Below are 72,089 nucleotides of genomic sequence, written 5' to 3' on the forward strand. Positions count from 1 at the left end.
CCCATCTCAACCTCCCAAGTGGCTAGGAGGTGCATGCCACCATACCTGGCTAATTTTTGTATTTTTAGTGGAGACAGGGTTTTGTCATGTTGGCCAAGCTGGTCTTGAACTCCTGACCTCAGGTGATCTGCGCACCTCAGCCTCCAGAAGTGCTGGGATTACAGGCGTGAGCCACCACACCCTGCCAGCTGTGGCATCTTGAGATAGCCTCCCAAGGCCATTAGATAAGAGAGTTTGGAAGCGCAGAATTCTCCAAGGGCCCACAGCAGCACTGGCAGGGGGCCCCTGTTCCTAGACTGCTGCTCTGTGATGTTTGTAGACGTCTCTAGTGAAAAGTCAAGGAGAGTGGACGATGCACACAGTTCAGAGACCCTGACTCTGGTCCCGTCTGTCCCCAGGTGTGGCCCCACAAAGCCCCTCCCTCGGCCATAGCACCCACCTCACTAGTACAACAACAGTATCGGACCAGATGCCAGGCAGAATGGAGGAGCCAGCCCATTTGTCAGCCTCTTGCACTTTCTTGCCCAGTTCTACTTCCCAGAGTCCTGGATCTCTGGTACTGTCTCCCAGCAGGGCTTGTTTGTGGAGTGGCCTTCAGGCACGGCTGCATCCAGGGCACCCGGCAAAGCATGAGTAGTGATGGGAAGAAGCTGGGTTGCAATATTGTAAAGACCTGGGTTTGATTCCCCACTCCATGAATTATGTAACCTCCAGCAGGGCAGGAGGTTTCCTTACTCGGGCCTTAGTATTTTCATAAGTGAAATGAAAGAATGCCATACCTCGCCTGTAATCCCAGCATTTTGGGAGGCTGAGGTGGGTGGATCACTTGAGGTCTTGAGTTCAAGACCAGCCTGGCCAGCACGGTGAAACCCCATCTCTACTAAAAATACAAAAATCTGCCAAATGTGGTGGCAGGTGCCTGTAATTCCAGTTACTTAGGAGGCTGAGGCAGAAGAATCACTTGAACCTGGGAGGTGGATGTTGCAGTGAGCCCAGATAGCGCCACTGCACTCCAGCCTGGGCAACAGAGGGAGATTCTGTTTCAAAAACAAAGAATGCCATGCCAGTGCCTGACACAGGACCTGCAAGGCACCTGGCATCACCTGGCACATTTGAAAAAGGTCTGCTTACCTCGCCTTGCTTAAGGTCTCTCCCCACTCTAAAGAATTCTGTCGCTTTCCACGATGAATTTGTAAAAATCGTTATCTGCACTTCAAGACCTACTCATCCATATTAGCATGCCACAGCAGGGAGAGCCAAGTGCAAGGTTTTGTTTCCCATCATCTTCCTCAGGGACCCTAAATTTTAAAATCTGCATTAGTCACCACTGAGGTGCCACTAATATGGTGGCCAAAAGTCCAAGTTCAAACCATTACAGAGCTGCAAATGCCTTCATAGATGTGTCTCTAAAAAGTCAACACTGGGGCCTGGTGTGGAGGCTCATAGCTACAATCCCAGCACTTTTGGAGGCCAAGACAGGCAGATCACTTGAGGTCAGGAGTTCGAGACCAGCCTGGCCAACATGTTGAAACACCGCCTCTGCTAAAAACACAAAAATTAGCTGGGTGTGGTGGCAGGCACTTGCAATCCCAGCTACTCAGGGATTACAGGCGTGAGCCACCATGCCCAGCCATTTCACCAACTTTTATAAATTAACTAGGGAGATAAATATATGTTTCTTTAAATTTAATGCAACTGCACATAAGAAATGTGTCATTCTTCTCCTTTGTTCCAAGCATTTTGTAATCCAATTTTTCTATCGCTATCACTGAAGCAGGAGAATCACTTGAACCCAGGAGGCAGAGGTTGCAGTGAGCTGAGATCATGCCACTGCACTCCAGCCTGGGCGACAGAACAAGACTCCGTCTCAAAAAAATAAAAAAAATGTAGTGTTGAGAATGCTTGCTATCAAAATAGCCTGAAGCGCAAAAGCACAGCTTATTCTTGAATTTTTATGAGATAGCCTATATTTTTACCTTTTCACTTCTTCTTATTTGGACAATATGTGCTTCGATGCATTTCTGTGATCTTCCCACCCCTAAAAAAAAAATCTCTGCAGGCCGGGTACGGTGGCTCACACTTGTAATCCCAGCACTTTGGGAGGCTGAGGTGGGTGGATCTCGAGGTCAGGAGTTCAAGACCAGACTGAACAATATAGAGAAACCCCGTCTCTACTAAAAATACAAAAATTAGCCAGGCATGGTGGTGCATGCCTGTAGTCCCAGCTACTCAGGAGGCTGAGGCAGGAGAATCACTTGACCCTGGTAGGCAGAAGTTGTGGTGAGCAAGATCATGCCACTGCATTCCAGCATAGGCAACAGAGTGAGACTCTGTCCCAAAAAAAAAAAAAAAAAAAAACTCTGCAATTTGAAGGATTTGCTGAATATATAGATGACTGGCTGCTCTGTGGTTTCCATGGAAAGCCGAAATGTAATTACAAATCCAATTTCCTATGGATTTTTACAATGGAAAAAGGACCAGTTGTGTTAAGTGGCTAATTCTTTTTGTACACAGATGGTTGATTGTCATTTTCTTATAGTAGCTTTCTGAATTTTTGTGGACTGCCAAAATAAGAAGAAAAAGTTGTATATAAAAATTGCTCAATTGGCTGGGTACAGCAGCTCACGCCTGTAATCCCAACACTTTGGGAGGCCAAGGTGGGAGGGTCATTTGAGGCCAGGAATTCAAGACCAGCCTGGGCAAAACCACAAGACGTCATCTCTATTTTTTTAAAAAAGTTGTTTGTTTTTTTTTTTTGAGACAGAGTCTCGCTCTGTCGCCCAGGCTGGGGTGCAGTGGCGTGATCTCGGCTCACTGCAAGCTCCACCTCCTGGGTTCATGCCATTCTCCTGCCTCAGTCTCCCAAGTAGCTGGCACTACAGGCACCTACCACCACGCCCAGCTAATTTTTTGTATTTTTTTAGTAGAGATGGGGTTTCACAGTGTTAGCCAGGATGGTCTCGATCTCCTGACCTCGTGATCCGCCCACCTCGGCATCCCAAAGTGCTGGGTAAAAAACAAAAAAAAAAGTTTTAAAATAGCTCAAATTTAAGTACATTAAAGGACAGAGTCTTTAGGAAATGGTAGACTAACAGGTCATCTATGTAGAAGCCAATAGAGTCAGAGCTGAGCCCCATGCAAAATAAAGTCTATGTGTTTAAAACATTTATTTATTTATTTACTTATTTATTTTTTGAGAAAGGGTCTTGCTCTGTTATCCAGACCTGAGTGCAGTGGTGTGATCTCGGTTTACTGCAACCTCCACCTCTTGGGTTCAAGCGATTCTCCTGCCTCAGCCTCCCAAGTAGCTGGGATTACAGATACATGCCACCAAACCCAGCCAATTTTTGTATTTTTAGTAGAGACAGGGTTTCACCACGTTGGCCAGGCTGATCTTGAACTCCTGACCTCAAGTGATCCACCCACCTCGGCCTGCCAAAGTTCTGGGATTACTGGCGTGAGCCATCACACTTGGTCTAGAAGTTTAAAACATTTAAATTGACCAAAAAAAAAAACAACCCATAAAGACGCTAGGAACAATTTTAGGTGGATATTTATACAATAAGGGGGTGGAAAATTTTTTTTTTTTAAGCATGATGCCAAAAGTAGAAATCACAAAGGGAAATTCAAAGCTTTATGGAGATGGATGGGTGGGTGGATAGATGGATGGATGGACAGATGGACAGATGGACATATGAATTTGGACAGATTGGCAAAAATATTTGCAATGTATATAACAGAGTGTGTGTGTGTGTGTGTGTGTGTGTGAGAGAGAGAGAGAGTGTATGCCCTTACAGAGCAATAAAAAAGTTTCATTTCCCAATAGAAAAACCTCTGTATTTTCAGTTCCTTACTAGACATTTCTACCATGAGCATCTCAAACTCAGCTTAACTTGTTATTCTCCATAACTTCCCCCTTCCCTATAGTCAGCCCCTTCTGCTTTTTTCCTCTGCCCAGCAATACCTGCTCCTCCTTCACTCCAGAAATGGATGGTATTTCTTCACTCCTTTGTGAGCCCTCCTGTCTAATTCATGTTAGTTCTAGCAATATTGTACATTCCCAACTTCATCGCCTCTCTCACTACTGTCATTTTAATGTGTTTTCTTTTTCTTTTCTTTTTTCTCTTTTTTTTTTTTTTTTTTTTTTGAGACAGGGACTCACTGTGTCACCCAACCTGGAGTACAGTGGCACGATCTCTGCTCACTGCCACCTCCACCTCCCAGGTTCAAGCGATTCTCCTGCTTTAGCTTCCCAAGTAGCGGGGATTACAGACACCCGCTACCACACCTGGCTGATTTTTGTATTTTTAGTAGTGACGGAGTTTCACCATGTTGGCCAGCCTGGTCAGGAACTCCTGACCTCAAGTGAGTCACCTGCCTCAGCCTCCCAAAGTGCTGGAATTACAACTGTGAGCCACCATTCCCGGCCTTAATTTGTTTTTCATCTCTTGGTCTCACTTCTTCAAGATCTTCCAAACTTGACCCTGTGCCACCGGTTTCTCCCTGGACGAAACCACCCTCCATGCATCTGCTAAAATTATCTTTCTAAAATATGTCTGATCCTGCTAAAACCTGTCCCACTTAAAATCTGTCCATGGCACGCTCTCTTGTCTCTAAGGGCAAGTCCAAAATCACAGCATGATGCACAGGCACTTTGGGATACAGCCCTGCCTTCCCAGACTCATCTTATGCCAAATCGAATTTCCCCATCCTGTGGAATCCCAGGCCCTTTCCCCAGCTCATCTTGCAGCTGGTTCCACCTTTCCTGACAAGCAGATCCTGCCCTGCCTTGCCTGCTCCTGTGCCCACACTTACCTGCTCTGGTGAAAGAGGGCTCTGGTCTCCCTCATTCTAGGGGCTCTTCATGTGGGGTCTATAGAAGGAACCCAGGGGCTTCACGAATTGAACCAAAAAATATATATCTTTATTTCCATCAATGACTAACTGCAATGTAGCATTTCCTTCCATTGCAAATGAAGCCCCCACACCGAGCTAATTGCAGACCGTGACCTTGCTGTGAGTGGAAATCACAGAGGCGTTCACATCTCATTCCCGTTGTTGCAGAGGTCACAAACGCTGTTTGGATTCATCTTCAAAATGTCAGTGGTTCTTAGATTTGTTATTTAGTGGAACAGTAAAGAACAGTTGTTCCTATATCACAAATCTGGTTTTAGAAAAGTATTGTCCAGGCGCAGTGGCTCACGCCTGTAATCCCAACACTTTGGGAAGCCAAGGTGGGCAGATCACTTGAGGTTAGTCGTTTTAGTCCAGTCTGACCAACATGGTGAAACCTCATCTCTACTAAAAGTATAAAAAATTCACTAGGCATGGTAGCAGGCCTCCCAGCTACTCGGGAGGCTGAGGAAGGAGAATCACTTGAACCCGGGAGGTGGATGTTGCAGTGAGCTGAGATCACACCACTGCACTCCAGCCTTGGGCAACAGAACTAGAGTCATTCTCAGGAAAAAATAAAAGTTAAAAAAATTGCAATAACTGCACTTCAAAATAGTTGTTTTCCTTGGTCTTTGAAACATGATTAGACTTACGTCCTATAATAGACTTATGGACTTAAGTCTTTAAAACATTGTGAATAGATGCCTGTATTCTTTACAAGACTTCCAGAGGGGACCATGGCACAGGAAGGGTTAAGCATCTGCATCAGATTAACAGAGCCTTGAGGGCTGTGGCTGGATCCTCCTCTGTCTTTGCCCCACGGCTTTGCACAGTGCCACTTTGTACCACATGACTTTTTACTTGTTTGCTTGTTTGTTTTGAGGCAGGATCTAGCTTTGTCACCCAAGCTGGAATGCAGTGGCGCAAACACCACTCACTGCAGCGTTGACCTCCTGGGCTCAAGTGATGCTCCCACCTCAGCCTCCTGAGTAACTGGGACTACAGGCAAGTGCCAGCACACCCAGCTAATTTTTTTTATGTTTGGAGATGAGATCTCACTATGTTGCCCAGGCTGGACTTGAACTCCTGGGCTCAAGCGATCCTTCTGCCTCTGCCTCCCAAAGTGCTGGGATTACAGACGTGAGCCACAGTGCCTGGTGCCTATTTTACTCTTCTCTGTGTTTCCTTATGTCCTGTGAAGATGGGTACAGTGGGAACTGGGTAGTAATTCTACACATATTCTGGATTTTAGCTACTCACTCACATTTATGATTACTTTACCTGTCAATTAATTGCCTTTCTTTTCACTCAAGTTTTAGTGATTTTCACTGTACAGAAGAATCGTATACAGTTGACCCTTGAACAACACAGGGGTTAGAGGCACTGACCCCTCACCCAGTGAAAAATCCAAGTACAACTTTTGACTCCTCAAAAGCTTTACTGACAGCCTGTTAGTGACCGGAAGCCTTACCAGTTACATAAACTGGCGATTAAGATGTTTTGTAAGTTACATATTTATATACAATATTCTTCCAATAAAGTAAGGTAGAGAAAAGAAAATGTTAAGGAAATCCTAAGGATAAGAAAACACACTTTCTGTTCATTAAGTGGAACTGGATCATCAAAGAGGTTTTCATCCCTGTTGTCTTCACATCGAGGAGGCCGAGGAAGAGGAAGAGGAGGGTTGGTCTTGCTGTCTCGGGTGACAGCAGAGGAGGAGGTGGAGGAGGTGGGAGGGGAGCCAGGCACACTCAGTGTAATTTTACCAAAAAATATTCAAGGTGAAGTGGAACCATACTGTTCAGACCCATACTCAAGGGTCAACTCGTGTGTGGGTGTGTGTGTGTGAGTGTGTGTGTGTGTTTGTATACCCACACATAAATAATAATATACACAAATAAGATAGGTCCCATCAATCTTATCCTTAATCATTTCTAATATGGTTTCAATGATGGAAAATAGTCTTTTCAGGTCGGGCATGGTGGCTCATGCCTGTAATTCCAGCACTTTGGGAGGCCAAGGAGGGTGGATCACTTGAGGTCAGGAGTTCAAGACCAGCCTGTCCAACATGGTGAAACCCTATCTCTACTCTAAATACAAAAATTAACCCAGTGTGGTGGTGAATGCCTATAGTCCCAGCTACTTGGGAGGCTGAGGCAGGAGAATCCTTGAACCCGGGAGGTGGAGGTTACAGTGAGCTGAGATCATGCCACTGCACTCCAGCCTGGGAAACAGTGTGAGACTCCGTCTCAAAAAAAAAAGAAAACGGTCTTTTCTCCTCAATCCATTTTCTTATTTTTCAGTGATTTATTGTATCTTTGTCTGAAGTTTATTATAGCACATAGAGTAATATTTGTTTCTGTTTCTTATTCTTTAATACTCAGTTTACCCAATAATATTGATGACTTCTTCCCCTGATAAATAATATCTGACAAATCGGGCATAATTAAACATACGTCTGGATTTCTGTCTATAATTTCATTCTATTAGTCTAGTTTTTTGCTCTAATAAGTGCCACACTCTTTTGATGAGGTCTCCCTGTTTTCTATTTCAATATCTTGTATAGCCAGTTTACTATTGTTGTTTTCACTTTAAATAAAAACAACAACATTTAGTATTTTGGTCACCTATTTTTTCTCTATGCATCTCATCTTTTTTTTTTTTTTTTTTTTTTTGAGACAAAGTCTCATTCTGCCACCCAGGCTGGAGTGGCAGTGGTGTGATCTTGGCTCACTGCAACCTCTGCCTCATGGGTTCAAGTGACTCTCCTTCCTCCTGCCTCAGCCTCCTGAGTAGCTGGGATTACAGGCACCCACCACCATGCCAAGCTAATTTTTGTATTTTTAGTGGAGGCGGGGTTTCACCATGTTGGTCAGGCTGGTCTCAAACTCCTGACCTCGAGATCTGCCCGCCTTAGCCTCCCAAAGTGCTGGGATTACAGGTGTGAGCCACCGTATCCAGCCATTTTACCAACTTTTATAAATTAACTTTGGAAAGAAATGTATGTTTCTTTATATTTAATGCAACTGCACTAAGAAATGTATCATTCTTTTCCTTTGCTCCAAGCATTTTGTAATCTGATTTTTCTATCGATGGAATTTATACTATATTATTTTAATTCCCACATGCTTATATGTTTATCTCTGTTGTAAATGAGAGAGATCTTTTATTTCATTTTGTGGATGTTTATTACAGTATAGGGGAGTTTGTTATTTTCTTGTCTTTACCAAGAAACATAGCGCTTTGCTGAACCCATGATTGTCCCAGTCCATTTTCTCAAGCGAATCCCTTGGATTGCATGGGACTGCATTACCTACAAGTAGTGAATGTGCACCCTTTGTGACACTCAGAGCCTCTGATCCTCTTCTTTCATTCCTATTTTCAAGAGGAGCATTCTATTATAGCTCTGGGAAGAATTGTGGAGGCTCTTGGTTTAAGTCTGTGTCCTTTTCCATGTTAACCAAATGCTCCAGTGCTTTCCCCTCTGTAAATTGAACTGTGAAGTGGTTTCTAGATTCCACGGGATTAAAACCCCACAACTGTGTGAGATTCTCCTAGTGGGTTAGTTAGTTTTCTATTAGCTCAGTGCAAAAGTAATTGCAGTTATTGCCATTAAAAGTAATGGCAGGTCGGGCGCAGTGGCTCACGCCTGTAATCCCAGCACTTTGGGAGGCCGAGGCAGGCGGATCACCTGAGGTCAGGATTTCAAGACCATCCTGGCCAACACGGCAAAACTCCGTCTCGACTAAAAATACAAAAATTAGCTGTGCGTGGTAGTGGGTGCCTGTAATTCTAGCTACTGGGGAGGCTGAGGCATGAGAATTGCTTGAACCCAGGGGGCGGAGGTTACAGTGAGCAGAGGTCATTCCACTGCACTCCAGCCTGGGCAAGAATGGTGAAAATCCATCTCAAAAAAAAAAAAAAAAAAAAAAGAAGTAGGCCAGGCACAGTGGCTCACGCCTGTAATTCCAGGACTTTGGGAGGCCGAGGCGGGTGGATCACCTGAGGTCAGGAGTCCTAGACCAGCCTGGCCAACTTGGTGAAACCCCGTCTCTACTAAAAAATACAAATATTAGCCAGGCGTGGTGGCAGGTGCCTGTAATCCCAGCTACTTGGGGGGCCGAGGCAAGAGAATCGCTTGCACGTGGGAGGTGGAGGTTGCAGTGAGCCGAGATCGCACCACTGCACTTCAGCCTGGGGGACAAGAGCGACATTTCATCTCAAAAAAAAAAAAAGTAATGGCAAAACTGCAATTACTTTTGCACCGACCTAATAGTAGGATTACACTTTCATATAGTACATTTTCATTCCACTTTTCTTGCTTGACTATTTAAGAGAGGTTGAAGCTCATGTTTCTATTTACTGTGCTGTTTAGCATTTCTTATTTCTCCCTAACGTTATTATGCCACATATAATATTGGTTAGTCTGGCTTCAAACCTTACCTTAATTAGCCTTTTAAAAAAATCTAGTTGGCCAAGCACACTGGCACACACCTATAACCTCAACATTTTGAGAGGCCAAGGCAGGAGGATCACTTGAGCCCAGGAGCTGGAGACCAGCCTGGGTAACGTAGCGAGATCATCTCTCTAAAAAAATTAAGTCAGCTGGGCATGGTGGTGCTCACCATAGTCTTAGCTACTTGGGAGACTGAGGAGGGAGGATTGCTTAAGCCCAGGAGGTCAAGGCTGCAGTGAGCCAAGATCGTGCCATTGCACCCCAGCCTGAGCAACAAAGTGAGATCCCATCTCAAAGAAAAAAATCTAGTTAATCATTGCCTTTTTACTCAAAATGTGTTTCTACCACCCTTTTTGGATTTTTTAAAAAAATGTATTTCATTTTTATGGGTAAATTTGGCCTAATTACATTTACTGATATAACTCTTTTTAAAATTATTATTATTGTTATACTTTAAGTTCTAGGGTACATGTGCACAACGTGCAGATTTGTTACATATGTATGCATGTGCCGTGTTGGTTTGCTGTACCCATTAACTCGTCATTTACATTAGATATAACTCTTAACTGAAATTTCTCTTTACTGTTGAATTGTTGATCCTTTTTGTTTTTCTAGTTCACAGTATCTCTGCCCTAGGCTTTCTCATCCATTTAAGGAAGATTGAGTGAACAGCCTAACTGACCCTGTGAATGTCCCCTGAGCCTTCTAACTAGCCCTGCCTTCAGTCTCTTCTTGTTACTGAAATTCACTTTCTGATGCAGAACCATTGAGCCCTTCTGAAACCTTTTCAAAACTACATATCTAAATTTTCTTATCATACTGTACTGTTATTAGATTACATGTCTAGTATAGCAGCAAATTGTACTTCATTATATTAACCTTGTCACCTCCCTCTACAATGAGACCCAATCTTTTATAAAATAACTCTGGACCTACAGATTCCTGCTGGTGAATTCTTTAAAGTTACCTGGATTTCAATGATTGTCTACTCCCTTTACAAAGCAGCTGCTGTTTAGCAGGATTATCAGTTAGTGGTGAGAATCCTTTATTCTCTATTATATGGCAAATATTTTTCACCACCTTGAGGGATGCCACGCAGATCCCATGGGGTTTTCACACATAGACAAAGACGTTCTTCTCATCACATTGTTTTAAACAATCGAGCTGCCATTTTAACTTTCATGAAACTCAGAAATTTACCAGCTAGCTGGGCTGGGCGCAGTGGCTCACACCTGTAATCTCAGCACTTTGGGAGATCAAGGCAGGTGGATCATTTGAGGTCAGGAGTTTCAGACCAGCCTGGCCAACATGGAGAAACACCATTTCTAGTAAAATTCAAAAATTAGCTGGGTGTGGTGGTGCACTCCTGTAATTCCAGCTACTCGGGAGGCTGAGGCACAAGAATCGCTTGAACCTGGGAGGGAGAGGGTGCAGTGAGCTGAGATCGTGCCACTACACTCCAGCCTGGGTAAGAGAGAGAGACTGCATCAAAAAAAAAAAAAAAAAAAAAAAAAAAAACAAAGAAAAAAGAAGAAAGAAGGAAATGTATCAACTTGACACATCAGGGTCCTTCTGTAAGTTAAAACCTGGGAAGCGCCCTACCTTGGCGTTTGAAAAGTGGCTGAAGAGCCGGGTGTGGTGGCTCACGCCTGTAATCCCAGCACTTTGGGAGGCCGAGGTAGGCGGATCACGAGGTCAAGAGACAGAGACCATCCTGGCTAACACGGTGAAACCCCATCTCTACTAAAAATACAAAAAATTAGCAGGGCATAGTGGTGGGCGCCTGTAGTCCCAGCTACTCGGGAGGCTGAGGCAGGAGAATGGCGTGAACCCAGGAGGCGGAGCTTGCAGTGAGCCGAGATCAGGCCACTGCACTACAGCCTGGGTGAGAGAGCGAGACTCCGTCTCAAAAAAAAAAAAAAAAAGAAAGAAAGAAAAGTGGCTTAATCCAATTTCCTGTCCAGAATTACAATGACATTGTATTAATACATCGATGATCAAAAGCATAGCTAAGCTGTAAGGCCAGTTATTGGATATACATCTTCCTAATGGAGAGATTATTATCACGGGAAACAGCTTTTGGCTTGTCCAATAAGACTCCCTTCCAGCCAGGCATGGTGGCCCACACCTCTAATCCCAGCACTTTGAGAGGCCAAGCTGGGAGGATTGCCTGAGCTCAGAAATTCGAGACAGGCTGGGCAACACAGCGAGAACTCATATCTACTAAAAATTAAAAACCCTTTCCAACATGAATTTTTTTTTTGAGATGGAGTCTTGCTCTGTTGCCCAGTCTGGAGTGCGGTGGCGGCAATCGCGGCTCACTGCAAGCTCCGCCTCCTGGGTTCACGCCATTCTCCTGCCTCAGCCTCCCCAGTAGCTGGGACTACAGGCGCCCACTGCCACGCCCGGCTAATTTTTTGTATTTTAATTAGAGACAGGGTTTCACCTGTTAGCCAGGATGGTCTCTATCTCCCGACCTCGTGATCCGCCTACCTCGGCCTCCCAAAGTGCTGGGATTACAGGCGTGAGCCACCGCACCCGGCCACGAATTTTTTTTTAAGACAGGTCTCGGCCGGGCACGGTGGCTCATGCCTGTAATCCCAGCATTTTGGGAGGCTGAGGAGGGCGGATCACGAGGTCAGGAGATCCAGACCATCCTGGCTAACATGGTGAAACCCCGTCTCTACTGAAAATACAAAAAAATTAGCCGGGCATGGTGGTGGGCGCCTGTAGTTCCAGCTACTCGGGAGGCTGAGGCAGGAGAATGGCGTGAACCCGTGACGGGGAGCTTGCAGTGAGCCCAGATTGCTCCACTGAACTCCAGCCTGGGCGACAGAGTGACAGGTCTTGGGCCGGGCCCGGTGGCTCACACCTGTAATCCCAGCACTTTGGGAGGCCGAGGCAGGCGGATCACATCTTGGGCCGGGCGCGGCCACACACACCTGTAATCTCAGCACTTTGGGAGGCCGAGGCAGGTGGCTCACGAGATCAGGAGATCGAGACCGTCATGGCTAACACGGTGAAACCCTGTCTCTCCTAAAAAATACAAAAAATTAGCCGGGCATGGTGGCGGGCGCCTGTAGTCCCGGCTAACCTGGAGGCTGAGGTAGGAGAATGGCGTGAACCCGGGAGGCAGAGCTTGCAGTGAGCCGAGATCATGCCACTGCACTCCAACCTGGGTGACAGGGTGAGACTCTGTCTAAAATTGATCTGTTGCCCAGGCTGTAGTGCCATGGCACAATCATAGCTCACTGCAGCCTTGAACTCCTGGGATCCAGCTATCCCCCTCCCTCTCCCTCCCAAGAAGCTGGTTCTACAGGTGCACACCAGAACATCAGCTATTTTTTTTTTTTAATTTATTGTGGAGACCAAGTCTTGTTATGTTGCCCAGGCTCCTCTCTAGCTCCTGGCCTCAAGCGATCCTCTCACCTGAGCCACCCCAAATCCTGGGATCACAGGTCTAAGCCACCCCACTCAGCCCAAAACAAATTCTATAACCAAACCAGAAAAGTTTTTTGTTTAGTTTTTCACCTTAAAACTTCCATTACCCCTACTTCCCACAAAGTATTTGAAGTGCATTTAATACAAGACACAGAATCAATAAAGCTCTTAAGTGAAGTCTGAGATTTAAAGGAGGATAGCTCTGTGGGGAAGATAACTTCTAGGTTTGGCTTTGAATAAAAAGCTCAACTCTTCAATAATCTGGTGTGACTAAGACATTCTCTACCTACTTTTTTTTATTGTTAAGAGTTCGAGGCCAGGTGCGGTGGCTCATGCCTGTAATTTCAGTACTTTGGGAGGCCCAGGCAGGAGGATCACTTGATGTCAGGAGTTCGAGACCAGCCTGGCCAACATGGTGAAACCCCATCTCTACTGAAAATACAAAATAATAATTAGCTGAGTATGGTGGTGCATGACTGTAATCCCAGCTACTGGGGAGGCTGAGGCAGTAGCATCTCTTGGACTCAGGAGGCAGAGTTTGCAGTGAGCCAAGAGCATGCAACTGCACTCCAGCCTGGGCAATGGAGTGAGACTTCATCTCAAAAAAAAAAAAAAAATCGGTATTACTATGCCACACTGATACACTGTTTACTTGGCTAGGAGGGAAAACTTCTTGTTGCAATTAACCTTTTTGTTTTGTTTTGTTTTGCTACATTTAAGTATTCTTAACTTCCTTTGTGGTATTTTAGTGAGTAGACAGGATAGAGGGCGTTCTTAAAGATTCATGGCCAAATCTGGTGATGTCAGAGTGAAGGGAACAGATGGTCTTTGAGGGGCCAGCAAGTCTGGCCCCATCTGAATTGTTTGTCTAACACTTCACAAGCAGAATAGGAACCACTGAATTACTCATTTTCAAGTTGCCCTAAAAAAGGCACTTAGCCTGCCGAAAGGCAGAGTTTCCATGCCAGCGACAGGAAGAGGAAGGATGCTGTCTTTCCTATGAACGTTCTCATGCCTCCCCTGCCTGGGTCTTCATTTTCACATCCCAGCCCTGCGGGGTGCAGGAAACCACCAGCTAACTTAAGTGCAGGGCAATTAAGCATGGAGGGAATTGTGCACAAATCTATAGAGACTCTGAAGCCACAGGTGAGCCAAGCATTGACTTTACTGGGGAAAAAGCAGGTGGAGGAAGGTTGAAGGAGCTTGGGTTGGTCAGAAGGCACCAGGATTTGGGACCTGAGCCAGGGAAGTGGGCCCAGGAAGCGGACTTGGGCTCCGGGATGGAGGAGAGAAAGCTAAGAATAATAACTAGTATGCAATCAGAAATTTATTTTATTCTTAGTTTTAGCTTCTCTGCCACCAAACCTTTTTTTTTTTTTTTTTTTTTGAGACAGGCTGTCACTCTGTTATCCAGGCTAGAGTGCAGTGGTGCAATCTCAGCTCACTGCAACCTCCGCCTCCCTGGATTCAAGCGATTCTCCCACCTCAGCCTCCCGAGTAGCTGGGATTACACGCGCACACCACCACTCCAAGCTAATTTTTAAAAAATTTTTAGTAGAGACGGGGTTTTACCATGTTGGCCAGGCTGGTCTCAAACTCCTGACCTCAAGTGATCCACCCACCTCAGCCCCCCAAAGTGCTGGGATTTCAGGCGTGAGCCATCATGCCTGACCCCAATCTTTTCTTAACAATTCCTATCAAGCAGTACTTAGGAGAGAAAGTCATCAGAAACCCTTGCATTTGGCAGTATAGTCAGGGCTTTTAGTAGAGACAGGTTGCCCACTATGCCCTTGAGCCCATGCACCACTGTTCCACCCTGGGCCTCAGTTTCCCCACCTATGAGATCCTAGCAGTCTTCCCCTATAGGTCCGCAATTGCTCCCCTGTGATGTGTCTTTTGTGCAGGGCAGGAGGCAGGTGAGAGAGAAAAGCCCGTGTCTTGCCCAAAATACGATGTGGCGCATTCTTGGGCAGCCTCTGTTGAAGCTACAGGTGGGATGCTCACAGGTGAAGTAAACCAGGAAAGGCAAACAGAACCTGAAAGGTGGCTCTGAAAGAGAGAATTCAGAAATCGTGCAAGCAATACTCCCACCAGTAGGAAGGTTTGCTGGCTAAGTTTCACACTAAAACGTGAAGGAGACTGTTAAAAACAATGGGTATGGATGATGGAACAGCAGCCCTTCCTAAACAGCTTTTAGAAGTCTGAAACTAGGGCCAGGTGTGGTAGCTCACACTTGTAATCCCAGCTACTTGGGAGGCTGAGGCAGGAGGATCACTTGAGCCCTGGAGTTTGAGGCTGCAGTGAGCCATGATTGCACCACTGCACTCCAGCTGGGCAAGAGAGCAAGACCCTGTCTCTACAAAAAATAAATTAGCCAGGCGTGGTGGTGCACATCTGTAGTCCCAGGTTTTCAAGGGGCCAAGACTGGAGGATCACTTGAAAATAGGAGTTCCAGACCAGCCTGGCCAACATAGCAAGAGACCTTGTTTCTACAAAGTTTAAAAATTAGCTGGTGTGGTGATGCACACTTGTAGTCTCAGCTACTTGGGAGGCTGAGGCAGGAGGATCTCTTGAACCCATGAGTTCAAGGCTGCAGTAAGCCATGATCAAACCACTGTGCTCCAGCCTGGGCAACAGAGCAAGACCTGTCTATTTAAAAAAAACAAAAGTAATAATAATAACAAACAAATCTGAAAGTCAAGAAGCAACAACCGGTCCCCATTTCCTGCCGGTTGCTGTCTACCCGTGATTCCTGGCACAGTTGGGGCAAGTCCCCGGAGTGCGGGAGCTGTGTTGCCTGCGTCTTTGAAACTGTCCCATGGCCAGGGGCTCAGTGGATGGCAGGCTGCTGGCCCACGATGTCAACAGCAGGAACTTGTGCCTCAGTTTCCTCCATCGCCTAAGTGTAGCCCTCTCACAATGACAGGTCCCTTCCAGAATTCTTTTTCTTCTCATTCTATTCTTGGATAACAATCTTTTTCTTTTTTTATGAGATAGAGTCTCGCTCTGTCACCCAAGCTGGCGTACAGAGGCACCATCATAGCTCACTGCAGCCTCCAACTCTTGGGCTCAAATGATCCACAAGTACATACCACCACACCCAGCTAATTTTTGTATCAATTTTTTGTGGAGATAGAGCTTCGCCATGTTGCCCAGGCTGGTCTCAAACCCTGGGCTCAAGCGATCTTCCCACCTTGGCCTCCCAAAGTGCTGGGATTACAGGTGTGAGCCACTGTACCTGGTCCCATCCTTTTCTACATCAAAGGAAAACATGCATATGGTATATTATTTTTTAAAGTCACATTCTTCTTATAGAGATGTGCTCTTTGTGTACATTTTTTCTTCTTGACAAGTGGGTAAATGAGATTCTGGGAAGGTAATTGTCTTGACTAAAGTTAGCAGAGTCTGGCATCAGGCAGACTGCACAGGTCGGCCACTTCTGTTTTGTTTTGTTTTGTTTTGTTTTGTTTTGTTTTGTTTGAGATGAAGTCTCACTCTGGTGTGTGATCAAGGAAAGCTTTTAGTATTCCTGCCTCTGGAGGGTTGAGGATGCTCTGGCCTGTCATTAAAGGGAAGTAGCTTGAGCTGTGAGAACAGGAGAAAGTGGGAGGAGAGAGAAGAGAGAGACTAGCTGTTTTTGGTTTATCCTATGTCAATCTTTTGCCCTCCAGATTTTCAAAAGAAGGGACTTTAGAAAGCATATGTAAGTCTCCCCAGTTTCACGTTTAACATGTCATTTCCCAACAGAACTGGCATTTGGAGACAAGGGTAATAACTCCTGATGAGAATTTCTCTGACCTTATTTGCTGGAAGTGGACAGCTCCTCCTTTCCCTCCCAGGCTTGCTCCTGGGGCTTCCAAGAGTGTCTCAGGCTATTTGTATTGCCATAAAGGAATACCTGAGGATGGGTAATTTATACAGAAAATAGGTTTCTTTGGCTCACAGCTCTGCAGGCTACACAAGAAACATGGTGCCAACATCTGCTGCTGGTGAGGGCCTTAGGAAGCTTCCACTCATGATAGAAGGTGAAGGGGAGCTAGCAAGATTATATGGCAAGAGAGGGAGCAAGAGAGGAGACAGGTGCCACACTCTTTTTAACATCCACATCTCATGATGGGAACTAAGAGTGACAGCTCACTCAATCTCATGATAATGACACCAAAGCATTTATGAGAGATCCACCCCAATGACCCTCATACTCCCACCAGTCCCCACCTCCAACACTGGGGGTCAGATTTCAACAGGAGGTTTGGAGGAGACAGATATTCAAACTCTATTGGAAGGGAAGCCTCATGTCTGAAGAGAGAAGGTGGTGGAGGAGGAAGGCAAGAGTGGAGGGGTGGACAGTGGGCTCATGATGCATGCATACTTAGGACTAAATAAGCATTTGTGTAACTTTCTTTCTTCAGCATGCGAAATCTCTACCTGTTTCTCTCTGTGTCATAGACTTCATGTTTGTCCCTCCCCACTGCCAAATTCATATTTTGAAACTCTAATCCCCAATGGGATGGTATTTGAAGATGGTGCCTTTGAGAGGTGATTAGGCCATCACCATCAACAGAGGCTCATTCTGTTGCCCAGGCTGGAGTGCAGTGGCCTGATTATGACTCACTGTAGCCTCCAACTCCTGGGCTCAAGCCATCCTCCTGCCTTGGCCTGCACAGTAGCTGGGATTAAAGACACCTGCTATCATATCCAGCTAATTGAAAAAAAATTGAGAACAAGCCTCTTGGATGTCTCATGTTTTTTGTGTTTTCCTCCTTCCTTGCTCTTGCTCAAAGCTTGAATCCTGCCAAGACATTTTTTCTCCTTCTGGGGCCATGTGTAGGCTGCTTTTACAGAAGCACCAAAGCCAGTGTCACAATGTTGTTGACACTGGCCCTGACACCATTGTCCCACCACATCACTGCTGATGTCCCCAGCCCCAAGCCCAACCCCCTCGATACTGCTAGTGCTACCATTGGCACCATCACAATGTCTCTAGTCTGCCATGGTGGCAGCCAGTGTATTTCTACCAAATTTTTTTTTGAGACTGGATCTCACTCATTTGCCCAGGCTGGAGAGCAGTGGTGCAATCTCGGCTCCCCACAGCCTCCAATTCCTGATCTACCAACAATCTTAATGGCTGTAGAGATTATAGAAAATGGGTCCTGTTGCTTAATATTCTTTTTTTCCAATTAAAAATTTGTTTTGAGATAAGGGCTTGCTCTGTGTCCCAGGCTAGAGTTCAGTGGCCTGATCATGAATCACTGCAGCCTTCAAATCCTGGGTTCAAGCCATCCCCCTGCCTTGGCCTCTCAAGTAGCTAGGACTAGAGACACATGCTACCCCATCCAGCTAATTTAAAATAATCTTTCAGAGACAGGGTCTCGCTCTGTTGCCCAGGCTGGTATTGAACTCCTGGATTCAAGTGATCCTCCCTCCTTGACCTCCCAAAGTGTTGGGATTACAGGCGTGAACCACCACACCTGGCCCGTTGTTTGTTTTGTTTTATCATCTCTTCATCCTGGTTCCCAATTACAGGCACTGAGGTGCAGAGTGAGGAGCAAACACTGTGCTGTCCTTGGAGCTGCTCTATCCATAAACAATGGTCATTCTTGGGCAGTCTTGGGCATCTCCAATCTCTACATGTTTCCCCCTGTGTCATGGACTGTGTGTTTGTCCCTCCCCACCACCAAATTTGTATGTTGAAACTCTAGTCACCAATGGGTATTTGAAGATGGTGTTTGACAATGGGGCTTTGAGAAGTGATTAGGTCATGAGGGTGGACCCCTTATGATAGGAATAAAGCTTTTCTAAGACAAGATAGGCTAGAGCTTGTTTTTCTTCTCTCTCTCTGTGTGAGCAAATCAGAAATATGCCTCTTACTAGAATCACTAGAACTGTGAGAAATAACTATTTGTTATTTAAGTCACCCAGTCTGTGACATTCTTGTTATAGCAGCCCCAGCTGATGAGGACAGCCTGTATCAGTTCAAATCTCTAGACAAACGGAAGAAAAGAAAGAGTTAGACATGGCCAGGTGTGATGGCTCACTCCTGTGATCTCAGCACTTTGGGAGGCTGAGGTGGGACCATCACTTGATACCACAAGTTCAAGAGTAGCCTGGGCAATACAGAGACCCCATTGCTACAAAAAATTTTTAAAAAAATAGCTGGGTGTGTGTGTTGATGTGCACCTGTAGTCCTGGTTAATCTGCAGGCTGAGGTGGGAGGATCTCTCCAGCACAAAAGTTGAAGGCTGCAAGTGAGCTATGACTGTGTCACTGTATTCTAGCCTGGGCAACAGAGTGAAATCATCTCCAAAATAATAAATAAATAAATAAAAAGAGTTGGACATGAACAGGATTCATTGCAGGAAAAGCCTCTGAAGGATAAAGAGGAGAAGGAGCAGGAGCTGCTGAGGAGCACCTCTGGATTGCTGTGCAGGTCTGACACCTGTGAACAGAGATGGGAAGGAGGAGAGCCTGCATAGAAAAAGCCCTGGGCCGCAGCGCAGCTCTTGGAGAGTCTTGGCTAGGTCTCTATAGAGTCCCTGAATTAATTATCTTTCACTGTGTTACAAATCACCCCAAAATGCAATGGCTTAAAACAACAGCAAACTTTTCTTATGTCACAGTTTCTGTGGATCAGGAGTTCAGAAGCAGCTGAGCTGGGTGGCTCTAGTTCCTGTCCTCTGATGAGGTTGCAATCAAGATGTTGGCTACAGTCATTTGAAGACTTGATTTGGGAGGGAGGAGGTACTTTCAAGGTGGCTCACTCACGTGGCTGGCAAATTGATACTGGCGGTTGGCAGGAGGCTTCATTTCCTTGCCATAGGGACATCTCCAAAGAGCTGCCTGAGTGTCCTCCAGGCATGGTAGCTGGCTTGCCCCAGGATGAGTGATCCAAAAGCATGCAAGACAGAAGCTATGGTGTTTATTATCATCCAGCTTCCAAAGACTGACAGCATGAGTTCTGTAGATCCTACTGAATTCTACAGAATTGCATAGGTCAACCCATCATTGGAGTGGTCTACATGGGTTGTGAATACCAGGAGGCAAGGATCATTGTGGTTATCTTGGGGGCTTGCTGCCACACTCCACAAGCAAAAATGGACTGTTGGAGAGCCCCACATTGAACAGAAATAGGCTGGCTTGGTTGTCTTGCTCTGCTTAGCCACTAGGAGGAAAACATGGCCTCCATGTAAATCTTGCAGAAGACTGTTGGAGGATCTGAAGGGACAGTCACTGGGTACTGACCACCAACTATTGTGAGCAGAACCTCTTCACAAGAAGTTCTATTGAAGGACGATCTGAGCTGCTCAACTCCCTAGCTTCTACATGCTCCTATTCCTTTATGTAGATAAACCCTGAGAATATCCAGTTCACAAGCTCCAACTTTCCAAGCTTCCCTGAATCCTAGAATAAGCACATCTTCAGGTTGAGCTGAGAACATTGTCATATTAAGACAAGGAAACTGAAGCACAGAGAGAGATGATATACCCAAGATCCCCCCAAAGATGACAGAAGCGGGAATAACATGAAAGTTTTAAAATCCCAAGCCTGATACTCTTTACTTTGTGCCATGAAGTTCCCATAAGTCCAGCCATTTGTGCAAAGGACTGGCTTGCTAGGACACTCCAGACTGCTAAATAGGCCATTATCTATGATGTACATTCCTATTTTTACTGTTGTGGCTGCTATGGCAACATATTTGATTTCCTCATTATGTTTTCTTTGGCTAATGTAAAAATTAATTTCCATTCCCTGCACAGCCATCAGCTACTGGTAAGAGGAGATCACTCAGGAGATTGAGTGGTAAACCCAGTGGATACCGGTGTAATCTACAAGTGAGGGCAAGAAGCTGCCATCTGTTACCTGCTCATTCTGTACCATACTCCATGCAAGGTATCTTCTTTCTCCAAAGCCTGTGAGGCTGATTTGAATGTTTTTATTTTATTTTTGAGACGGAGTCTGGCTCTGTCGCTTAGGCTGGAGTGCAGTGATGCCATCTTGGCTCACTGCAACCTCCGCTTCCTGGGTTCAAGTGATTCTCCTGCTTCAGCCTCGAGTAGTTTGGATTACAGGCACCCACCACCACACCTAGCTAATTTTTGTATTTTTAGTAGAGATGGGGTTTCACCATTTTGGCAAGGCTGGTCTCGAACTCCTGGCCTCAGGAGATCTGACCACTTCACTTGCCCAATCAATGTCCCATTTTAAATTTGAAAAAATGGAGATGACAGAGGTGAAGCAATTTGCTTGGAATGATATGTGAGTTAAGTGGCAGGACAGAATGTAAGCATATCTGCCTGACTCAAAGTCTGGTCATTTTTTTCCTATATGAGACTATTTTCAATGCTAACACAGTAGGCCCTCTGTATCCTGGGAGGATTTGTTCCAGGAATCCTTGAAGATACTAAAATCTGCAGATGCACAAGTCTCTTTTATAAAATGGCTTAATTGGCTGAGTGTGGTGGTTCATGACTGTAATCCCAGCACTTTGGGAGGCCGAGGCAGGCAGATCACTTGAGGCCACTGCACCTCAGCCTGGGGGATAGAGTAAGCCTCTGTCTCAAAATGAACAAATGGATGAATGAATAAATAAATAAATAAATAATAAAATGGCTTAGTACAGTCAGCCCTGCTGTATCTTGATCCCCAGTTGGTTTAGTCCTTAGATGCAGGAGGCATGGTTACAGACAATTGACTGTATCTCTTTGTTTCCTAGTGGAAACTAAGAAAGAAAGCCACCTGCTTGGTCAAAGGGGACTTTATTCAGTAGTTTTTGTTGGAGAAGAAGATGTAGACCAGATTCTTTCTCTAAAGAATTAGACGTGAGAACTAGAGGAAGAATAATTGTTAGTGGGGAAAGCTGAATGATGGGAGGTCAGGAGGTAATAGGATGTGCCCTACGTGAGCCTCCTAGAATTGCCACAACAACGTACCACAAATGGGATAGCTTCATCACAGGAACTTTTTGTCTCACTGGTCTGGAGCTGGAAGTCTGAAATCAAGGTGTCAGCAGGGCTGGGTGCTTTTGAGGGCTGAATCTGTTCCATGTCTCTCTCCTGACTTCTGGCAGCCCCAGGTGTCCCCTAGCTCATAGATGCCATTCACCCTGTATCTTCACAGAATTCCCCCTCTATGTGTGTCTGTTTCTGTGTCCAAATTTCCCCCTTTTCTAAGTACACCAGACATATTTGTCCATCTACCCTTATGACCTCATTTTAATTTGATTGAGTCTATCATGACTCTATTTCCAAAGAAGGTCACATTCTGGATATGGCATGGTGGCCCACACCTGTCATTCCAGCACTTTGGGAGGCTGAGGCAACAGGATCACTTGAGCCCAGGAGTTTGAGACAAGCCTGGGCAACATAGCAAAACCCCATCTCTAAAAAAGTTAAAAAAAATTAGCCGGGCATGACTGCATGTGCCTGTAGTCCCAGCTAATCAGGAGGCTGAGGTGGGAGGATTCCTTGAACTGGGGAATCTGAGGCTGCAGTGAGCTGTGATCACACCACTGCACACCAACCTAGGCAACACTGAAAGACCCTGACTTTAAAAACAAACAAAAGAAAAGAAAAACAAATAAGATCATGTTCTGAGGCACTGGGGGTTAGGAATTCAACATATATTTTTCGGAGAAGGCAATGCAGTTTATAATATCTCTTCTCCCTTGGACCAAACTCATAAAGTAAGTTCAGGAGGGGGCCAAGGAAAGTCATCGCGAATCCATGGGCTTCAGTGAGGAGCCCCACCCTGGTCTCAGCATTGGGCCTACCTTTTAGCTGACTGTCCCCACCCAAGGCAGCCTCAGGATTATGGTCACAGGAACAGCAAGGCCATCATTGCGGGGCTAATTATGTATAACAGAAAGAGGAGGTGTCCCACAGTGAGCCACCATAATGCTCTTATAACAACCTCCTTTATTTCTTTTTTTTTTTTTTTTTTTTTTTTTTTTTACTTTAAGTTTCTGGGATACATGTGCAGAGCGTGCAGGTTTGGTACATAGGTATACATGTGCCATGGTGGTTTGTTCCAACTATCAACCTGTCATCTAGGTTTTAAGCCCCGCATGAATTAGGTGTTTGTCCTAATGCTCTCCCTCCCCTACCCCCACCCCCTGACAGGTCCCGGTGTGTGATGCTCCCCTCGTTGTGTCTATGTATTCTCATTGTTCAACTCCCACTTATGAGTGAGAATATGTTGTGTTTGGTTTTCTGTTCCTGTGTTAGTTTGCTGAGAATGATGGCTTCCAGCTTCATCCATTTCCCTGCTAAGGACATGATCTCAGTCGTTTTCATGGCTGCATAGTATTCCACGGTGTATATGTGCCACATTTTCTTTATCCAGTCTCTCATTGATGGGCATTTGTGTTGGTTCCAAGTCTTTGCTATTGCAAATAGTGCTGCAATAAACATAGTGTGCACGTGTCTTTGTAGTAGAATGGGGATATGACCAGTAATGGGATTGCTGGGTCAAATGGTATTTCTGATTCTAGATCCTTGAGGAATTGCCACACTGTCTAACCTCCTTTCTTTCTTAAGGGGACTAGTGATGATATGTCCTATACAATTAAGGAATCCAAGTATAACAGCAACCTACCTCTGAGACCTGGGATTACTGTAGCAACACTACTAGTGACCAAATGCATTGTCCAAGCAGGAAGTCTAGTAATAGAAATTCCAAGCAGGCAGTTAAATTTCTCTTCCAGTCTACCCCCTGCCATGAGTTAATCGTGTGACCCTGAGCTCCAGTCCCTTTATTTGTCAAGCAAGGGGCTCTTCCCAGCTGTAAAATTCTGTGATTTTATCATATTTGATCATTTAAGCACAAATATGTCCCTCCAACAGACAGCCTTGAAGGTGCACTTTAGAAAAAATCACTGAGTGGTAAATCGTGTGCCCTTAAGTGAGAGTTTATTATCTAATTCTCTGGGAAGCAGTCGAGAATTTTCCTCCCAAATGTGAGATTTACTTTAAGCTTAAATTATTTTTAAAAGGTAGACAAAACCCATGATATCATCCCTGTATTTATTTGTAGATGTGAAAAGGAATTCCTACGAGTTCTGAGACTTAGATAAATACACAAGAATAATAATAACCTTCGCAGGAAGGTATTGAACATTAGACAGTTACCGAAGGCAAACGTTATTTGTTCCATGGGAGCTCCTCGACTGGGTCTTTTGATTCTGTGTGTAAGCTGCTAGAGCAGGCAATTACTGTTCTTTTTCTATTCTGGGTCTTAAAATACCTTAGAATTCTTTCTATTGTGATCCAACTGTTAGGAGGAAGACTCCAGCCCCAGTGTGGGAAAGACTCCATGTAACAGTTCTTAAATGAAAACCCCAGGCATGTGCCAGGTGGGCACAGGGGAGGAGAAGAAGGCTCTTCATTCATTCAGTCTGCCCACCATCACCACGTCCCCACTGAGCCATGGCACCTGGGATCCATAGACCTCCCCTTGAGGCCCTCAGAGTCTAATGCGGGGGACACACAGGTAAGCAGATAATTTCAATGCAATATAATGGTTTCTGTAAAATACACATTCAGCAACAGGGGAATGATTGAGTACATTATAGCAGATCTATAGAATGGAGGATTATGCATCAATTAAACGCCATGTTTTGGAAGAATATTTTTATTTTTATTTTTATTTTTATTTTTATTATTTATTTATTTATTTATTTTGAGACGGAGTCTCACTGTCGCCCAGGCTGGAGTGCAGTGGCGCGATCTTGGCTCACTGCAAGCTCGGCCTCCCAGGTTCACACCATTCTCCTGCCTCAGCCTCCCAAGTAGCTGGGACTACAGGCGCCCGCCACCATGCCTGGCTAATTTTTTTGTATTTTTAGAAGAGACGGGGTTTCACCATGTTAGCCAGGATGGTCTCGATCTCCACACTTTGTGATCCGCCTGCCTTGGCCTCCCAAAGTGCTGGGATTACAGGCATGAGCCACTGCTCCCAGCCCCTGGAAGAATATTTAATATGGCTTTTTTTTTTTTTTTTCACTGACTTTGCTGTTAAGGCAAAGAAAAAGTCATGCTACAAAGTTCTATACAGCATGGCCGGACACGATGGCTAATGTCTGTAATCCCAACACTTTGGGAGCCCAAGGTGGGCAGATCACCTGAGATCAGGAGTTCAAGATCAGCCTGGCCAAAATAGTGAAACCCTATCTCTACTTTAAATACAAAAAATTAGCCAAATGTGGTGGTGCATGCCTGTAATCCCAGCTACTTGGGAGGGTGAGGTAGGAGAATCTCTTGAACCTGGGAGGTGGAGGTTGCAGTGAGCTGAGATTGTGCCATTGCACTCCTGCCTGGGCAACAGAATGAGACTCCATCTCATAAAAAAAAAAAGAAAAGTCCTGTGCAGTATGAATCCACGTTATATGTATTATACAATATGTAAAATATATTATATATAATATATACGTATGCATAAATGCACGTAGTACATATACTCTATCATTGACACATATGTGTATAAATATTTATATATCTAGAACCACATAAAAGGATAAACATTATACCCTATCATATAAAGAATAAACGTTTATCCACATAAAAGGATAAATATAATAACAAGTAGTTATTGAACTCTTAATACATTCCTTAATATACTCGGAATACTCTCTTTATGTTCTATATGCCATTTAAGTCTTAAATTTACTTTATACAAAATCATATATGTAAAAGTGTGGCTCTAACATGTGTACAATGTAAACAATAAAAATAAATAGGGCCAGGCATAGTGGCTCCTGTATGTAATCCTAGCACTTTGGGAGGCCAAAGTGGGAGGATAACTTAAGGTCAGGAGTTCAAGACTAGCCTGGGCAACATAGGGAGATGCTGTCTTTACCAAAAATAAAGTAAAATAAAAAGTTAATAGGCCAGGTGCTGTGGCTCTGGCCTGCAATCCCAGCACTTTGGGAGGCTGAGGCAGGTGGATCACCTGAGGTCAGGAGTTCGAGACCAGGCTGGCCAACATGGTGAAGCCCCCTCTCTACTAAAAATACAAAAATTAGCCAGGCATGGTGGTGGCGTCCTGTAATCCCAGCTACTTGGGAGGCTGAGGCAGGAGAATGGCTTGAACCCAGGAAGCAGAGGGTTTAGTGAGCCAAGATTGCACCACTGCACTCTGACCTGGGCAACAAGAGCGAAACTCTGTCTCAAAAAAAAAAAAAAAAAATAGAAAATTTAAAAATTTTCTAATTTTCTAATTCTTAATGTGTTGAGTAATTTTTTATTGTATTCTGGACATTTTTCACACTATGCTCTGTGAATCTGAGTCTTGATAAAATGCTATAGAGATTTTTTAAAAATTTAAGCAGGTAGTAACCTTGCAAGATTCAAGCCACAAATTCCTACCCACCTTCTGTGTGCATTGGTTCATTCTAGTGCCAGTTCTGTTTTCAAGGCCCTCATAAGAGCTATTTAGATGTGTCCCACTGGTGCACCACCTAAGGGCCATTATGGGATCTGGGTAGTGTTCTAACCCATCCTTCAGTTCTCAAAGACTGTGATTTAGCATCAGGTCCATATATATATTATATATTCAGTTTTCCCCACCAATTTTAATACTCTCAAATTCTAGTGGTTCATTGAGATCTTTTTAAAGTCTTCGTAATTATCTGTACATTCTCTTGTTTATCATTTTCAATCCACTTTTATTATTTAAATATATTCATTTTTATAGTGTTGCTCATAATCCCAGTATCTATAGTCTTTGTAGATCTGACTCTATACTTTGTTGTTTCTGTTGGCTGTTGCTCATAGTGACTTGTTTTTTTCAGAGATGTGTTTGTTTATTCCGGGCTCCAAGAAAATATACCTGTATGCATTTGCTTTAACCTAAAATTTTGAGTTGAAGTTTTCCAGGACACATATGTGGTATGAATTCTGGTCCAACTCCTCATTATATATTTGTCATTAGGGATTCTCAGGGACTATTCTTTTTTCAGTCATTCAACACAGACCTAAGAAAAAGACCAATGATTTTTCCGACATTTATCTCTGTAGAGCAGGATTTTCATTTAATGTATTCAGTGAGGGTTTCATCACTCTAGGGCCCCTTCTCTATGACGAGGCTTCTGACCTGTCCTTTTGTCATGTTAGGACTTCAGACTTTGTTTACATTTTTGTATGTATGTTTCTCTAACACCCTTGATAGACAAACATTCATCCTCAGGGAAAAAGCCAGCTTCAGAAACTGCATGTCATTCTTGTCTCAATCTTTATTATTATTATTATTATTATCATTTTGAGACAGAGTCTCACTCTGTTGCCCAGGCTGGAATGCAGTGGCACGACCTCAGCTCACTACAACCTCCGCCTCCCCAGTTCAAACAATTCTCCTGCCTCAGCCTCCTGAGTAGCCGGGATTACAGGCATGCACCACCATGACTGGCTAATTTTTGCATTTTTAGTAGAGACAGGGTTTCATTATGCCGGTCAGGCTGTTCTCAAATTTCTCACCTCGTGATCCACCCATCTTGGCCTCCCAAAGTTACAGGCATGAGCCACGATGCCTGGCCATCATTCTTTATTATTGTCTTCCACTTCCAACTTGTATTTAAGCTCAGCATACTTAAAATATGCCTTAAATATGTTGTTCAGCATTTTTAGGTGTTCTGTAATAGGAGGTGTGTGTGTGTGTGTGTGCTTGGTCTGGTATATAGCTTTAAGTAAAAGTTTGTCCCTAATTTTTTCCTAAATTTACTATAAAATAATGCTAATAAGCACAGCAAATATCAGCAGTGGTTTAATTTTGAAAGTACTTATGAGTTATTTTTTCTTTATGTTAATTTATATTTTCAGAAATTTAAAGAGGATCCTTTGTTATTTTTATAATTAGGCAAGGGTTATGAAAGGAACATTATGGCAAGGAATTACATGGTGTAAAGGCGGCAAAACAGGAAGTTAACAATAAAGGAATGAGATGAAAGAATTCAAAAAGGAGGGAATTGTTGAGCTGATTATAAAATTCTTACCTGAATTCTGTTAAATACACAATGAAATTTCCAATAAATTATATCTCAAAGAAGTATATGTTAATTTTTTTGTTAAAGGTAATTTGAAGTGTACTTCCCTTGCTTGTACTGAATATAACCTTGACTAAATCTGACTTCATAGAATTTTTGCAAAACTTAAATGAGATAATAGTTGAAAAAATGCCAGCTCAGATGAAACACACAGTTTTGAAATTTTTAGTAGCATTACATTATGGCAGTAAGACTTAAATAATGAAATGAAAAAGCTTCTGGTTATTAAGTTGCTGATTATATCAGAGTCAAATGACATATACTTGTGTTTGAAATTCAGGTGCAGACTTTCAATATAAGAGAGTTCACTTTCCTATATTCCAGTAAACAGTATCCTAATTGCCATCAATAGCGTTTGTCAAGCACATGATTCGGGTGTCAGCATTGTGCTAAGAGAGGGAAAGGTTATATAAAGAAGTATTTACCCTTGAATTTCAAATAATTTTTATGGGGATGTAAAAACATAGTAAATCCCCTTATGTGGCTCAGAATTTATTAAAGCCCATATAATATAGACACAAGTAAAAAACAGAGTTGAGCCACATAATCTTTAAATATCTTGTAACTCAAAGTCTTTTTTTTTTTTTTTTTGAGATGGAGTCTCACTCACTCTGTTGCCCAGGCTGGAGTTCAGTGGTGAGATCTCGGCTCACTGTAACCTCCATCTCCCAGGTTCAAGAAATTCTCCAGCCTCAGCCTCCTTAGTAGCTGGGACTACAGGCACGTGCCACCACGCCCAGCTAATTTTTTGTATTTTTAGTAGAGATGGGGTTTCACCATGTTAGCCAAGATGGTCTCCATCTCCTGACCTTGAGATCCACCTGCCTCAGCCTCCCAAAGTGCTGGGATGACAGGTGTGAGCCACTGACCCCAACCAGTAACTGAAAGTCTTTGACTCCAGCCCAAGATGCTCTGGGTTTAAGAAAGTTCACCTTTATGTCAGGTGACATTGTTCGCTGCCATGGAGTAGAGATAGAAAAGCCTGTTTTATAAGTTTATATATACTTCCCAGTGTTGTGTCATATGAAAAGTAGGTGCTGATACAAAATATAAAAATAAACAACAACAAACCTCAAATGATTGAGAGGAGAAATACAAAGTTGTTGCATTTAGCTGAGAATTCATGTCATATTTAATTTTTACTGCAGCTTTGCCTTCTCGGTGTTTGAAAATTAGGTTAAGGAGTTAAAAGGGATATTTTCTGGCCGGGCATGGTGGCTCATGCCTGTAATCCCAGAACTTTGGGAGGCCAAGGTGGGCGGATCACGAGGTCAGGAGATCGAGACCATCCTGGCTAACACGATGAAACCCCGTCTCTAACAAAAAATACAAAAAAAGTTAGCCGGGCGTGGTGGTAGGCGCCTGTAGTCCCAGCTACTCGGGAGACTGAGGCAGGTGAATGGCGGGAACCCGGGAGGTGGAGCTTGCAGTGAGCCGAGATCGCGCCACTGCACTCCAGCCTGGGCGACAGAGCCAGACTCCACCTCAAAAAAAAAAAAAACACGGACATTTTCTGAGAATCCACTATCCCACCTCTCTACGTGATTATTTTTTCATTGTATTTATCACTGTCTCATATGCTGTATGTATTTCCTTGTTTATTCTCTCTCTCTCCTGTTAGAATCCTAGCTCTATATGGCAGAGATTTTGGCCTGTTGTTTTCAACAGGCAAAAACCTTTTCAACATTGTACCCTCCATCCTTAGAACTGTGCCTGACACACACCAGGTACTTAATGATTATTTGTGGAAGGAATTAATTACTCTGTTATTTAAGAATGAGAGCAAAGCCAGATACGGTGACTTACGCCTGTAATCCCAGCACTTTGGGAGGCTGAGGCAGGTGGATCACCTGAGGTCAGGAGTTCGAGACCAGCCTGGCCAACATGGCTAAACCCAGTCTCTACTAAAAGTACAAAAATTAGCCGGATGTGGTGCCAGGCACCTGTATTCCCAGCTACTCAGGAAACTGAGGCAGGAGAATCGCTTGAACCCAGGAGGCAGAGGTTGCAGTGAGCAGAGATCGTGCCACTGCACTCTAGCCTGGGAGACAGAGTGAGACTACATCTCCAAAAAAAAAAAAAAAAAAAAGAATGAGAGAGAAAACAGTCTCAGGGCTAATATGGCTAGGAGAGTTTAAAGTATTCTATGGTAGTAGTTGTCAAACTTTATCACCTGTAAGGCTTGCTAAACCACAGGTGGCAGGGTTTCAGTCTCAGCATTCCTCATCTAAAAGGGAATGGACAGAGCATAATAATTTACATTCTAGGGCTGGGCACAGTGGCTCATACCTGTAATCCCAGCACTTTTGGAGGCTCAGGTGGGTGGATTACTTGAGGTCAGGAGTTCGAGACCAGCCTGGCCAACATGGTGAAACCCTGTCTCTACTGAAAATACAAAAAAAAAAAAAAAAAAAAAAAAAAAGCTGGGTGTGGTAGCATGTGCCTGTAATCCCAGCTACTCGGGAGGCTGAGGCATGAGAATTACTTGAACCTGGGAGGCGGAGGTTGCAGTGAGCCAATATCGCACCACTGCACTCAAGCCTGGATGACAGACCAAGAGTGTCTTAAAAAAAATAGGTTTTACATTTTAACAGGTTCCCAAGTGATGCTGATGCTAATATTTCTGATTCTGGGGCTGTACTTTGAGAACCTCTGCTCTTAAAAAAAAAAAAAAAAGATGCCCTTTTGTATAAATGGATCTCTACCCTCACCCCTATAATCCCAGTGTCATATCCAGAGTGCACTTACCTAGAACTAACTACCTATTGCAATTTGAAAACAAAGATTACTACTCTCACTTCAATTAAATTAATCACATGTTATTGGGTGATGGGGAGAGTAAGGAAGAGGAAAGAGTCCAGGACATAATTTGGGAGATGGAGTAATAGAGCCCAGGGAAGTCAAGAGGCTTGTCCAAGGTCCACAGCTCATGGCCAATAGATAGTCTGTCAAATTTTCACTATATAAAATTGGCACAAAATGTGCCAAATCTACATTTAGAACATTTGTTTCTGATTGCCATAGAGAAGATAGAACTAAATTCCAAGTGAAATGATACTTAAGAGATCTAAACGCCAAAGGAACATGTCTTTAAATTTTTGTTTTTCTGAAAGCAAGGTATACTACTGCACAATGGAGAAAAATAATTAGAAACAATAAAAGTATTTATGATAATGGGAGATAAACCTATTAAGAATTTTATTAGATAAAGATGACAAAATTAACTTTCCCTGTTTTCATTTTAGAATCACTGAACATTTGTGTTTCCATTATAAAAATAGCAATGAAAAGAAAATTGGACACAGCATTACCCTTTTCCCTCTGCAGGGTGGAGGAGGATGATTTCTTCTCCCTCGAAAGATGAGGAAGGCCTACTGCGGGTTTAATTAAGGAGGATGTTGTATGCAGAAAAAGAGCAAGGCTTAAGGTAACACCCCGCAACTGAGTTCCCCAGGCTACATAGTAGTTGTACACTTGGGCTCTGCACTTGGACTATGTGATTTAGAATATTGCCTCTGCCACTTCCAATACTTTGGACCAGGTACTTAATATTTCCATCCTTCAGATAATCCTTCTTTTTGAGATAGGGTCTTGCTCTGTTGCCCAGGCTGAAGTGCAGTGGTGCAATTATAGCTCACTGCAGCCTCAAACTCTCAGGCTCAAGTGATGCTCCCACTTCAGCCTCCTGAATAGCTGGGACTACAGTTGCACACCACCATACACAGCTAATTTTTTAAAATTATTTTGTACAGACAGGGTCTCACTGTATTGCCCAGACTGGTCTGGAACTCCTGGGCTCAAGTGATCCTCCCGCCTCTTCCTCCCAAAATGCTGGGATTACAGGTGTGAGCCACCATGCTCTGCTGAGATAATCCATTCTTAAAAGATGGTGAGGAATTATTCGATGTCAGCTGAGTTTATCTATCCTTGGCATAAAATGACATGAATTCAATCACATTGTGGGAAAGTGATCCATCCATTTGAAAGGATTCTCATCAATAATGTATCTATCCAGTCTCTCACTCTAAATTCTGAGCTGGGCACTCTGCATTGATCTCATTTTGTGACATGACATAGACCTGACTCAAACACCTGCTGCAGCCTTTGTAGCTGTTGCCATGGGGAGAGCATCTGCTGATTGGGCAGAAACTATAATTTTGAAAGAATCCTGGAAGAAATATGTTTAATGAAAAAACAAATGAAAAACAAACAGCAAGTTTAGATAAGAGAAATACAAGAAAAGATGGCCTATGAAAGAAAAGAAGATTTAAAATAACCTCCTTTTTTTAAAAAAGTAAAACGAAGAATATTTCAATAATTTAATTTGCACAAGGTCAGCCCTAGGTGAGCCTAAGCAGAAACCAGGTGCATGGGGCCTCTTCCTCTAAATTTATTATAGTTGATATGCAGAGGAAGTTGTTAGTTATTGGTTCATTTGTTTGGCTGAAGACAAAGAGAAGTGTTCTGTGCATGGCTTCCTGGGGGGAAACTGTTGGAAGTGCAGGATTGGAGACCCTGAGTGTGCTGGCTCCTTAGTCTGGCTCCAGAGCAAAAGTGGATGCAAGAGAGGGATGGAAGTTATGGTAAAAATCTAGATGACCAATAGATATGACACTTTATGAGATTTAAGAGACAAATAGTGGCATTAGGTTGGTGCAAAAGTAATTGCCAGCCAGGTGCAGTGGCTCATGCCTGTAATCCCAGAACTTTGGGAGGCCAAGGCAGGTGGATCACGTGAGATCCCAAGTTTGAGACCAGCCTGACCAACGTAGTGAAACCCTGTCTCTACTAAAAATACAAAAATTTGCTGGGTGTGGTGGTGGGTTCCTGTAAGTCAAGCTACTCAGGAGGCTGAGGCAGGAGACTCACTTGAAACCAGGAGGCAGAGGTTGCAGTGAGCTGAGATTGCACCATTGCATTCCAGCCTGGGTGACAGAGCGAGACTCTGTCTCAGAAGAAAAAAAAAAAGTGAAGCAATTGCTGTTTTAGCAAAAATCGAAATTACTTTTGCACCAACCTAATGCTTTGGGTACCAGGTTTCACAATACGGCGTGCCTCTGCAGGGAAAGCCATTCCTCCTCTACTCTGCTACAGGCCATGGAGAACCCCAGCACCTGAGCTGAAGAGGTGCCTGCACCCAGCCGAGGAGCAGGAGGGACTCTTGCACATAGTGAGGCACTTTATATTTACATTTATTATTTTAAAAAATTAGTGTCCTGGCGCGGTGGCTCACTTCTGTAATCCTAGCACTTTGGGAGGCCGAGGAGGGCAGATCATGAGGTCAGGAGATCGAGACGATCCTGGCTAATACGGTGAAACTCCGTCTCTACTAAAACTACAAAAAATTAGCCGGGCATGGTGGTGGGCACCTGTAGTCCCAGCACCTTGGGAGGCTGAGGCAGGAGAATGGAATGAACCTGAGAGGTGGAGTTTTCAGTGAGCCAAGATGGTGCCACCGCACTCAGGACTGCTTTTGTGTCCATTTTTAGTATATTCTTTTGTCGTTGTTTTCACAGAGGAGCACAGCAATTTTTTTTCTGAAAGGAAAAAAAATGTGTGGCTCTATATTTTCTGTATCAGCAATTCAAGAACATGAATTAAACAACAGTTGAACTCTAGCAACCTTGGAGGACAGTACAAGAGAAGAAAGAAACAAAAAAAAGAGAGGAAAGAAAAGGAAGGAAGGAAGGAGGGAAAGAAAGAAAAGAAAGAAGGAAGAAAGGAAAGAGGGAAGGAAAGAGGGAAGGGAGGAAGGGAGGAAAGGAGGGAGGGAGGGAAGGAGGGAGGGAGGGAAAAGAGATTAAAAAAAAAAGAAAGATAGCTAAGATTAAGGATCAGTTCTTTGCCTCCCGAATTTTTCAGAACAAACTTTCAGCTTTCAGACCACCATTCTGTCTCATTTGGAACAGTTTCTTAAGATTTCTTTTTGAAAAATTCTAACTGGACTATAGCGATAACTAGAATCTTGAGCACTTAACTATGAACCAGACAATATCCTGATTGCATTCATCTATTTAGCCCTTTGAGTGGCATGTTGTTTTTAATTCCGTTTTATAGATGAGAAACATAGGATTAGAATGACCAAATAATTTGTCCAGGGTCTCAAGCTACAGAGAATAGAACCAAGATTTGAATGAGAATGTTGGGTACACAGAGCCTTATTTTAAACTTCTAGGAATGGAATACCACTCTTCACTGCTCAAACACATTCAGTTGCTTCCCATTACTTATGCTTTCTTCTATCTAAAATCCTTAGCTATTATTATTATTATTAATTATTTGAAATGGAGTTTTACTCTGTTGCCCAGGCTGGAGTGCAGTGGTACGACCTCTGCTCATTGCAACCTCCACCTCCTAGGTTCAAGTGATTCTCCTTTCTCAGCCTCCCAAGTAGCTGGGATTACAGGCACCTGCTACCACGCCTGGCTAATTTTTGTATTTTTAGTAGAGACAGGGTTTCACCATGTTGACCAGCCTGGTCTCAAACTCCTAGCCTCAAGTGATCCACCCGCCTTGGCCTCCCAAAGTGCTGGGATTGCAGGTGTGAGATACCATGCCCGGCCCTTTAACTGATTATCTAAATCAGAGTTTCTAAGTGGTCTTCTGTCTAACTTAGCACAGCCTGCCCAGCTCCCTCTCCCAAGAACAATCTAGAGAATCTATGGTGGGGAAATGTCAGGATGGGGAAAAAAGCCATGACAAGTTGCTGGAAAGCAGAGGGCTGTTTTCAGTAGAGATCAACTGTGTGTGTGAGAAGGGGAAGGGTTGAGAGCTGCTCTAGAGGCCAGTGCAGAATGTCCTGAAACTAAGAATTGAAGTTCTGGTCTTGCTTCTGTCTTCTTTCCAACCCAGGCAGCAGATGTCCTCAGGGAGAGTGTCGGGCAGGATTGAGTGAGGAAAGCCTCAGAACACCATGGATGCAGCCTTGACAAATGCAAGGAGGACCCCACAGCCAACACTGCCCATAGAGGAATCCCCACTAGGCAGCAATGGCCAGGTCAAAGCACCCCTGCTGTGCCCAGCTTTTTGTCTGGGGATTGCTCCAGAAGAGTTTGGCTCAACTTAAAATATTCATGAATTAGAATTTTATGGTAATAATTGATTTTTTATCTATCCATCTATCTATGTCAGTATGTATTCACAGATATTTACTTTATTCTATAGATTAGAATGCATCCTTATTATTATTGATATTATTATTTTGTTGCTCAAATTGTCCCAGATTTGCTCATTAGGGGCTTTTTTTTTCTTTTTGTTGGAGTCTTGTTCTGTCATCAGGCTGGAGTGCAGTGGCCCAATCTCGGCTCACTGCAATCTCTGCTTCCCGGGTTCAAGCAATTCTACTGCCTCAGCCTCCCAAGTAGCTCGGATTACAGGCGCCCACCACTATGCCTGGCTAATTTTTGTATTTTTAGTAGAGACAGGGTTTCACCATGTTGGCCAGGCTGGTCTCAAACTCCTGACCTCAGGTGATCCGACCACTTCGGCCTACCAAAGTGCTGGGATTACAGGCATCAGCCACCGCACCTGGTCTCATTAGGGGCTTCTTCAAGTTGTCTTCTGCACTTTTTTTTCCCCTGTGGCAATGGGTAAAAGATTTTTTATATTTTAGGTAGAGACAGGGTTTTACCACATTGGCCAGCCTGGTCTCAAACTCCTGACCTCAAGTGATCCACCTGCCTCAGCTTCCCAAAGTACTAGGATTACAGGCATGAGCCACTCCTCTAGCCTTTTGTACTCTGTTGAGGTGCTCTCTCATTCTACATTTTCTTGAACATTGCATTACTTTCCAGCATCATAAAATGTTCCAGGCTCATATTATTACCTTTTTTTGCCCCAGTCCTAGAATCAACCATTTTTCCAAGAAGCTCTGTTTGTTTGTTTGCTTGTTTTTTGGACAATGGTACATAGAAAGCAAGATCTGAATGGTAGGTATATAAAAAGCATTTTGTAACGTGTTATGGAAAACTAGAGAAAAAAATCAGATGAGGGCAGTGTGTCTTCTAAGTTTAGCAGAGTGTACTCACTAGACACCCAGTAAGTGTTTGATGTTAGTGTGGCTACACTTGTAACCAAATATAGTCAATGACAAAAATGCTTCATCTAGACAGTATGGGCAGGGTGACCCACTAGCTCTGCTTACCAGGTATTGAGGAGTTTCTTGGGACACTGGACTTCAGCAGATGAGGCTTCTGGAGGGCGGGAAGCATAGGTTGTGTGGCTCTCTGAGACATCAGGAGTTGCTAAGAATTCCTTTCTCTGCCCCTTAGGCATTTCAGATGCTGTCATTCTCCATGAGTAGCATTTGCAGCGTGGATCTCATCCATAGCTTCTGATTCTCTGCCCTATCCTCATTGAGCTCTAAATAATAACTTTGGACCTTTCAACATGGCTCAGATAAGCTGTGATGGGAAACATGGTCTGTGCCAATGGAGCACATGGTTCTGCCAGCAACAGCCTGTTGGAGCAGGAGGTGAGAAGTCCAGATGTACAATTACAACTGGGCTTCCAACAGCATCCCATCTGGGGTTCACAGAAGTGCAACTAAATCAACAAAGGCTTTGTTTCAAGCATCGCTGGCCACAGCTGCTGTAGCATCTCAGTTTTTCCTATCAAATATTTTCCACAAGGGCTGAGTGGGAGGCTGAAGGATCAGAGGAAGAAAGGTTTAGAGATGAATGCATCTTAGGCTTGCACAGAAACTCGGTCAAACATCGTGTTAAATCCCCTGCCTTTATGCACAACTGTATTATTGTCCCCATTCTGCAGATTCAGAAACTGAGGCTTCAGAACCATTAATGGTTATGCCCAAACTGCCACTAGAGAAGAGGTGAGAGTACTCTTTCCTCTAAGACTAGCGCTCATTTTTCCACACTAATGCTTCCTCAATTATGTTCCTGAAACCCACATAATGTGTATAATGAGAAAGTCCTATAAAAAAATGTTTACTGAATCTAGATTTCCCATCTTATTTGTGCATGAAGCTTTCTTCACCAGATTCCCATTATGAGACCACAGAGAGCTGAGTCTAAGAAAGTCGTCACGGGTGGGGAATTTGAGGTTTTTTTAAAAAAGAAGTGAAAAATCACAGACATGTTAGAAGTAGTCAAATACTGTAACCACTCATGAGGGAATTGTTTGGGTTGGTAACTCTATTGGACTGATAAAACATAAGGGCATTTTGATTAGCTGAGCCATGGTTTGCTTTAGACTACAAAGTACCGTCCCTGTCTTTCAATGCGGCTGTTTCAGTGGTATTTGTTTCAATCCTATTTTTCAGCCAGTGGGTGAAGGACAGCAGTCACATAAAAACTTTCATTAAGAGATTTCAGGCTTGGCACAGTGTAATCCCGGCACTTTGGGAGGCCAAGCTAGGTGGATTGCTTGATCTCAGAAGTTTGAGACCAGACTGGGCAACACGGTGAAACTCTGTATTTACAAAAAAAAAAATGCAAAAATGAACCAGACGTGGTGGTGTGTGCCTGTAGTCCCTGCTACTCAGGAGGCTGGGGTGGGAGGGTAGCTTGAGTCTGGGAGGTTGAGGCTGCAGTGAGCCATCTTCATGCCACTGCACTCCAGCCTGGGCAACATAGCAAGACCCTGTCTTAAAAAAAGAGAGATTTTTAGAGACTCTGAGCACACACAGTGTTACTTTGGGGTCCAAAGTGTGTGAGGCAGAGTCACTGAGAGAGCCAATCTCCTCATCTTGCCACAGTCTAGTGCAGGGCTGGCCCTTTGAGAATTTGTAGTTGTGGAAGCATTAGGAGATAGCACCTCTGACAAATACCTTGACACTTTTGTACAGGGAACTCCCACCTATCAGTGATAAAAAGAGAGCAACCCCGTTTTTTAAAAAAAGAGGAGAGTTGCTATGAAAAGGATATTTGTAGAATGGGAAGCCACCAAGGTTTTGACCATAAGATGAGAGCCCAAATTTACTGGTAATTAGAAATAAGACAAATGCAAATTCAAACCACAGTGAGCTACTTCTTCATGCCTACTGGACTAGGTGACAGAGAGTTGGTGGGGCTATGGGAGGCCACATGCTCTGTTGGTGGGTGGGTGGACTGGTACAGCCATTGCGGTGTTACTCATGCAAATTATATATGTGCATACACATGCCTCAGCAATTCCTTGCCTGGTATTTATTTCAGGGTCCATAATGGAACTTGTACAAGGAAGTTTTTTGCATTATGGTTTATGGTGGGGAAGTTGGTGGCAACCTGGAAATTCATTACTAGAAGTGGAGAGGTAGGGATAGGCAGGGGTTATGTAGTTTGGATATTTGTCCCCTCCAAATCTCATGTTGAAAGATGATCCCCAGTGTTAGAGGCGGGGTCTGGTGGGAGGTGATTTGATCAGGTATTAGTTCATTCTCACACTGCTATAAAGATACTACCCGAGACTGGGTAATTTATAAATAAAAGAGGTTTAACTGACTCACAGTTCAGTATGGCTTTGGAGGCCTCAGGAAACTTACAATTATGGCAGAAGGGGAAGCAGGCTCCTTCTTCACAAAGTAGCAGGAGCGTGTGTGTGCATAGGAGAAACTGCCAAACATTTATAAAACCATCAGATCTCATGAGAACTCACTCACTATCATGAGAATGGCATGGGGAAACCACACCCATGATCCTATCACCTCCCACCAGGTCTGTCCCTCAACACCTGCAGATTACAATTCAAGATGAGATTTGGGTGGGGACACAAAGCCTAACCATATCAGATCACGAGTGTGGATCCTTCATGAATGGCTGAGCACCATCCTTTGGTGATAAATGAGTTCTCACTCAGTTCATGTGAGATCTGGTTGTTTAACAGAGTCTGGAACCTCCTTCTCCCTCTTGCCACGTTATGCCAGCTCCCTCTATATCTTCTGCCATGTTTGGAAGCTTCTTGATGCCTCACCAGGAGCAGATGCTGGTGCCATGCTTCTTGTACAGCCCACAGAACCATGAGCCAAATAAACCTATTTTCCTTATAAATTATCCACCCCCAGGTGTTTCTTTAAATGACACAAGAACAGACTAACAGAAAGGGTAATATTCCAGTGATAGGCGTGATACAGCTACACGGGTTGTTGAAATAGTGAAACAGTGTCCTCATGTCATGTGGGTTGATAACCTGCTGCTTCTCAGCCTACTAAATGCCTCTCCATCTCCCCTACAAACTACCCTAACCTTTTCTGCTGTGGCAATTTAAGATTAAATTCTGAATTTCAGGAGCCTCTGGGACCCAGTTCCAGCCCAGCATTGAGGCTCCCTCCTCATTAGGTCATGCCTGTGTTGTTCAAGGGTTAAATATTTTGTACATTAACTGTGTGGAGGGCTCAACCACAATAAATTTATACCATGGGCTACTAGGCAGTAGTTAGAAGCAATGGCTGTAGATACAAGCTTATATCTTAAAAAACTAGTTCTTAGGCAAGTGAATTGTTTTATATTAATGTAATTTACAAAAATTAAAAATTGCATGCACACAAAACTAAAATGTGCATTTTGTAAGAACACATTCAAAAGGTGAGACACACAAACGATACATTAAAATGATTGCTTAGGGAAGAAAAGAGAACTGGAGTGAGTTATGGCAATTAAAGGGAGTGAATGAATGAATGAATGAATGAAAACAAGATGGACAATGCACAGGTCCAGAGGACATATCATGAAGTAAGGAGTATGGCCAACTCAATCGTCTTCCCCTGGAGTTCAAAGTGAGAAAGCATTAGCTAAAACATAACAGCATGAGCCAGGCACTGTTGAAGGCACTTTGCATGTAGTAACTCATTTGATCCTGACAATATTCTCAAGCCTGCCCAGGTCCTATTTGCCTTTGGATCCAGTCCTGGCCATTTCCCTCTCTCTGCTGTATCCTATCAGTGTTAACATTGTTCCAGTGGCTTCTGGACCAGCCAACATTGACCAACCAGAGCAGCAGAAGAAAAAGGTAGGAAAGTGGTCCTGCAGCTGGTTGGTAAGCCATCTAAAGGCACACAATGGGGACTGTGTTAATTTCATAGTGCTGCCATCAGATTTACCACCGATTTAGTGGCTTAAATCAATACAAATGTATTAACGACAATTCGGTAGGTCAGAAAACTGAAATCGGTCCCACTGTGCTAAAATCAAGGTGGCAAGGAGATCATGTTCCCCTTTCTGGAGGCAGTAGGGCAGTGGTCCCCAACTGTTTTGGCACCAGGGACCGAATTCGTGGAAGACAATTTTTTCATGGACCACAAGCAGTTGGTGGTGGTGGTAGTTTCTGGATGATTCAAGCACATTACATTATTGTGCACTTTATTTCTCTTATTCTATTATTATATTTTATTTTTATTATTACATTGTAATATATACTGAAATAATTATACAACTTATCATAATGTAGAATCAGTGGGACCCCTAAGCTTGTTTTCCTGCAACTGGATGGTCTCATCTGGAGTTAATGGGAGACAGTGACAGATCATCAGTCATTAGACTCTCATAAGGAGTGGGCAACCTAGATGCCTCACGTGCACAGTTCACAATAGGGTTCACATTCCTGTGAGAATTTAATGCCACAGCTGATGTCACAGGGGGTGGAGCTCAGGCAGGAATGTGAGTGATGGGGAGCATATGTAAATTCAGATGAAGCCTCGCTTGCTTGCCCTCCACTCATTTCCTGCTGCTTGGTCCAGTTCCTAACAGGCCATAGCCTGGGGGTTGAGGACCCCTGCCCTAGGGGATCATCTATTTCCTTGCCCTTTTCAGCTTCTAGAGGCTGCTCACATCACAGTTCTCTGTTCATAATCCCTTTCTCTGTTTTCAAATCCAGGAACATTGCATCTTTCTCACCCTTCTCCCATAATCACAGCTCCCTCTCTGACTCTTTTTTTTTTTCAGGTGGGGTCTTGCTCTGTTGCCCAAGCTGGAGTGCAGTGATACCCAAATCCTAATCCCCAGAACGTGTGAATATGTTATCTTATATGGACAAAATGATTTTGCAGATGTGATCAAGGTTAAGGACTTTGAGATGAGGGTATCATCTCAGATTATCCAGGTTGGATATTATCCATAGCTCACTGCAGCCTCAACCCCCTGCACTCAAGTGATCCTCTCTTTTCAGCCTCCCAAGTAGCTAGGAACTACAGGCATGCACCATGATGCCTGGCTAATTTTTACATTTTTCTTTTGTAGAAACAGTCTTGCTATGTTGCCCAGGCTGCTTTCAATCTCTTAGGCTGAAGCAATCCTCCTGCCTCAGCTTCCCAAAGTTCTGGGATTACAAGCATGAGCCACTGCGCCCAGCCTCTCTCCGACTCTGACCTCAGCTGGAAAAGTTTCTTTAAAGGACTCATGTGATTAGGTTGAGCCCACCTGCATAATCTGAGATGATACTCTCATCTCAAAGTCCTTAACCTTTATCACATCTGCAAAATCCTTTTGTCCATGTAAGATAACATATTCACATGTTCTGGGGATTAGGATTTGGGCATTTTTAGGGGACCATTATTCTGCCCACCGAAGAAATGAACAGAAGTATTTTGGGGTGAAATGATGCCAAAGGAGAAAGCAGAGTAGAAAAGAAGGGATTTTGCCACTGATGTTGGTTTCCATGTGACCTCATGTCTAATTCAAACACTGATGAAATCTGCCAGCATTTGAGCTGTACTTAGAATAGAGTCATTTGCAGAAGATCAAAAAAGATCCTGGAAAAAGAATAAGATAATCAAAGGGGTTGAGGGAAGCAGTTCCAGACTCTCAGATTAACTGCAGAGTGGGGAGGGTAGAGGTGGAGAGGGTGGTGTAGGAGGGTTATGGGGGCAGTGTGAGAGTGGGAGGAATTGCAGGCTCCCAGAAGTACTGTGAAACATGAAAATAAATGAGGTGAAGAGAAGAAAAAGGCTGAAAAGTATACATTTCCTTGTCTTTCATAAAAGAAAGCTAAGATAGACTGAGCGTGGTGGTTCACGCCTGTAATCCGAGCACCTTGGGAGGCCGAGGAGGGTGGATCAACTGAGGTCAGGAGTTTGAGACCAGCCTGGCCAACATGGTGAAACCCCATCTCTACTAAAAATACAAAAAAAAAATATTAGCGAGGTGTGGTGGCGGGCACCTGTAATCCCAGCTACTCAGGAGGCTGAGGCAGGAGAATAGCTTGAACACAGGAGGTGGAGGCTGCAGTGAGCCGAGATCGTGCCATTGCACTCCAGCCTAGGCAACAAGAGTGAAACTCCAACTCAAAAAAAAAAAAAGAAAAGAAAAAAGAAAGAAAGAGCTAAGATAACTAAGCTCTCCAATAAAAATAGCAAAAACAGCTTTTTTTTTTTATTAGAGAGCTTAGTTATGGAGAGGTAATTTTGGTATTAATGTTTTAAGGGAATTCCTAGCAGAATCAAAAACTGTATGTTTGTCTTCCAAATGAGTGATAAAGATGACAACAAGTAGAGCATTGCCCAGACATCAGAAGGCCAAATAGAAGATTCAATAGCAGAATATTAAAATACAGCATGAAACAGACTGACAGAGGCTGGATCCAGGAGGCACTTACACCAGTGATTTGTACCTAATGGTGTAAATTCCACTGCCAAGAAACAAAGACTCTCACACTACAAGACTGTACTTGTTTAACAAATTGCTGCTTGTGAAACATCTCGCTAAAGCTGAATGACCTCAAAAGTCTAAAAGCAAAGTTGAGAAAGCCAATATTAATTAAAAAATAAAAGGTGACTTCTAGTGTAGAAAATAGTAACCTAACATCTAAGGCAAAACTATTGGCCATGACAAGCAGGAAAATTACTTACGATAAAAGTCTAAAATCAATAATACAATTTTGAGATTATCAAAGTTTTATCCTTTGAATCAATATAATAAAATACAACCCATGGGAAAGACATGAAAATCATAATTAGAGGATAATTTTTTTTCTTGTTCTTTTTTGAGACAGAGTCTTGCTCTGTCGCCCAGGCTGGAGTGCAGTGACATGATCTTGGCTCACTGCAACCTCCGCCTCCCCTGTTCAAACAATTCTCCTGCCTCAGCTCCTGAGTAGCTGGGATTTCAGGCACCTGCCACCATGCCTGGCTAATTTTTGTATTTTTAGTAGAGATGGGGTTTCACCATGTTGGCCAAGCTGGTCTTGAACTCCTGACCTCAAGTGATCTGCCCACCTCGGCCTCCCACTGACCTCAAGTGATCCACCCACCTCGGCCTCCCAAAGTGCTGAGATTATAGGCGAGAGCCACCTCACTCAGCCTAGAGAATGATTTTGATTGTTATATGTTAATGAAAAATTAAGGACACAAAAATTAAATATGGATATAAATGATATAAACAATGAAAATAAGTTAGATGGAATGAATAGGATTTTTTTTTACTTTATTGAAAATATACCTTCTTTTCTTATGTTTGTGATTGTTTATACAAATTGATTATATGATACTAAAAAGCACAAAGATTTAAAAAAGCATTCAATAAATATAGAATTTTTACAAATATTTTATTAAATAACAATTGTCTCACAGCTCAAGATTAAAACCACAGATTATTCAGAAAATAAGGAAATTTCTTTTTTATTTTAAAACATTGCAGAAACAGGCTGGGGGCAGTGGCTCACCCCGTGATCCCAGCACTTTGGGACATGGAGGCGGGAGGATCACCTGAGGTCAGGAGTTCAAGACCAGCCTGGCCAACATGGTGAAACCTCATCTCTACTAAAAATTCAAAAGTTAACCGGGCATGGTGGCGGATGCCAGTAATCCCAGCTAGGGAGGTTGGAGTGAGCTGAGATCGCACCACTGCACTATAGCCTGGGCAACGGAGTTATGACTCTGTCTCAGACACACACACACACACACACACACACACACACAAATAACCCCTGCCACCAAAACCACTATAGAAACATATATTCAGTCATGTGCCACATAATGACACTTGGATCAGTGATGAATTGTGTCTATGACAGTGGTCCCATGAGATAATAATAATGTATTTTTTGCTGTTTCTTTTCTATGTTTAGATACACAAATGCCATTGTGTTACAGTTGCCTACAGTATTCAGTACAGTCATATGCCGAATAGATTTGTAGCCAGGGAGCAATGGGCTCTACCATATGGCCTAGGTGTGTGTTTGGCTCTACCATCTAGCCTTGTGTAAGCTCACTCTGTGATGTTCACACAATGATGGAATTGCCTAATAAAGCACTTGTCAGAAAATATCTCTGTTTTTAAGTGATGAGTGACTGTAGTGTGGTCAAAGCAGGACTCCAAAATAAATTCTTAGCTTTGAATATTTTGTAATAAAATAAAAAGGTGAAAATAAACAAAATGAAGCATTCTAACTAAAATTTAAAAATAAAGAAAATAATTATACTGTCTACTTAAACAACATGAAACCATGAAACCTAGCAATAAATGTATTTTAGAAAAGACTAATAGAATAACTAAAATAATAGTTATTTTAGTATAAAATATTATACTAAATATAAAATGAAATAATATTACTAATATTAATTAGTAAATAAATAGTAATTAATATTAAATAAAATACTAAAATAACTGGGGCTGGTGGTGGTGGCTCACACCTGTAATCTCAGCACTTCCGGAGGCAGAGGTGGGTGGATCACTTGAAGTCAAGAGTTTGAGACCAGCCTGGCCAACGTGGTGAAATCTCTACTAAAAATACAAAAGTTAGTCTGGCCTGGTGGTGCACACCTGTAATCCCAGCTACTTGGGTGCTGAGGCAGGAAAATTGCTTGAACTCGGGAGGCAGAGGTTGCAGTAAGCAGAGATCACACCACTGTACTCCAGTCTGGGCAACAGAGTGAGAATCCATCTAAAAAAAAAAAGAACTAAAACATTAGCAAGTTTCAAAACACGAGAGAAAAAAAAAGAGGTGTAACAATAGAAAATAATAATGCACTTTTAATGCATTATTATAAATGCAATTATGAGGTGTACATAATTATATTCTATTAATAATGAAGCATCTTAATGAGATGTATTATTTTTACATAACATAAATTGACAATGGCAAATTGATATAAGATCAAATAAGAATTTGAAATTATACTAAGGAATGAAACAAATGAGAAATATTTAATGTGGGTGTTTTCTGCTCCCTGTCTTTACAAAAAGACAGAAAGCTATAAAATTTATCCTATAAGGTAGATGTTGCTGTTCCCAATACCTGACCAAGATAACCAAAAGTATATTAGAATAATCTCACTTGTGAATAAAAACTATGTGATTAATAACAATGTCAGTAAGTAGAATTTAATGATACATTAAAATAATAATATGAAAGTACAAAGGGTTTATCCCAAGTATAGAAGTGATCAATATTAAGAAAAACATTAATATATTACTATAGCTTGTATTACATCTCTGAAAAATGAGTCTATAAATCAATAAATGAGTAGATATTAAAGGGTGTTTTATCAAGTCATTATTATTTTAAAGTCTTATAAAGACATATAAGAATTAGAGACTACTTCCTTAATATTATCAAGAGTATATTCTAAGCTATTAATAATAATTGACATTATGCTCCAAGGAGAAATAAGCCCTCTAAGGATTTCTCTTCAAACAAAGCACCTAACAAAAGTCCCTTGTCTGCCTTTTTAGTTAATTCACTTTTGAAAGTTATGTGTATCTTGGCTATCAAGGAGGTTAGAGACTCAACTTTCATCTGAAAGAACTCTAAGTATCTGATATAATGTTTGTCCCCTCCAAATCTCATGTCAAAATATGATCCCCAATGTTAGAGGCGTGTGGTCATGGGGTGGATCCCTCATGAATGGCTTGGTGCCCGCCCCAAGGTAATGAGTGAGTTCTTGCTCTGTTAGTTCACTGAAGAGCTGGTTGGTTATTTATTTATTTATCTACTTATTTATTTTGAGACAGAGTCTCGCTCTGTCACCCAGGCAGGATTGCAGTGGCATGATCTCAGCTCACTGCAACCTCCACCTCCCGGGTTCAAGCAATTCACCTGCCTCAGCCTGATGAGTAGCTGGGGCTACAGGCGCCCGCCACCCCGCCTGGCTAATTTTTTATATTTTTAGTGGAGACGGGGTTTCACTGTGTTAGCCAGGATGGTCTCGGTCTCCTGACCATGTGATCCATCCGCCTTGGCCCCCCAAAGGGCAGGAATTACAGGCGTGAAGAGCTGGTTGTTTAAAGGAGCCTGGCACCTCCTCCTCTCTCTCTTGCTTCCTCTCTCTCCATGTGATACACTGGCTCCCCATTCACCTTCTACCATGATTGGAAGCTTCCTGAGGTCCTCACCAGAAGCAGACACTGGCACCATGCTTCTTGGACAGCCTGCAGAACCATGAGCCAAATAAACCTCTTTTCTCTCTAAATTACCCAGTCTCGGGTATTGCTTTATAGCCATGCAAAATGGACTAACACAGTAACCTCAAGACACTAGTTCTCTTCCTGCTTCCAGGTGGGGCACCGCTTGCTTTCTCACCAGGTGCTGCTTTGGAAACACAGCACAATGAGAAACAGAAAGCTCACTTTTACTTCTTAGGGGTTATCTGGTCTGAACCCCCCATTTTGCATGTGAGAACACTGAACTTTGGAAAGGAAAAGTGAGTTATGTAAGACCAAACACTTACTGGCAGAGCTAGGGATGAATAATCACAATTTATAGAACACCTGCCACTCACCCCTTGAACAGCCTTAGGAAAAATATTGCACTTCCTATTGCATTCTTTTTTTGTTTATTTTTGAGATGGAGTCTCACTCTGTCACCCAGGCTGGAGTGCAGTGGCGTGATCTCGGCTCACTGCAACCTCCGCCTCCTGGTTTCAAGCAATTCTCCTGCCTCAGCCTCCCAAGTAGCTGGGATTACAGGCACCCACCACCACACCTGGCTAATTTTTGTATTTTTAGTAGAGACAGGGTTTCACCATGTTGGTCAGGCTGGTCTTGAACTCCTGACCTCAAGTGATTCACCTGCCTCACCTTCCAAAGTGCTGGGATTACAGGACCTATTACATTTTTGCAGATGAGAAGAGTGAGACTTGGAGGCATTAAACATCTGTGCTAAGATCACCCACTTAGAAGAAGTGGAGCAGAGTGGACAGAACACCCAAGATAAGTTTGTAATTTTTACTTTTTATAACATTTCATAAAATAATGTTAAAATGTTTATATCTCTCTCTTTTTTTTTTTCTGAGACAGAGTCTTGCTCTGTCACCCAGGCTGGAGTGCAGTGGCATGATCATAGCTCACTGCAAACTCGACCTCCCCTGCTCAAGCAATCCTCCCACTTCAGCCTGATGAGTAGCAGGGACTACAGGTACACACCACCACACCTGGCTAATTATTATTTTTTTTTTTTTATTTTGCAGAGATGGTGGTCTCGATATGTTGCTTGGCTGGTCTCAAACTGGGTTGAACCAATCCTCTTGCCTTGGCCTCCAAAAGTGTTGCAATTACAGGTGTGAGCCACCATACCCAGCCTTGTACCTCTTTTAAATATTTGTTCACTATTTATTCAATGAGTCAGGATCAGCACATCACCTACCATATCAAAGGCAAACCACCAAAGCAGAAGTCCAGAACAGAGACCACATTTCTGATGTATGACATGTTGACATGGCCTAGGACCCTGTCTCTTAATCTGGTTCAGAGACAGTTTTGGATTGGAACTCAAATTTGCTGGTTCCATAGCCTGTGTACTGGGCTATGGCACTCAGACCTCCTGATTCCTGGACAAATGTATTTTCCTTGCGAACCCCTTTCTGAAAATCAAAACTGAAGATGGCATTATTTTCCCCTCCCAGGTCATTCCAGGGGTATTTCTTGTCCACCTACGTTGTGCAGAGTAATAAACATGAGACCAGGCAGGCAGGGTCTAGCCTCACCTAGAGGATAAGACCGGGCTGAAACATGCAACTGCATTTTCAGGCTGTGGTTTAACATTTGTCTCTGGAAATTCCAGCCAGGTGGGGCTAGTCTTGACTTCTCTGGCTTGTTTAGGAAGCTTTCTTTTCTGGCTCCTGATGTTTGGCTTTCTGCGGGAAGGTGCCTGTAAACTTTCTCCCCATGGACTCTAACCTTGCTGCTTGTAGTCTAATCATGGCTTTGGTTTCTTTCTTGCAGGAGAAGGCTTCCACTGCACAACTGGAAGAAACCATTGCTTTGGGAATTTTCTATCCTGCAACCCTTAGCTACCCTTTGCTGGAATGCTGCCACCATGACTGCTAGAGACACTTCGTGGAAGCCCACAAGATGTGCCATCTTTTCTCATGTGGGCCAGGCACAAGCTTCTGTTCATTCCACCTATGGTTTGAAGGTCAACCCTCTGCAGCACCTGTTTAATCTCTAGAAGAGATGCTAATAAAACTTGGAAATGGGCCGAGTGTGGTGGCTCATGCCTGCAATCCCAGCACTTTGGGAGGCCAAGGCGGGCGGATCATGAGGTCAGGAGATCGAGACCATCCTGGCTAACACGGTGAAACCCATCTCTACTAAAAATATAAAAAATTAGCCAGGTGTGGTGGCCGGCACCTGTAGTCCTAGCTACTCTGGGGGCTGAGGCAGGAGAATGGCATGAACCCGGGAGGCGGAGCTTGCAGTAAGCCGAGATGGCGTTACTGCACTCCAGCCTGGGCAACAGAGCAAGACTCTGTCTCAAAAACAAAAAACAAATCAAAGAAAAAACTTGGAAATGTTGTAGCTCAGGTATCTCCATTATGATTGAAACCACCTTTGCAAAAAGTATGACAGTGAGAAAAACATGACATAGAAAAATTATGACAGAGAAAGAAATCTGACCTGATTCCATTTTGCTTCTAACCTCCAAGCTGCCTTTGTTCATTCTGGGCATAGACCAACTTAACCATGGGAGAAATTTAATTTACAGTTTGACTTTGACTCAAGGATAATAGGACTCCCTTTCTAAAACTGATCTCTTTGTCCCAGTACTGAAACCATCTTTGTAAGATCCGTGAAAGACCACGAGATTGGGATTATAGGAGGGGTCTGAAATCTGCTAAGATGTAGGCTTAGTTAAATAATAACCTGCCATTGTTCCATAGCTTGCTTTCTTATAATCCCTAATCACTCAGGATTCATGAAGCCAGACTTCACAAGATTTGTGACTTCCCCAATTGCTCATATAGATAACATCTCTACTGTAGAACCTAAAAGAGGCCTTTTGAGATGTTTTCCAGACTATTGCATTCTTAAACTAACTCCATTTGGACCCATGACTCATGACTCAACCCAGTCCCGTGGTCCCCACCCAAAGGCTGACTCAGCTCATGCAGACTGTTTTCCACACCCCTATGATTTTATCTTCAACCAATAAGCACTACCCATTGCTTAGTCCTTCCCGGCCAAATTATCCATGAAAACCCTAGCTTCCAAGCTTTCAGGGAGACTGATTTGAGTAATAAACTCCTATCTCCTGCTTAGCTGGCTCTGTGTTTATTAAACGCTTTATTACAATACTTCTGTCTCAGTAAATTGGCTCTATCTGTGCAGTGGGGGATAAGAAGCCATCAGGCAATTACACGATTACTCCTTAATACTTAATTAACAGCAATACTCATAAAACACTATTTCTAAATATTTATTCAACACAATCCCCAGAGGCCCAGTGGCATGAACCGTAACACTCAAATTTTTCAAACTGATACCTTAAACTTTCTGGGCTTTATTCACTTCCCAGATATGATGAAAATCAAGTTTCACAGCTTCCCTTTAGGAAGTTGAAATTATTTCTGATTCATGCCATAACTGCATCCAGTTCTCTCTCCTGCAGTATTTTTTGCTCAAGCCAAATGGGGCTTGTTGTGTTTTATCCTCATTCACACCATATATTTCTACACTGTCACCCCTTTGTCCAAACCATTCTTTTTGCCTGACATGCCCTTCTCATGGATGGATCTCTGCCTTCCCACAGTCCACTCATGCTTCAAAATGCCTCTAAAAACAAAGATATCAAAAAGACACCTGCACTTGTATGTTTATCGCAGCATTATTCACAATAGCAAAGATGTGGAATCCACCTAAGTGCCCATCAAGGGAAGATTGGATTTTAAAAATGTGCTATATAGACACCATGAAATACTACTCAACCATTAAAAAGAATGAAATAAAATCATGTCTTTTGTAGCAATGTGAATGGAACTGGAGGCCATAATCCTAGGTGAAATAACTCAGGAACAGAAAGCCAAATACCACACAGTCTCACTTGTAAGTGGGAGCTAATCAATGCATACACATGGTCATACAGAGGAAATAATAGACATTGGAGACTATGAAAGGTGGGAGGCTGGTAGGGGGTGAGGACTGAAAAAGTACCTATTGGGTATAATGTTCACTCTTTGGGCGATGGGTACATGAAAAGCCCAGACTTCATCACTCCACAATATATTCCCTAAGAAACCTGCACTTGCACCCCCTAAATACATAGAACTACAAACAGAATTTAACCCAAAACCAACAGAAAAGCATAAAATGCTTCCAAATGCCAAATGTTTTATGCTGTGCTATGAATCTGCGTGGTGTGGGGAACACATTCAAAATTCAGAGTTTTCATGTCTCCCTCAGCAGGTACTTTCTGCTGGGCTCCCTCTTGTCTCTGACAACCCGGGATGAATGGAGAGTTCATACACACACACACACACGTGTATAATACATATATACATATTTATTACTACATATATACATATTTATAACTACACATATACATATATATGTGTTTTTCACGTCTGTATCTGTCTGCTTGTCTATCCATCTCTGTATCCATCTACTTCTATTTATCCCTATCCATCTATCTATTCGTTTCTCTCCATCTATACATATCTATTTATCATGTATCCATCTATTGATCTATATCTATGTATCTCTCCCTATCCATCTATCCATATATCTATCCATCCTTTTTCTCTCTCCATCTATACACATCTATATTTATCATCTATGTATCCATCTATTCCTCTGTATCTATGTATCTATCATCTATCTATCCATCTATCTATTCCTATTCATCTGTTTCTTTCTCCATCTATACATTATCTATCTATCTATCTATCTATCTATCTATCTATCTTCTACTTATCTATTTGTCTCTCTATGCCTATCCATCTGTTTCTCTCTCCATCTATACATACATATCTATCTATCTATCTATCTAGCATCTATCTATTTCTATATCTATCGATCAATCTATCTATCTATCTCATTTATTCTTCATGGCATGGCTTTGTGTCTTTTATCTTTAATTGATTCCAACAACACTCTGGGGAATGAATGAACACACGTTAAATAAATAAGAGAACGTCCCAGGATGCTACTGTCTGATTTTCTTCCAGGCCTATTGGCTGGTTGGGCCCATGCATGTAATCTCAAGGTTGGATATCTTGGCTGCTATGACACATTCCATTTGAGGAATAATTTAGAAGTGTGGGCGCAAGATAAAAATGTCAGCCTGGACCCTGATTAACGGGTGTTTCTAATTAAGCCATGATATACAGCGCTCACAGCCAAATACAGTGTGGCTCCGGTGATAACTCACCAAATAGTGTGTTGTCTTCATTATCTCATTCCCTAACATGTCCCTGATGAGTTTATAAATCCCTGTGGAATCGTGGCCTCGATCTCTTTAATGAGGCCTTTAAAAACTGGGGCAAAATTATAGCAGCAGATAAGGTTGGCTCCGCTGTAGACCTACTTCATAAAGGTTTCTCCTCCCCCTAGTGAAATAAACACCATTTGCTAGACCAAGGAGTTTAATTCCATGTGAATTGGTCAGGGCATGTGATTGAGTAATTCTTCAAGCAGCAAAAGAATATTAAAAGTAGTTTCTGTCTTCCCTGACCTAGTGAGTAACTAGGTAACTAGAAATGGAAATATTCCTTTGCTCTAGTAAAGAGAAGGGTAGAGGCCAATGGCTCACGCCTGTAATCTCAGCACTTTGGGAGGCCGAGGCAGGTGGGTCACCTGAGGTGAGGTTCAAGACCAGCCTGGCCAACATGGTGAAACCCTGTCTCTACTAAAAATACAAAAATTAGCTGGGCAAGGTGGCAGGTGCCTGTAATCCCAGCTACTCAGGAGGCTGAGGCAGGAGAATCACTTGAACCCAGGAGGCGGAGGTTGCAGTGAGCCAAGATGACACCGTGCACTCCAGCCTGGATGACAGAGTGAGACTCCATCTACAAAAAAAAAATTGTACTTTTTCAGTACTTTACAGGGTGGGGATTCACCCTGTTACCTAGGAAGGTCTCACACTCCTAAACTGCAGTGGTGTGATCGTGGCTCACTGCAGCCTTTCCAGTAATTTTTCTGCATTTAAAAAAAACAGTTGAGGGCTGGCACAGTAACTCACACCTGTTAACCCAGTACTTTGGTAGGCCAAGATGGGAGGATTGCTTGAGGTCAGGAGGTCGAGACCAGCCTAGTCAACATAACAAAACCCCATCTCTATTTAAAAAAAAAAAGAAAAAAAAGAGGCTGGGGGCAGTGGCTCATGCCTGTAATCCCAGCACTTTGGGAGGCCTAGGCAGGTGGATCATCTGAGGCCTAGGCAGGTGGACCATCAGCCTGGGTGACAGAGCGAGACTTCATTTCAAAAAAAAAAAAACAAGGCTGGGTGCGGTGTCTCACACCTGTAATCCATATGGTAGCAAACTTTAAAAAAAAAAAAAATAAATCTTTGTTCCCATTTCAGATTGAGGTCAGGAGTTGGAGAGCAGCCTGACAAACATGGTGAAACCCCGTCTCTACTAAAAATACAACAACAGCAAAAATTAGCTGGGCTTGGTGGCATGTGCCTGTAGTCCTAGCTACTTGCCAGGCTGAGGCAGGAGAATCACTTGAACCCAGGAGGCAGAGGTTGCAGTGAGCCAAGATCGCACCACTGCACTCCAGCCTGGGATACAGAGAAAGACTCCATCAAAAAAAAAAGAAAGAAGAAAGAAAGAAAGAGAGAGGGAGGGAGGGAGGGAAAGAGAGAGAGAGAGAAAGACAGAGAGAGAGAAAGAAAAAGAAAGAAAGAAAACTTAACAGTTGAGGTTAAATGAAGCAAATTTTTATTTTTTTCACTTAGTATATCATTACTATCTTCTCTTATAATTAGAAATTTATAAAGTTTTTAAAAATGCCTACACAATATTCCTTTAGGTAAATCAACATAACTTACCAATTAATTTTTTATTGATGAATATTTCAGTTTCTTAAAACTTTTCCATATAATGGCCCAGGCATGGTGGCTTTACAGGTGGGATTATGCCTGTAATCCCAGCACTTTGGGAGGCCGAGGCAGCTGGATCATGAGGTCAGGAGATTGAGACCATCCTGGCTAACACGGTGAAACCCCATCTTTACCAAAAATACAAAAAATTAGCCAGGCGTGGTGACTGACGAGCGCCTGTAGTCCCAGCTACTCGGGAGGCTGAAGCAGGAGAATGGCGTGAACTAGGGAGGCTGAGCTTGCAGTGAGCTGAGATTGCACCACTGCATTCCAGCCTGGGTACAGAGTGAGACTCTGTTTCAAAAAAAATCCATATAGTAGTGAACTTTTAAAAAAATAAATAAATATTTTTTCCCATTTCAGATTGTTTTCTTGCACTGGGATCAAGCTGAAAGTATTAACAATCAAAATACTTAGAATTTTGTTGATGAATTAATGCTAATTATTTCTCAATCTTTACCACTTTTGGGCATGAGCCACCACGCCCGGCTAAAAATCCATTTTAAAAGCCCAATTTTTCACTTCTATTTGCTTCAGTGTTTTTCATCTGTTAAATGGAGTTAATAACAATAACACCTATTACATCTACCTCTGATGATTGTTTTTAGATATGTAATGAATGGCTGGATGCAGTGGCTCACACCTGTAATTCCAACAATTTGGGAGGCTGAGGTGGGAGGATCACTTGAGCGCAGGAGTAAGACCATCCTGGGCAACACAGACTGCATCTCTACTAAAAATTAAAAAAAAAAAATTAGCCCTTCATGGTAGCACACGCTTGTAGTCCCAGCCAGGAGGGAGGCTGAGGCAGGAGGATCACTTATATGTTCACTTTCCTAGCTAGTTGCTGTGAAGGAGAATGCTTTCTTCATGGCCTCATCTGTCATTTCGTGTCCCTCTGAAGAAAACTAGTTTCCACTGTGTAGCAGGCAGGCATGTAACTATCTAAAGCACAGTTCAGTCCTAAAAGGGTCTGGGAGAACAAATTATGTACTAGGTGAAGCAGTGCATTGTGGAAATCACAAAGCAAACAGTACTCCAGATAGACAAATATCAGAAGTTTCCCTTCCATTTTTTTTTCTTTTCTTTTTTTTTTTTTTTTTTTTTTTGAGACAGGGTCTTGCTCTGTTGCCCAGGCTAGAGTGCAGTGGTGATCACAGCTCACTGCAGCCTTGAGCTCCTGGGCTCAAGCAATTCTCCCACCTCAGCCTCCTGAGTAGCTGGGACTACAGGTATGCACCACCATGCCTGGCTAGTTTTTTGAATTTCTGTAGTGATGGGATCTCACTACGTTGCCCAGGCTGGTCTCGAACTCCTGGCCTCAAGCAATTGTCCCACCTCGACCTCCCAAAGTGCTGAGATTACAGGTGTGAGCCACCTCACCTGGGCCCCCTTCTCCATATGCCTCCAGAAACATGTCCCTGGAGAGTAGCCTGCTCCCACACTGTCACTGGATGTCATGGGGTCAAAAAAAATCTCCTGCAATTGTGTATCTCAGACATTTCTGTGTCTTTCATCTTCACCCTGGGACCCTAAAGGCAGAGGGCCCGAGTGTCAGTAACTCTGGGCCTCCCCTAAAGAAAAACGGAGATGGCGGCTCATCTAGGAAGTGGAGGAGCAGGGGGTTCCTGGTTCTCAGGCCACGTGTGATCTCTGCCAACCCAGGGCCTGCCCCAGCCTGCAGGTATTGCTGTGTGGTAGGAACACCTGCTTCCCTTGTGCACAGCCTTCGAGAGGGGATCGTGGCCTCAGCTCCAGGGGTTCCTGGCCAGGGCCAAGCGCTCCTTCTGCAGAGGCCTGCATGCATCTTACCCCTTTGACTTGTATTTCCATGGCTTCCCCTCCCCACCTGCCCCCCAGCCCTTCCTGACTGGCCAGCCCCTCAGTAGTCCTCCTCGGCCAGGGAGAGCAGCACGGCCTTGGGTGTGTTCTTGAAAAGGGCTGCCCAGTTCTGCTGCTGCCCCTTCTTCACCCAGGGGCCATAGATTCGGAAAGCGTAGGCATCAATGAGCCGGCACAGAGGCTGGAGGGTGTAGGGGTGGGTCTCGGATGACGATCTCCCGGGTTACCGGGTTCACCCGGCGGTACTGGTAGTAGATCCGCACTGAAGCCAGCACAGTCAGAGCGATCACCTGCAGGGCCAGGCGGAGAAGCTGGGCTGCAGCCCCCGCCCTGCTAGACCCTGCCCCTCCAGCACAGGACTCTCTGGGCTCCTTTGCCACGAAGCCTTGGGTGGCTTCTGCGGGGCCCTCCTAGTGTCCCCCACTTCCCACTTGGCCAGCATCCTCAGGGATGGAGCCAGTGGGCCGACACCTGCCATCTCTGAAGCCATCACAGGGCGGCTGGGAGGGGAGGGGTGGGTACTCTGGAAATTCACGGGGTGTAAGGACTCCTGGGAGAAGAGAAGGCTTAGAGGTTTGCACTTGGGGAGCTGGCGACAACTGCCGCAGGGCCTGGGTCAGGAGGCTTCGTACCTTGAACTTCCCCTGGAGGCTGAAGTGCCGCACTTCCTCCACCACGTACTGCTGGAAGAAGGGGTGTGCCAAGGCCTCTTCTGCTGTGCAGCAGCTCTGGGGTTGCACCAACAGGAATCGGGAGGCCTGGAAGGGGAGGAGAGGGTACCTGAGAACGTTAAGGCAGGTCCCCTCCAGCACGTCAGGAGAGGCGGGGCCTCCCTGGGCAAGGGAGCCTGGCATTGCGGCCAAGCCCAGGAGCCAGTCGGCCTCGCCTCTCACCAGGTCCTTCACGGTGTCCGAGTAATCATCCTACTGGGGTGAGCCAAACTGGTAGTTGCCACTCATGATCATCCTCAGCATCAGCATCTGCTTCCGGTGCCAGAAGGGTGGGGAGCCAGCCAGCAGCACGTACATGATGACGCCAGTGCTCCACCTGGACGTGAGAGGGCCCAGGGCCACTTACCCAGTGCCAGGGGCACCGACCCAGCCCTGCCTGCTTCCTCCCTCGCCCAGCCCAGACGGGTGATCCTCCTCCCGGCGCACTCACATGTCCCCTCCTTCTGTAGCCCGGATGGTCCTCATTCATGGAGCACTCCATGATCTCAGGGCCAGGTAACGGGGTTCTGCAGACCTCTGCAGGAACAGTCATCATCAGGACAGGTCAGCAGGGCACTCAGAAGAGGAAGTCCAGGCCAGGCGCAGTGGCTCATGTCTATAATCCCAGCACTTTGGGAGGCCGAGGCAGGCAGATCACCTGAGGCCAGGAGTTAGAGACCAGCCTGGCCAACATGGCAAAACCCCATATCTACTAAAAATACAGAAATTAGCTGGGTGTGGTGGCACATGCCTGTAGTCCCAGCTACTCAGGAGGCTGAGGTAGGAGAATCACTGGAACCTGGGAGGCAGAGGTTGCAGTGAGCAGAGGTTGCAGTCAGCCAAGATCGCCCCACCACACTCCAGCCTGGGTGACAGACTGAGACTCTGTCTCAAAAAACAAAACAAAACAAAACAAAAAGTGGAGTCAGCCGAAATACATTTTCAAGTGTAAATATTTTTTTTTGTTAAAAGTTGATGAGATCCTTCTTAATAATATATGCCTCATATTAATGGCAGGTGTTTTTAATATAGTTGCTTCTGATCTCCTGAGCACACCCAGCGTCAGTGACTGCCCTGAAACAGCATACCAAATGTGTGTTTGTGTTTGCCAGTATTCTTCCGGTGAAAGGGTCCAAAACTTTTGCTAGATTTTCAAGGAGTCTATAATTCCCACTGTCCCCTAACACCACAAAAATCTTTTTTAGGCTCTAGAAAAGAAATAATCTAAAAATGATTTTTAATTGCTAAACTTAAGTAACTGAATATGTGTATTTAAGCAACTTAATATTATTCAACAATATAACTGTGATTGTAAATACGTTAAATTAGAAATAAGAGAGAATTAAATATCTATTCCTACTTACATAACTCATCTATAAAATGTTTATTTTACTTTATCCTTGGGAAGGAGCAAGTAATTTTGCCACCTAAATTATTATTTAAATAACTCTAGGGGGAAAATAAGAGACTGCAGAGAAAACATGCGATGATGTTTCAAAATCTTCTTTTAGGCCAGGCACAGTGGCTCACACCTGTAATCCCAGCACTTTGGGAGGCCAAGGCAGGCAGATCACAAGATCAGGAGTTCGAAACCAGCCTGGCCAACATAGTGAAACCCTGTCTCTACTAAAAATACAAAAATTAACTGGGCATGGTGGTGCATGCCTGTAATCCCAGCTACTTGGTAGGCTGAGGCAGGAGAATTGCTTGAACCCAGGAGGCAGAGGTTGCAGTGAGCCAATATCGTGTCACTGAACTCCAGCCTGGGTGACAGAGCAGGACTCCATCTCAAAGAAAAAGAAAAAATCTTCTTTTAAATTCAAAATTTAAATATTAAAAATCCCTGTATAGTAAAACTGCTATGTTTTTGGAAAAACAATCCCCTGCCTTACATGCCTTCAACTGTATCATATCTAAAGGAACAAAATTTAGTGATTTAGCACATTTAAAGTAAAGCATGCTAAAAGCTTCAATTAAAGGCAAATGCGTAGCTTTCACAATTAAATTACTAAGGTATGTGCCCTAAATAAAAAAAAATTACAGTAAAATTTGCTAAAGCTAATTTATTTCCCAAATTACTGTCGTAATTACACTAAATCACTATGAAAATAAATATGCTGTGCGATTGTCTTGTGAAAGTCTGTTCAAAGTTCTAAACCTGCTAAATGTGTGTACTTTCTAAAAGAAATCTGCAATATTTAACAGCTAAGATACTGTAAGTTTTTTAGCCTTGTGAAAATAATCTGACCAAATATACTCAAATACTGTGAAAAAATGTTCATTCATGCATATTTAAAATGAATTTTTTGAAGTCTCTCACCAGTAAAAATATCTTTCAAATTTTGAATTTTTAAACTAACACTTCACTTCTAATCATCTTTATTAATTTTTAAAAAATCAAAACAAACAATTGTGCTTACAGTATAGAAAATGTAAGGAGATCACTTTTTGTCTTCATATTTACTATTTTTTTCCAAGTAAAACCTTTTATTAAATGGCTGGAAAAACCATTTAAGTTATATCATTGCCTGTCTGCTTTTTAATAGGAAACTCTTACCCACACACATATAGTAGTAAAGCTTACAAACCTACCAGCAAAATTAAAAACCCAGACAAAGTAATGGAAAAAGCCTAGTAAAACAAGAAAAACAAAATGGTTACAACATAACCTGAATATGAAACTGAATCCCCAAAGATTTAGCTCCTTCTAGGGTTGTCTTTCTAAGGTTAAAGTTCTTGCAAGCCACACCCCTTCATGTGACCAATAAGATTAGAGCCGCCACAGAAGGATGGCCTAGTCAGGTTCTACGTTGCTGCATTACACGTGACCCACATTTGGAGTGTAATAAAAGACAATCATGTTTCATTTAAATTACGTGTGATGGTCTTTCGTAAAGAACACATTAAACAAGTAGATTTACATATTTTTGCTCCAGTGGTTAGCAGGTCACTATGTGCAAAATTTTCCAAAGGAATTTCACTTAAATAATTTCAAAGATCGGCGGGGCGCGGTGGCTCATGCCTGTAATCCCCGCACTTTGGGAGGCCGAGGCAGGTGGATCACGAGGTCAGGAGATCGAGACCATCCTGGCTAACACAGTGAAACCCCATCTCTACTAAAAATACAAAAAAGTAGCTGGGCGTGGTGGCGGGCGCCTGTAGTCCCAGCTGCTCGGGAGGCTGAGGCAGGAGAATGGCATGAACCTGGGAGGCGGAGGTTGCAGTGAGCCAAGATCGCGCCACTGCACTCCAACCTGGGTGACAGAGCAAGACTCAGTCTCAAAAAAAAAAAAAAATTCAAAGATCAATAAAAATTTCCAAAAATTTTGAGTAATAATGGCTGCCAACATCTTGTTCTGCCAAGTAAGAGTATCAAAACCAAACATAAACAAAACTCCAACTACTATCATTATACTTTCATGAAAGGACACTTGAATAAAGACTAAAAGATACAACTGAGTAAGTTTAATTTTTTAAAACAACCTGAAATTTTCAGAAAATTGTCTTTATTTCTATTTAGATCAATGAAAACTCTTGTCATGTATCAAGAATTCTGAGGATCTACCTTTGAAATTTGTATTTTTAGTCATTTACTTATAAAGTTTTCCCAAGATGACTGATGGAGAAGGCTAAAAAGAACAGAAAAATAAATTAACATAAAGGAAAGAGAGACTAGGGTTTGCCCCAACTTGGAGCAAGGTGTCTATTGTCATAATTGGTACCAACGATAGACATCAGTTCTGAAAAAGAGTCACCAATCAAATGTGACTTTAAGTAAAGGGTACAAGGAAGATCAAGGAAAAAGGAGGCAGATACAACTTCAAGAAGGATGTCTAGCAAAAAAAAAAAAAAAAAGAGATGGCCCTTCTCTTACTGGGGATCACTTCCTTTAAGAGATCAGCAATCTGGATATGACCAACTCTTCTCCCCTTTCCTTTACAAACCCTGGCTGAATTTTCTTTGATTTCAGAGGTCACCATTTCTGTGGCTTCCAACCACCCAGTAACCTTCATACAGGGCTGCAAGATATATTCTCTAAGGATACAAGAAGCACTTAGATAGCTCCGTACTTTCTTTGTCAGAAACAGGTAATTACTGGATAGCTGCTAAGAACAGCATCCACTTCTCCAGATCTGACCTTGAGACGAATTATAGCTGACTGGACAAGTTCAGCTAGTCTTCAGATTTAAACCACACAATCTAATTCTTCAGATTTAAACCACACAATCTAATTCTTGTTTTAAGTCCCTCTAAAATAGAATTGTTCTAGGGCTCTTGACATAACAGAAAGGCACATTTTCAGATATCTACACATATATTTTAATTTTAATTTTTTTTTTATTATACTTTAAGTTCTAGGGTACATGTGCACAATGTGCAGGTTTGTTACATATGTATACATGTGCCATGTTGGTGTGCTGCACCCATTAACTCGTCATTTAACATTAGATATATCTCCTAATGCTATCCCTCCCCCCTCCTCCCACCCCACAACAGGCCCCGGTGTGTGATGTTCCCCTTCCTGTGTCCATGTGTTCTCATTGTTCAATTCCCACCTATGAGTGAGAACATGCGGTGTTTGGTTTTTTATTTCATGTTTCAATAGACTCTACAGTTTGCCCAAAACTACCTCAGAAAATTTAAATATAAGATAAATTGATCTACAGTCATGCATTGCTTAAAAATGGGGATACATTCTGAGAAATTCATTTGTCATTGCGTGAACAACACAGAGTGTACTTACACAACTCTAGATAGTATAACCTACTACACACTTAGGCTCTATGGTATGACATGATAATATTATGGGAATTTGTCGTATATGCAGTCAGTCATTGACCGAAACATCGTTATGTGGCACATGAATGCATTTTACTATTCAATGTCTAACATCTTTAAAAAGTTTGGCTTATATTTTAAAACCAAAGTGTGATTAGCACTTTGTGAAGCATACATTGCCAAAGATCAATTTCACTATGAATTTTCAATAGGTTCACCTTCCATTCCAAAATTCTTGCAACTCTCAACCCCTCCTCACTACCACTGTCAAATAATGCATTGCTATGGAGAGTCACATGAGGGCAATACAAAAAGAACATTAAAAGAAGCCTAAACTCACAGCCGCTTACTTCACTTATTTAAACATTAGTCTTTCTTTTCAGTTATCCATGGATATGTACTGAGCTATGAAGAAAAGCACCTTACATCAGCTAAAGCACCATAAGTTGTTAATGATTTTTAAGGAAAAATTTAACAAAAATATATTTTGAAATTGCTAACGTTTTCAAGACAATGCAAGATACAATCAATAGATAAAACTTCTAAGTGATTTCTTTCAGATTCAGTAGGTGTTATTCAATGAAGTAGTAACAATCTAATTTATCAAATCATATCAAATATCTATTCCAATTACAGCCATTCCCCAGTTGGCTTTATCTTCTAAAATGTTTATTTTCCTACTTATTATTAACATAAAATAAAATATTATGCTAGCTCCTGGGGCAATTTTCTTTTTAGCAATGCAAACATTTCTTTTTTTATTTGCATAGGCAAAGTATGGTCATGATTCCTCTCTTTAAGAGATATATTTCCAGTAGAATTCTACTATTTATGTTTTCACCTGGGATATAGTTTAACTCACGTATCCACACAGTAGAATTTTGTATATGCAGAAAAAAACTTAATGATACTGTAAAGTCTACAATTTTTCTCTGAATTATCTTACCTGCATCCAACAGCACTACTTTAAAAAGCCTTATATGGCCGAGCACAGTGGCTCACGCCTGTAATCCCAGCACTTTGGAAGGCCAAGGCAGGCGGATCACGAGGTCAGCAGATCGAGACCATCCTTGCTAACATGGTGAAACCCCGTCTCTACTAAACAAAATACAAAAAATTAGCCAGGCGTGGTGGCAGGCACCTGTATTCCCAGCTACTCGGGAGGCTGAGGCAGGAGAATGGTGTGAACCCAGAGGTGGAGCTTGAAGTGAGCCAAGATCGCACCACTGCACTCCAGCCTGGGTGACAGAGTGAGACTCCGTATCAAAAAAAAAAAAAAAAAAAGCCTTATATTTGAGACATGGGGACAAATAAACAATTCCTTATATCTACAACATAACAAATGTTTTAAAAATATATTGGATAAGTACACATATTTAACAAAAAATATGTACCGGTAGTATTTTAACATACAAAATTATCAGTAGCTTTGTGTATGTGTTTCTTTTAGTGAGTTAAAAAGTTCATCGTTAATGATAATGAGTTTAAAGTGAATTAGGATTTTATGAACAATATTCACTATGATGGATCCTTACATTTTTGTGCCAAAGTTGCTCAATAAACATTTTGCTCAAAAGAGATAAAAAGCCTTCCTTTTGTTCACGTATTGAGGCTTAACTCAAACAGAATCTTGTATTTTAAATATTTAAGAAGGGACATTTTTCTATTCCATTATAAGGCATGTTAACCACTATGGAAAACACTATAGCTACTTTCAGAACTTATCTTTCGTATTTATATAGTTGATCTGTCAGGATTATTGTCTAATGGTAGATAACACCTAGCTACAAATGCACATTATTTAAAATGGTTTCGTAATACAGCTATGCACTGCATAACGACATTTCAGTCAACAAGGGACTGCATATATGATGGTGGCCCCTAGGAACTGAAAAATTCCTACTGCCCGGTAGCATTTTGATGATCTTGACCCTGAGTAGGCCTAGGCTAATGTGTAAGTTTATGTCTTCGTTTTCAACAACAGAAAAGTTTGAAGTGAAAAAAGAAAGAACTTTTAAAATAGAAAAAAACTTATAGAATAAAGATTATAAAGATAATATTTTTGTACATCTGTTCAATGTGTTTGTGTTTTAAGCTAAGTGTTACCACAAAAGAATCAAAAAGTTTTTTAAAATTTAAGTTATTATAAAAGTTACAGCAAAATAAGATTATTAAAGACAAACTTAAAAAGTAAATTTAGTATAGCCCAAGTGTACAGTGTTCATAAAGTCCACAGTAGTGTATAGTAATGTCCTAGGCCTTCACAGTCACTCACCGCTCACTCCCTGACTCATCCAGAGCAACTTCCAGTCCTGCAGGCTCCATTCACAAGTGCCCTATACACATGTCCCATTTTTAATCTTTTATACTGTATTTTTACTGCACCTTTTCTATGTTTAGATACACAAATACTTAACATTATGTTACAACTGTCTATGACATTCAGTACAGTAACACGCTATATAGGTTTATAGCCTACAAGCAATAGCTAGAGCACATAACCTAGGTGTGTAGAAGGCTCTACCATCTAGGTTTGTGTAGGTACACTCTATGATGTTTACAGAATGACGAAATAGCCCAATGACACATTTCTCAGAATATCCCCATTGTTAAGTGACATATGATGTAATTATGATCTTCAATAATGACAAATTTTTTAAAAGCAGGGCACAGACATGGTTACCAGCTTCCTCACACATCTCTTTTTTCGACCCCCACATAAAAACACCACAGCTTGAGATATAAGCGCAATAGGACAAAGCTACACAATTCGTAGTCACTTACACCACTCTAACAGCCAAAAGAAGAAACCAAAACTCCAGCTAATTTACTCCCTGGAATAGGATTAGAGAAGGTAAGCAAGAATAAATTCATCTACCTATTCCTTTTATTAAAGCCTGTCCTTTGTTTCCACACAATCTGTAAGTGAAAACTCCATCAAAAATGGTTCATTCAAAAAAGTTTCTACTATTAACAAAGCATAACAATATACATTTATCCTGTTGTGCATAGAGAACATTATCCAAATTTTCTACTGAGGAGCCAGGAGAAATTTAATGAAAATGAAACAATATGATTATTGACTACAGAAAGAATACCTTTTATGGTGAAAAAATATATACTTACTTAGTCAGGTGCCCTTTATTCTTGTTGTTATCAACTCCATGGTAAGTCACAGCTGCCAGTTTTCTGCTTTCATAGTTCTCGTAGCGGACATTATTAGTAACATCTCCAGTCCTGCATGTGTGTTCTGTCATAAATAAACAGCAAGAGTTTGCTTCTATTAATAGCTAGGGGGCATAAAGCTAAAAAAGCTTTAATATAAATTCAAAATTTTACCAAAACAAAAATTTCAGATTTAAAATGAACAGAAGACTATTGTTAAGGAAGGTAGCATTCATCTGTTTTCATTTACACTCAAAGTAGACCAATAAAAAATAAGCTAACTTGACACCAAATTTAGATTCCATAGAGATTTTAAGACCCATAGCAAGGACTTCATGACTAAAACACTGAAAGCAATGGCAACAAAAGCCAAAATAGACAAATGGGATCTAATTAAACTAAAGAGCTTCTGCACAGCAAAAGAAACTACCATCAGAGTGAACAGGCAACCTACAGAATGGGAGAAAATTTTTGCAATCTACCCACCTGACAAAGGGCTAATATCCAGAATCTACAAAGAACTCAAACAAATTTACAAGAAAAAAACAAACAACTCCATCAAAAAGTAGGCAAAGGATATGAACAGACACTTTTCAAAAGAAGACACCTATGCAGCCAACAGACGCATGAAAAAATGCTCATCATCACTGGTCATCAGGGAAATGCAAATGAAAACCACAATGAGATACCATCTCACATCAGTTAGAATGGCGATCATTAAAGTCAGGAAACAGCAGATGCTAGAGAGGGTGTGGAGAAACAGGAACACTTTTACACTGTTGGTGGGAGTGTAAATTAGTTCAACCATTGTGGAAGACAGTGTGGCGATTCCTCAAGGATCTAGAACTAGAAATACCATTTGACCCAGCCATCCCATTACTGGGTATATACCCAAAGGATTATAAATCATGCTACTATAAATCATGCACACGTTATGTTTATTGTGGCACTATTCACAATAGCAAAGACTTGGAACCAACCCCAATGTCCATCAATGATAGACTGGATTAAGAAAATGTGGCACATATACACCATGAAATACTATGCAGCCATAAAAAAGGATGAGTTCATGTCCTTTGCAGGGACATGGATGAAGCTGGAAACCATCATTCTCAGCAAACTATCACAAGGACAGAAAACCAAACACTGTATATTCTCACTCATAGGTGAGAAGTGAACAATGAGATCACTTGGACACAAGGCGGGGAACATCACACACGGGGGTCTGACAGGAGGTGGAGGGCTGGGAAAGGGATAGCATTAGGAGAAATACCTAATGTAAATGATGAGTTGATGGGTGCAGCAAACCAACATGGCACATGTATACCTATGTATCAAACCTGCATGTTGTGCACATGTACCCTAGAACTTAAAGTATAATAAACAAAAAAGAAAATAAAAGGAGAAAGAGAAATGGGCATAAGAGGGAAGACTTTCTTCTAGGGCATTTGAGAAGATTGTCAAACCCAGATGACAGGCACCACCTTTCCACCTTATGCCTCATTTATGGAAATAACACAAAGCCCAGATCTAAGGCAGAGCTTCCCACCTATGGGCCTGCATCTCAATCTTCACCTTCCAGGCAGTGTCTTCTGGGCTGATTACTTCCAGTTTACCACATTATTATATCCAAATATTATAAGCTCCCCTCTCCCTTGTGATGATCATGGAAAATATCGGTGGCTCCAAATTCCAATTGTTTCACCTTAGAAAATAAATCTGAGAATCCCCCTACCACAAAGCATAGTACCTGGATACAACAGGCACTCAATAAATATTTGCTCAGCCAACGCAAGGATAAATGAATGAAATTCCTCATCCCTGTATTCATTTCTGAAGACCTGCTGGTGAAAATCTAGCTCTAAACATCTTTCAGATTTAATCCATTGAGGTATGAAAAAGGAAAAAAAAAATGACGATGCAAACGAAGTCAGGAGCTGGCACAGAAAGTGCAATCAGATTCTGCTTCCCCTGTAATTAAGTGTGCCCAAGGCCGCTGACTTAGGCGATGACAGCGTGCAGCTTGCCTGCCCGCCCTGGGTGCCTGGGAGGGCGGGCAGCCCTCAGGATGCCGCTGCACAACACGTTCGCCACCTTATCAAGAATTCCACAGCCACAGGAAGATTTCTCACCCCGCCATAACCCCCGCGGGCTGCCCGGTGCTGTCACATGTCCCTGCTGCTCAGAGAGGGAAAGCCACTAGGGAGGCCCTCAATGGAAATATTACCCCCTGTCCAGGGTAGCATGGGCTTGATCGCCCCTGATTATTTCTGATCACTGTCACTGGGCCAAGAGCACAGCGAAGTCAAGAAAGAAATGGCCTCGTTAGTGAGAGCGCAGCGGTCTGGGGAGGCAGCAGTGGTGTGGAGGACCTGCTTTTGTGAGGGCAGTGAAGAGAGGGGAAGGAGTGGTGTCTTTATATTGAGATATTTTGAGATTCCTGCTTTCTCCACTCACTTCAACTGCCCAAATAGGTTCTGCAGGTTCCAGAAGGTTCTAGAACTTGTACAGAATCGAACCTACAGCTTCTCATGGAACAAACCCAGAACCAAGAAAATCTGGTGGAAGTCACCTGGTTTAACTCCTTTGAGGTCCAGACCAGAAATTAAATAGTGCTTAACCTATTACTTTAAAGAAGCCTAGTTCTAACTTTACCTCAGCTCGCTCCCTCTTTTGCCTAGGATAGGAAGGGTGGGTGCAAAGGGCCAGCTCCCTGTAGGTCAGCCTCTTGGAGCCCTAAGTTTCTGGCCACTTCTATGCACTACAGGCTTTCCCCGGGGTGGGATCCTCAGCCCAGGGACCTTGTTTGTCCTCCTCTTGATGCTGGTGCCTGCTGCCCAGCCACATACCCTCAGATTCATTTTTAAAGAAACGTCAACAGCTGTTAAATGGCAAATGAGCCTTTCAAAGAGGTGGGATGACTTTGAAAAAGGGCTTGAGGACAGCAGTCGACCTCTGACCGTCTCCCCTCAGATGCCCTCTCCATCCCACCCTCTCTCCCTGTCCCCGACCTCCGCTTTCCCAGTGAGCCTGCCTGCTCTTCAACACCCCTCCCTGCCCGCTTCTGCTGTCTCAACACCTCCCATGTTGCTTGATTCCTAAAATAACATAGAGGAAAACTTTTTTTTTTTTTTTTTTTTGAGACGGAGTCTCCCTCTGTCGCCAGGCTGGAGTGCCGTGGTGTAATCTCGGCTCCCTGCAACCTCCGCCTCCTGGGTTCAAGTGATTCTCCTGCCTCAGCCTCCTGAGTAGCTGCGACTACAGGCACGTGTCACCACACCCGGCTTCTTTTTGTATTTTTTTTTTTTTTTTGAGACGGAGTCTCGCTCTGTCGCCCAGGCTGGAGTGCAGTGGCGTGATCTCAGCTCACTGCAAGCTCCGCCTCCGGGTTCACGCCATTCTCCTGCCTCAGCCTCCTGAGTAGCTGGGACTACAGGCGCCCGCCAACACGCCCTGCCAATTTTTTTGTATTTTTAGTAGAGACGGGGTTTCACCGTGTTAGCCAGGATGGTCTCGATCTCTTGACCAGGTGATCTACCCGCCTCGGCCTCCCAAAGTGCTGGGATTACAGGCGTGAGCCACCGCACCTGGCCAAAAATATTGTTTTAAATAAAGAAAATAAATCCCCGGCTGGGTGCGGTGGCTCACGCCTGTAATCCCGGCACTTTGGGAGGTGGAAGCGGGCAGATCACAAGGTCAGGAGATCGAGACCATCCTGGCTAACACGGTGAAACCCCGTCTCTACTAAAAATAAAAAAATTAGCCTGGCGTGGCGGCATGCACCTATAGTCCCAGCTGCTGGGGAAGCTGAGGCAGGAGAATGGCGTGAACCCGGGAGGCGGAGCTTGCAATGAGCCGAGATTGTGCCACTGCACTCCAGCCTGGGCGACCAGGCGAGACTCTGTCTCAAAAAAAAAAAAAAAAACCCATAAATCTCCCAAAGCAGTTACTGAAGGATGACCTTTCTATGAAACAGTATTCATCTTTATATTATCTATTTAAATACTAGACAAGAAACTAGTTTAGCTACTACTGAAGCTCATAAAATCTAAAAGAAACTGCCTTTTAGCAATATTACTTAAGGTAATATATGAGTTTTTATTAATACATAATAATATATTTCAGATCACATATCAAGTGGTTTTCAAACTAGGGAATTTAAGAATAAATTTCTGTTTCTTCAAATTGTCTAGGTGAATGTGATATTTTGGTTAAATTTTTGTTTATAGCATTTCTATCATATATAAAATCAATACATATGAGATAAATCTACAATACATATGGGATGATGCCATCATTATTTAATAATTCAAGACACTGAAGACACCCTCAGCTGCTCTATGGATATCCTTTACCAATGCAGTGTTCTTGGATATACATGGGGTGACAATACTCTGTACTGTCAGTCCTCCCTCTTCTCATCATCTATTCTATTTCAAACTTCCTATATCTGCCATCATTCATCTTCACCACTTTACTAAAACTCCCTTCTGGGAGACAAACATAAAGGTGTATTGTTGGCTGGGTGTGGTGGCTAATGCCAGTAATTCCAGTACTTTGGGATGCCAAGGCATGTGGATTACATGAGCCCAGGAGTTTGAGACCAGCCTGGCCAACATAGTGGAACCCCATCTCTACTAAAAATACAAAAATCAGCCAGGTGTGGTGGTGGGCACCTGTAATCCCAGCTACTTGGGAGGCTGAGGCAGGAGAATTGCTTGAACCCAGGAGGTGGAGGTTGCAGTGAACCAAAATCGTGCACTGCACTCCAGCCTGGGTACAAGAGTGAGACTCCATCTTAAAAATAAAAAAAAGTATATTATTGTACATTTTTATCATTCCTTATATCCAGAAAACTCTTACTGTTACTTTACAGTCCAGCTTCTTGAATCTCCCCCTTTGTGAATAAAATGTGATATTCAATTACTCTGATTCATACCATACTGACATTTCCATGCAATTCTCTGATAGTTCACTCCCCTTAGTCCTAAGTCTGGGTTTTCCAAAAATCTCATCTCCAAGACTCTGTCCCTTGATAAATTCATGTTCTCTTATAGCCACAACAGTTACTTCTAAAGCTCTACCACGCCACTTTGGGCACGTCAGGCAAAATAAATAAGCAAGTAGGATCAAGTTTTTACAGCATAATTTTGCAGGTAATTTTAAATCTCAAGCCCTCTGAAGGTTACCAAAAAAATCCTATAATAGAGAGGAACATTAAAAAGGAGAAATAAGATATTCACTTCCCAAAATTACTCCTTTGGGATTCTAGTTACTAAACTCCATCTTGCAGTTTGACATGTATGAGTTACTGCCCAGAATATATAGACAGTCCTTCCATCCTGTGCACTGGGATGATCACTTCCACTTCTTCAAATCCAGCTAAAAGCACCACTGCCTCAATGAAGCCTACTCCAGCCAGAACTGTTCACTTGCCTCCTCTCTGCTCATGTCCTATATATCACATAAGCAGAGCTCGCCAACAATATTTTTCATCAACAGTTTAGAGCACTGCTGCCAAATAAAAATACCATGTCAATCATATCAGTAATTTAAAATTTTCTTAGTAGCCACTTTTAAAATAGGAAAAAGGTGAAATTCATCAATTTTATTTAACCTGATACATCCAAAATATGATCACTGCAGTATACAATCAATATAAAAAAATTATGGAGATTTTTTTCCATGCTCAGTCTTAGAAATCGGTGGTATATTTTATATTTGCAGAACATCACAATTCAGACTACCCACATTTCAAAGATTAATAGCCACATGTGGCTACAGGCTGCTGTACTATTTTATAAGAAGTGCATATCTAGAGTCTAGCCCCTTGCTCTATAAAGTGTGATCTACCATCCAGCAGCATCAGCATCACCTGGGATCTTGTGAGAAATGTAGAAACGCAGCCCATCTCAGAACTACTAGAAGAACTAAATTTAACAGGATACCCAGGATAGGAATGCATAGCAAAGACTGAGAAGCAGTAAATTAGATCATATATACCTTGGGAGTCTTACAGAATTGCTATTGCCATTCAACTACGATATAGTATTACCCCACTGACTAATATGGAACACTGTATTTAAATAACAATAGCTTTTCTATGAATCATGTTTTCTCTACACTGTCCAATGCAATTTTCTGAAATGATGAAAATCTTCATATATGTTCTGCACAAAATGGCAGCCACTTGCCACATGTGGCTGTTGAGCACTTGAAATGTATCTGGAGCAAAAGAGAAATTGCATTTTAATTTAATTAATTTAACTGATGTAAACATTTGGCAAATGACTATCATACTAGATAGTACAACTCCAGGAGAATTGGGTACTATGTCACAGTTTCATCTCTAGGAGAGTCCTTAGGACAAATTTGGAAAGTTCTAGTCAAGATAATTCTTCTGATTAACTGTACTTCTTTTTTTAATTTTATGAAGTCATATTTACCATCTTACACTGGCTAAGGGCAAATTTGCATCTTACCTCTAAGGAAGCATAATAAAAGTTACAACATGTGATTTGTATGTATTAATATTATTCCAGCTTATCATCAATTAACAATACTAATATCCATACCTGTACAGTCTTTTTAATTCTATGAGAAGGACCTGGATACTCTGGAGAATGCAAATCTGTGAGGAATAATGAGTTGATTAATGTCGACTTTCCCAATCCAGATTCCCCTAAAAGAAATAAGGGAAAATATCTGTTAAACTCACCCACTTTACCCAACCTTAAATATTCAACAGATGCTATAATCAAACCTGCTTTATGCAAGTACTTCTTGGTGAGACAATGAAATGACATTAGAAAATATGCTACAAAGAGTATCTTTGTCCTCAGTTTCTTAGCTATCAAATTAGACTCATGTTTCCAAGGATTATTTTCAGCCTTCTAATTATACCACTTATATTCATTAAAAGTAATGTATCTAATAATTTACATTTTTAACAGTAATGTATTCCCAAGGAAAAAATTCAGTCATTTTTTAAAAAAATCCAAGTTGGATTATGTATCACTGCTTCAGTGAAATAAAGTTTTTCTTTATTAATAGACAGTAATGGATGACCAAAAGAAATCACGCAGCTACAAAAAGCAAAAATCTGCTAATACAAAGAATAATCACAATGAACATCTCCATATAAAATTCTAAATCACAAAAAATACTTTCTAATTTAGCCACCCATCAGCCTAAACATAAGGGTGCTTCTCCATAGACCAGAATCCAAAAAAATCTTAGGTAATTACTTTTTCTACTGCTTCTACTCGAGGTAGACACGAAGGAAGCTACGGCATGATTTCTACTCTGATCACGTACTCTTTTTTGACTCTCCATGTCTAGTCCAATATACATAGTCTAGTGTATAGTAACTATTACAAGTATACCAAAATATAAATGGCTTCAAGCTATATATAACCTAAGGTTAAAACAAATTAGAAATCATATTATGATAATTAACAGGGCACAGAGTTAAAGTATTTATTGTTAATAATTCACCTAGAATAATAGGCATGTTTAGCCTAAGAAACTGATGTCACAATATTTATATGTCTAGGAGGAATTCTTTTTATATTAGCTTTCAAAAGAGATAAGATCCTTTCCACATGGTTTGGGCTTACTCCTTTGACTAAGAGCATACCACTTTTTACTAGATGTAAAAATGCCATAAAGGTCTAAGTCACAGGAAAGTAACATGGGTAGGCCACACCTGATTCTTTCTTAACTCTTACACCTTGAAGGCAGAAAGACTAGAATAAAACCCAAGCATTTGGATGTTAACAGAAATATCTATATTTCCTTTTGGAAATATAAATGAAAATTTTAGTATATACAACAATGTTTTGGGAAATTAAAAACAAAAGTATGCTAATTAAAATATTAACATTGTACTCAATAAATCATGTTTAGAGGGTTTTTTTCAGTTTTTTACCTTTTTATTGGTGGTGAGGAGTCGGAGAATAAGATGACACAGGACAAAGGGAAAAGAGAGAGGAAGAAAAATAAAAGGCTCAAAGGTAACACAGTAAAGTGTAAATAGTGGCTACTCTGGGGATAGTACAATGAGGGTGAGATTTTTTCCTTAGTTTGTTATACTTCTGGGTGCTGCAAACTTCCTTCAACATGATTCTATTATTTTCATAATTTAAAAAGCATTATTGAGTGGCATCAGCAAAACGGCAAATTAAAAAGCTCGAAGACTCATTCCCTCACAGAAACACCAAAAACAACCAGAAACTAGTTGAATTAACCTTACAGGACCTGTGAAAAACAGTCAAATGTCTATAGCAACAAAGCAAATGCCCAATTAAGAAAAGAAAACATGTAAAACTTTTGTGACATTTTTCTGTGGTCTTGTCCCACCCCTTCTGCAGTTTATCTGGGTCTGGAGGAGGCAGCAAACCAACTCCCAATTCATTCTCTTCAAATGGGTGGGAAGAGTGCAGACCTAACTCGTAACATTTTACCCTCTCTGGTCGGCCAGAAGGACTGATTTCTGTTTACCTAACTGGGACCTCATCCTGTGAGAGCAGGAATGGGCGCCATTTATGAAAGCTGCAAGGCTACACAATATGTTTACACCATAAGG

At 42.5% G+C, this 72,089-nt stretch overlaps 1 long non-coding RNA gene and 1 pseudogene across 3 annotated transcripts; one reads left to right on the forward strand and one right to left on the reverse strand.

Annotated features, from left to right (window-relative positions):
* The first annotated feature begins 24,058 nt into the window (after nt 1-24,058).
* LOC129060655 (uncharacterized) lies at nt 24,059-48,165 on the forward strand. Of its 3 annotated transcripts, none has more exons than XR_008527501.1 (7): nt 24,059-24,274; nt 31,067-31,248; nt 34,674-34,912; nt 36,092-36,294; nt 46,809-46,901; nt 47,155-47,244; nt 47,909-48,159. It is a non-coding gene; the product is annotated as an uncharacterized LOC129060655 (long non-coding RNA). The 3 variants fall into 3 exon arrangements; XR_008527500.1 differs by having other exon boundaries at nt 24,071-24,274; nt 31,149-31,248; XR_008527502.1 differs by lacking the exons at nt 31,067-31,248; nt 34,674-34,912; nt 36,092-36,294 and having other exon boundaries at nt 24,063-24,274; nt 47,909-48,165.
* Nucleotides 48,166-53,887: 5,722 nt separating this feature from the next.
* Nucleotides 53,888-56,111, reverse strand: LOC129047397 (phosphorylase b kinase gamma catalytic chain, skeletal muscle/heart isoform-like; annotated as a pseudogene).
* Nucleotides 56,112-72,089: the final 15,978 nt, after the last annotated feature.

Source organism: Pongo abelii, chromosome 6 (assembly GCF_028885655.2).
Source record: "Pongo abelii isolate AG06213 chromosome 6, NHGRI_mPonAbe1-v2.0_pri, whole genome shotgun sequence".
NCBI lineage: Eukaryota > Metazoa > Chordata > Mammalia > Primates > Hominidae > Pongo > Pongo abelii.